The sequence below is a fragment of the Lissotriton helveticus genome, chromosome 5_1, assembly GCF_964261635.1.
Source record: "Lissotriton helveticus chromosome 5_1, aLisHel1.1, whole genome shotgun sequence".
In the NCBI taxonomy this organism is placed as follows: Eukaryota; Metazoa; Chordata; class Amphibia; order Caudata; family Salamandridae; genus Lissotriton; species Lissotriton helveticus.
In genome coordinates, this window is record NC_136065.1 from 869,943,271 (window position 1) to 870,015,359 (window position 72,089).

The following is a 72,089-nucleotide window of genomic DNA, read 5'->3' on the forward strand; positions in this document are numbered from 1 at the left end:
TACCCCTTTACCCCAAAAACTGAAAACTGACCCTGAACCCTAAAAATACCCCTTTACCCAAAAACTGAAAACTGACCCTGAACCCTTAAAAATACCCCTTTACCTACAAACTGAAAACTGACCCTGAACCCTAAAAATACCCCTTTACCCCAAAAACTGAAAACTGACCCTGAACCCTAAAAATACCCCTTTACCCAAAAACTGAAAACTGACCCTGAACCCTAAAAATACCCCTTTACCTACAAACTGAAAACTGACCCTGAACCCTAAAAATACCCCTTTACCCCAAAAACTGAAAACTGACCCTGAACCCTAAAAATACCCCTTTACCCAAAAACTGAAAACTGACCCTGAACCCTAAAAATACCCCTTTACCCAAAAACTGAAAACTGACCCTGAACCCTAAAAATACCCCTTTACCCCAAAAACTGAAAACTGACCCTGAACCCTAAAAATACCCCTTTACCCAAAAACTGAAAACTGACCCTGAACCCTAAAAATACCCCTTTACCTACAAACTGAAAACTGACCCTGAACCCTAAAAATACCCCTTTACCTACAAACTGAAAACTGACCCTGAACCCTAAAAATACCCCTTTACCTACAAACTGAAAACTGACCCTGAACCCTAAAAATACCCCTTTACCCCAAAAACTGAAAACTGACCCTGAACCCTAAAAATACCCCTTTACCCAAAAACTGAAAACTGACCCTGAACCCTAAAAATACCCCTTTACCCAAAAACTGACAACTGACCCTGAACACTAAAATTAAAATATTTATCAATTAATCAATTATAATTAATTACCAATAATATTTTAATTAATTACCAATTAATAATTAATTAACAATTAATTTTTAAAAAATATCAATAAATAAATTAACATATTTAATTAATTATAATTAAATTACTTCCCACCCTATTCCCCTATAAACCCACAACCCGCTACAGAAAATAAATTACTAAAATTAAAATATTTATCAATTAATCAATTATAATTAATTACCAATTATATTTTAATTAATTACCAATTAATAAATAATTAACAATTAATTCTAAATTATTATCAATAAATAAATTAACATATTTAATTAATTATAATTAAATTACTTCCCACCCTATTCCCCTATAAACCCACAACCCGCTACAGAAAATAAATTACTAAAATTAAAATATTTATCAATTAATCAATTATAATTAATTACCAATTATATTTTAATTAATTACCAATTAATAATTAATTAACAATTAATTCTAAATATATATCAATAAATAAATTAACATATTTAATTAATTAGAATTAAATTACTTCCCACCCTATTCCCCTATAAACCCACAACCCGCTACAGACTTATATTACACAAAAAATAAAAATTATTATTAACTTACCTTAAATTCGATATTTTTGTTGTCTATATTATGTCTAGTCGATATTATGTCCATTCTATATTTTTGATTCGATATTATGTCCATTCTATTCGATATTAATTTTCTCTAGTCGATATTTTTGTTGTCTATATTATGTCTAGTCGATATTATGTCCATTCTATATTTTTTACTCGATATTCTGTCCAGTCGAAATAATTGACTCGATATTATGACTGTACACCCTTTTGAGAAATAAATCTATATATATTTTCAATATATATCTGTGTGGTGTCCTTTCATTTGGTATTCAAGGGATTGTGTATGGTAAAACAGCTTGCTTCACATGCCTTTACAGAGTTTAGCCTAAGACTGCTTAGTCCATGCTACCCCTAGGATAGCTTGTCTATAAGGTTGACTTTACAACCTGCACCATAAGGGTTGCTTGGCATGGTACAAGGTGATCACTAGAACTAGTGAGCATCATATACCAGGCCAACTTCTCACATAGGTGAGCAGCGGATTGGGATTTGAGCTTGCTGTTGTTTTACCATTACAATCTTTGAAAATATCATTTGAAAGATCATACAGGTACCTGATAGGTACACTAAAACAAGACTAGATATACTTAAGTTCTACTGAACTTAGTTGTTGTAGAGGATAGGGAGTAGCACACCCTGACTACAACTACTAGATAGGTTTTGTAGGAAAACACAAGTGTAGGTAGATTGCAACACATCCACCACACTAGAGCAATGTCTGGAGCAGAGGGATCCACTGGACCCATCTCTGTTGAGAGTGACCCTCCAAGGGCACCATCCAAATTTGCTATCTTTCCATTTAAGGAACTGAGGCAACTGTGTTCCATGAGAGGAATCAAAACAGGTCCTACTCCTACAGCAGGACACATCAGAGAGCTATTAGACCAGTCTGAAGCTCTAAAGAACCCCAAACCAGGCCCCTCAGGGACTGGTGAGGAGGTTTCTCCTTCTGAAGATGATAACCCTGATGCCCCTGCCCCTGTCATCCAGATAGATGAGGAAGACCAGACCCCTGGGAATACTCAGCCTGAGGAAGAGGAAGAGGAGGAGGAGGAAGAAAGTGATTCTGATGATGGTAGAAATAGCCAGGTGTTAGTCAGCAGGCTTAACCAGGCTAACTTAAGCTTATTTGGGACTGAAGGTGGGTCCAACCCATTCAGACCCCCAAATGGACTTAACCAGGAGCATAGGAGGAGGAGGAATCACTCAGGTGACTCCAATACTTCCCATGTTTCTAGAGGTTCTCATGGCAACTCCAGAAGGAGTTGACTAGCCCTCAGAGAAGGGAACATGAGGCCAAAATGAGAGAGGCTGAACTTAGGATCCAGAGACAAAAAATTTGAAGTTGCCCTGGCCAAAGAGAAACTTGCTAGAGCAAGGCAGCCTAGAGAGAGTGGGTTAGAACCCACTGGTGGCAGCAATATCCCTAAGGATAAAGACAGGTCCTATGATATTAGAAACCTGAGTAAGATTGTGCCCCCCTACACAGTTGGGGATGATATCCACAAGTGGATGACTGCACTTGAGAGAGCTTGCAAAGTACAGCAGGTCCCTCAGGAGCAGTGGGCAGCAATCTTGTGGCTCTCCTTTGAAGGTAGAGGCCGAGACAGACTCCTCACAGTTAGTGATGAGGATTCTAGAAACTACCTGGTCCTGAAGAGTGCTCTGATTGATGGGTTAGGCTTAACCACTGAACAGTACAGGTTAATGTTCAGAGATACCCAGAAGACACAGACTCAGGACTGGTCTGAATTTGTTGAATGTGCCACTAAGGCTCTGGAGGGCTGGTTGCTGGGAAGTAAGGTTACAGACTATACAGGATTGTATAATTTAATTATGAGAGAGCAAATCTTAAGTAATTGTCAAAATCAGCTTCTACATCAGCACCTGGTTGACTCTGATCTGACCTCCCCACAAGAATTGGGTAGGAGGGCAGACAAATGGGTCAGAACCAGGATCAGGCCTAAGAACCAGGGTGGTGACCAAAAGAAAGATACTTCCAAGGCTCAAGAGAAGGGTGGGGATAAATCTAAAGACAAGTTTCCCACAGGGCCCCAAAACTCCAAGGATGGGGGTGGGTCCCAAAACACTTCCTCTGACCAGAAGAAACCTTATTGCCATGTCTGTAAACAGCCTGGCCACTGGAAAACTGATAGCAGTTGTCCCAGGAATAACAATAAGGAAAATATACCTCCAAAGCCAGCTCCAACACCTCCAGTTACCGTCAGCAGTAATCCCCCAGGAAGTGGGAGCACACCCAGGAATCTGGGTGGGTTTACTTTTGGAGGACAGGTGGATTCTGGCCTAACCAGGTCCCCTACCTCAGATACTCTTGTCTATGAGACTGGCATGGGGTTTGCCAATTTCACTGCTTGCCCAAACACTTTGAGCAAGTATAGACAGGAGCCCCTCATCAATGGCTTGAAAGTTGAGGCCTTTAGAGACACAGGGGCTAGCATCACCATGTTGGCTGAATGTCTAGTCCCCTCAAGGCAACTTTTACCTGATGCCACATATCAGGTGACAAACATTGATGGAATAGAAACCAATCACCCCATGGCAGTAGTAAATCTTAGCTGGGGAGGTGTCACTGGCCCAAAGAGAGTGGCAGTGTCATCAAACTTGCCTGTAGATTGTCTACTGGGGAATGATTTGGAAATCTCAGCCTGGGCTGAGGTTGAACAACAAACCCATTCTAAAATGGTAAATCTCCATGGAAATGTTAGTGGGGCTGTGATGGTTACAGCCCCAATCCAAGATGTCCTTCCTGAAAAGGTTGGTAGGGCTGAGCAAATCTCAGCCCCATCTTTAGCTAACTTACCTCCTGAAAAGATTAGCAGAGCAGTTATGACAACAGCTCATACCCAAACGGAGTCTCCTCCTGAAAAGGTTGGTGGGGCTGTGATGGCCACAGCCCCAACTCAAACTGACACCTGGGTAGTGAAGCCTGAAATGATGGATCACTCCACCCAAACTGAGCGCATTGAGGAGGAAGAGAAATCTCCCTCCCACCAGACTTTAGGAAAGGATCAGCCTCCTCAGGGAACTGATCTTACCCCTGATGAAGGAACTGTCCCAGAGGTTGTTAGGCCTGGCCTGACAGAGCCTCTGATGGCAGTGGACCCTTCTCAGGTGGGACCCAGTCTGGAGCAGGTAACCTGCCCCTCTCTACCTTGCCTTAGTCAGCCCAGGGCTGCAGAGGACAAGAAGGACAGTGAGCCCCAAAGGGCCCCCTGTCAAATAAAGCACCCCCTCAACAGATTAGGGGCACCACAACTAGTAGCCCTAGTGAGGTGAAAACTTTAAAAACTCCTGAGGGAGCCCCCTTAAAAGTAGGTAGGGACCTCCCACAGATGGATTCTGTTGGGCACAGCCAAACCTGGGACCCCAGGGGCCCAAACCTGAACTGTCCCTTCAGTAAGCCAACAAGAGGGACCCAGCCTCCAGCTTTAGGTAGCCAGAGGTTGACCCTGAGAGCACAGTGCAACTCAGTCAAAGAAAGAAAGGCACACATGGTGGAGAGTGATTGGAGGAAGCTGAGTCCTACAGAGGAATCTCACTTCAGTACTCCATCCCAAAACCAGCCTTTAACTTTGCAAAGACACACCACAGGTAGAGATTCCCTATGGTGGAGACCCTCAGATACCCTTAGGGTGAGGGATTGCTTAGTGGACCATGAGACAGGGGGTAACCAAGCCAGAGCTGGTACTTCCTTATATGGCCACTTAGGCAATATAGGCTTACCTGGTCAAGGATAGCCTTATCTCCTTTCGTTTGGGGGGGGGTTCTGTAGGAAGGTGGATATCTGACTATGGTTACCCCCAAACTTTTTGCCTGGTGTTTAGCTGGTTTTTGACATAGTTGGCCTGGGATCCTGCTATTCAGGGCCCCAGGCTAATTGCTTTCTCCTTAAAATGGACTCCATGTACCTTAGGTACATACACAATTGGAATTGGCTCACCTTATTGGCCCCTGTAACAGTGTACCCAGGTACCCAGGGCATAGGTGCTTCCAAGGCCTACCAGGGGCTGCAGCATGTATTATGCCACCCCTGGCCTGGCCTCCATATTTGACACAACTGGCTGATCACTCAGCTGGGGTAAGTCGGTGAAACCACCCCTTACTTAGGTGTAGTATGCCTATGCCTAACCTAAACTGGACACATATGTTCCTATCAGCCACTCCTATGGAAGGCCTCATCAATCCTGGAGGCAGAGTGCTTGGAAATATGTGAGATGGTGCTCTGGCATGAGCTGAGCCCGTCTGCAGCTTTCGGAACCATGTCCTTTAGCTGTTTCATGATACTGCCATACCATATACTCTTAAGTGCATTATAATCCTCGCGGTTAAATGCTATCTTAGGTTTGGCTTTATCAAAACATGTCGAGTAAGGTGTCATACTAATTGGAATACTACCCCCTCGCCAGTTCTGGCGACGGGGGTAGCATTCCACCCTTCTAGAGGGACACGACATGTACCTAGCCTGAACCCCGGTTAAAGTTAAACAGAGCCTTAGCATCTCAAAATGGATGCTGCCACCACAGACACAAGTCTGACCTCCTGCTGCTGGGAGTCCTTCCAGCGAGGGCAGCTTGGACAAAGGGTTTCCTGCCTTGGGAGGTGCTAGCACCACCCCAGACAGGATTTTGTGTATTGGGTAGGACAGGGCTGAATAGAATCCGACATGCCTGGGGCACACAAGGTGTCCCCGTGCATAGGCCAGTTCAAACCGGTGCTGGGGCTTTCCTGCCCCAGTCCTGGCGCGAAACTGGACAAAGGAAACGGGGTGTAACCACTCCCCTTCCTGGTTCCACCCAGAGGAGGGACCTAGTAGGTGATCCGGCCCCCCAGATTCGAATAAGAGTGGGAGCTGTGTCCTGAGACTTCAGATCATCCTGAATCAACTTGAAATACAGAAGAAGACTGGACTTCGACATTCTGCTGCTCAGAAGACGGAAGAGAATCTCCCTTGTGGCCAAGGAGTGACCACCCTGTGAACACAGGCACCAACCAGCAACTCGATGTCTGCTTTGCCGCCGCCTCCCGCCGGAGCCCGAGCCCAGAGCCTGACAAGACCCAGACTCCCAGACTTCTCACCGCCCGATCCACAGCCCCTGCGAAGAAGGGACCCGTGGAGGCACCGAGAGACGTGGGACCGGACCTCTTGGAAGACCCCCGAAACGCTGACTGCGCAGCATCAGAGGCACCCTCGATGCTGTGCTTTGGAGTTTGAGAAGCCCTAACCTCGAGCAGCCCTTGCACTAAAGAACAGCCCCCCAGCATCTCCACGATCTGCGTGGGGCCCTTTTGCACCGTGCCACTCGATGCGCCATCCCAGCCACTTGCCACGTGGCTAGCGGCCATCTTGGTGACGAAAACTTCAACTGTCACTGCAGGTCTGGTTGCTCCAGACTTGCTCTTGCTCCTGTAAAAGGGAGCACTCGCTCTGACCTTGCTGGTCCGAGTGACAAGCCTTTTTTGATTCCTGCATGGCTTGCATTAGCCAAGGCCTGTTTGCTTCCATCCGGTTGCCGATACCGCCAACAGCGAGAAGCCTGCGTGGGACAGCTCGTGACCGACTCCTGAACGTCTTTGACCCCTCGTGTCCACGTGGCTGCAGAGAGAAGCTACACCTCGACGCCTGTTTGCACCCGACATCGCCTGGTTCCACTCTGGTTCCACGGTAGTCACTGGCTAGTGACTTTGAACATTGTCCCCTCTGCTTTCAGGTCTTCACGACTTCAGATCCACCCTTGGATCCACCGGAACTCTTCACCTCGAGTCGCCTGCAGCATCTTCAGCTCCAAGCACCATCGACCTGCGTGACGAAACCCGACACTACTTCGACCCTGTGCACCCGCTTCCTGTGGGTGAGGTAACTCAGCTCCGCCGGTGTTCCCACACTGGTACACACCTCTAGGGCCTGTGTCTAAAGTTTCAGCTTTCTAGGTCACTCGGAAGGTTCCTTTTTAACTAACTTTGTACTTTTTACGCACCATTGACATTGCATTGGTACTGCGTGCACTTTCCGCACTGCACCCGAGTCCTGCGGGCCTTTCCCGACTTCATCACTGCTAGTCTCGATCAGCTCCAGCGATTCCCCAAGCCCTAGGCCTCTTCACTTTCCCCATAGTGGTCCTTATACCACTATTTTTGTATATGGTTTAGGTGGCCCCTAGGGCTCATCCATATTCGTGCAACTTTTGTGTATTTAAACTGTGTTTTGTTTTAACGCTTGTGCGTCTGTGCTCATAAAGAGTATAGGGTATCTTTTGAGAAATAAATCTATATATATTTTCAATATATATCTGTGTGGTGTCCTTTCATTTGGTATTCAAGGGATTGTGTATGGTAAAACAGCTTGCTTCACATGCCTTTACAGAGTTTAGCCTAAGACTGCTTAGTCCATGCTACCCCTAGGATAGCTTGTCTATAAGGTTGACTTTACAACATGCACCATAAGGGTTGCTTGGCATGGTACAAGGTGATCACTAGAACTAGTGAGCATCATATACCAGGCCAACTTCTCACATCCACATTCACTTAGGACTGGTAGATGGACGAGGATGTCATTATTTTTTATATATTGTGCACTATGTCACTCACCTCTGTTTTTTTAAACACATTTTTGTCTAATAAACTCGGTTCTGCTGAACCGCAGTAGTTAATACATTTCTAAATTTCTTATTCAAGATTACTATTGATTAAATCACTCATGTTGTTTGAAAGATTTATTCTACAGAGAGATATCTGTGATCAAAAACTTTCCTAAGAATTCGTTCCATGTGAACGCTTGCAGAGGATAATGGATAATCGCAGCCTGAGCTTATTTTATAGACATGCGCTGGTTTTGGGGCAGAGACACAGGGCATGGGCTGTGTGGTTAAGAGAAATTTGATGAAACCTAAAATAATTAATTCCTTCAGGTTGCCTGTCTTTGAGATTGATTATAGTGCCAGTAAGCGACTGGACTCAAGACACATCAGACTGTTGAGATTGCTGTTAATTTTCTTTAGTCAGTTGTTGCAAGGTCCAGAAACTTCAGAAATGTAGCCAAAAGCTGTACATCTTTTCTGTGCAGGCAGTTGTCCAGAGCTCATTTGGAGAATCTGATTCTTAGGTGAATAAAACAGAGGCACAAGAATTTTCTTTTGATGTCTAAGAGAAGGTGGCATAGACAAATGACGTGCTTTTATGGTTTTAATCTACTGACACACCCCTACAGCATGCACAGGCTTCTTTAAATTTCCAAGGTTGGGTGGTCTTAAGTGGTAAAAGAAAAAAATCTACATCTGATGAATTTCAGGTGTGTAAAATGTTTCAGACTGATAGAAAGGTATAGGTGTTCGGGAAAGTGATGTGAAAAAGGTAATAGTAACTGTGTTCTTGCTAGGTTTGTAAGGGCCTCAAAGTTGGTTCTCAAACAAATATTCTTGGCAGCTACTTTGGACGGTGTTTATAAGAGGGTATAATCTGGTCTGGAATCCCTCAGGCACTTTGGTAGATTTTTCAAGAGCTTCTTGAGGTGGCACGTCCCGCTTGGTTGATGGATTTTAGGAAAGGTTACTAGTTCTTTACAAATCAGGCTTTTTAGGGGCAAGTTGATTGCCCTTTACAGCCTCTGGTAGTAGTTCATGAAGCTGAGATCAGCTAGTGAGGTTATATTCAATAGGCCAAACTGAAGTCTCAGCTGGGTAATGGGCGTGGTGTTTTTGGCATAGCTAATAGAGCCATAATTGCTCTTGAATAAAGCCTCTGAAGGCTCTTGTGAAGTTGAAGAGGCCAGATGGGAGAGCATTATAAAAGTGCTGGGACCACTTTAGTTTTAAGAATGTCCAAAATATAATAGCGTTTTGAGCATTTCAGTATTTCAGAGATGCGCCGCAATTGGTTTTGCAGGAAGGTTCGACTGAAAGACAAGGTTTTGTTTTGGTGGCCAAATTTGTATTTATCATCTATCCAAACCCCTAAATTATGGTATGCCCCTGTTGATATGGACTGATTGTTGATACTCCATGAGTAAGTAAGGTCTTTCGAGCCCAATTAGGGGCCTTTGGAGACATATGTTTTGTTAGGTCAAGCAATAAGGTTTCATTGGAATATTGTAATAGGGCCAAACGCTGACCAATTAGTCTTGGTAGATAAGTACTCAGGTTGGTAAGAGATGGAAATAGGTCAGTAGTGTAGCGGTTGAGAAGAGTTGGAGACAATAAACAACCTTTGTGGTTGGTTGTAATCTTCTTTGAATTTGTGGACCCAGTGCCCAGTGTCCAGGTATAGCAAATTATTTGCCCTTAATAGCTGATCTGGAATACTCCATGCTTGCAATTTTGCCCATAGGGTGCCACGGTTCACATGCCACTCTGTAATCCAGGAAGCAGGCATAGAGAGACACATTTTGTTGTATGGCCTTATTTTCAAGCGGGCTGATTCCAAAAATGTTGTTGAGGGGTTCACAGCCTTTCCTAACCCTCATCTTGAATTTTGGGACAATGTTCAGATTAAAGACCCAGTCTTGAAATTCTTTTAAAAGTATGCCTGCAAAGGTGTTTACCTCGACATCCATAGGGCCCTTCTTCTGAATGGATTGAAGAACTGAGCCTCCCTTACCAGTTGGCAGCGGTTATGTGATTGGATAATGCCTGAGTACAGAGTTAAGAGGGGAGTGAGCCTGAAAGCTAAATCTTGCTTTAACACTGCCATGGGGACTACATTTGAGCAAGGAGTGCTGTTTTTGTGTGACCATAGTGTGTGTTATCACTGGTGGAGCAAAATGCAGCATTTTGAATGTGTACCTGCTTGATTTATGTCCGGGTGCTGCCAGATAAGCTCAGATGTATATTTGGAATGTCGGTGGAAGGAAAGCATTTGCAGTTATTTGTTGAGGATTAGGCATAGTAGTGGTTTGACACATAAACATCTCAGGTTTATCAATTGAGTCAACTGTCTGCTCGGATAAGATTGAGGTATGGGAATTATGCTCCACAATGCCTAGCAATCTTCACTATGACTCCATTTATTGATGTCAAACTTCGATCTGCTTCTCTCTTACTGCCCAGCAGATCTCCCAGACTCTGACTGCCAGGTAATTGCACTTGCTCAGTGGGGCTGACTCCTCCGTTGTGCATGCCGCCTGTATTTAGCTCACTGTGTTGTCTACTTCATTGCAATATGTCACCTGTAAGTGTATACCATAGCCCTATTAAATATTTAGCCGCTCTGCTCAGCTAGTCTTATTTGTTACTATTGCATTTTTGCTCGCTGTTTTTGTCGCCTCATTGTCTATGTAACCTTGCTTTTACTACTTTCTCTGTGCTTCACTGGTATTTCCTTTGTTGTCAACATGCTATTTTTTGTAAATTTTTTCCCCAAGAGCTGGCTGGCTTACCTTGCCGCACGCTCCTTTACAACTGCTCCTACTTCTCGTCAATCGGCGCCCCACCAAGGACCTACTTAATAGAGGCCACAGCACCATAGGCAATCCCTTCTACACCCGTCCGCACCTGGAAAGTGCCCTGTGCCCAGCGCCAGTAACCCTGGCCTGCCTACCACACACAGGTACTCTGCCACCAATGTTGTAATTATACCTGCTGTCTTGCATCTCCTTGATCCACAGCAATACTTTTTACTTGCCACCTTTGCTGCTTTGCCTGCAACTCAGGAACTCTTGCCATCTAGAAAAACCCTCAACACACCCACCTCACTGAACACGACCACCCAGGAACTACTCCACTGCCTCCTGCTCAATGCTCAATGCCCAATCACTCCAAAAACACACCACCAAAATCTGTGACACCATCCTGACCCCTGACTTTATCTTCATCACAGAAACCTGGCTCAACCCCCTCATCCAACCCCAACATCGACTCGTCACCGGGATCCCCAACGGCTACAAGATTACACACCATGACTGCACCAACAAAGAATGGAGGCGGTATCACCATCATCCACAAAGAGGCCATCTACTGCACCCCCACTGAATACAGAACTGCAACGATCATGCAACACCTCAACTTCAAGCTCCACACCGATGGCAGAATCAACATCAGAGGTGTCATTGCCTACAGACCCCAAGGTACACGGGTTCTGCAACACCTAATTTCATCATCTCGCTCGCCATTTACTCCAAGCACTACATCTTTCTAGGGGACCTCAACTTCTACCCTGATTACCACAAAGACACAAATACTGCCAACCCAATCTCCGCTACATTTAGGTTTATCAGGCCCTCATCAAATAATAGCGTCCAAGATAGAAAAGTCAGATGTATGTTCTGATGATTTGGGGATATTGTGAAGAAAAGTGTTTAATTCATCAGCTGTACGAGAGAATTCTGAAGAACATAGTTTAGTATATTATTGTAAAAAGCAATCTAATATTTTAGTGTTGCTAGTATGACTAACTCCATAAGTATCAGTAATTACTTGTATTTTAGATTTCTGCTTCTTTTTTTCAAATAATTAGCTAATGTTTTACCAGCTTTATTGTGACGCCATAAATGTTTGCGTTACTTTTAAGTAGAGCACCACAGGCATCATTACAAAATTGTTTGTTATACTGTAATTTGGTTTGAATCAATTTAGACAGGGTTTCAGAATTATTAGAGGAAAAAACTTATGTTCTAGCTCTATAATTTGCTTAAACAAATAGGTGGAATCCTTCAAGTAGTGATTTCTTTATTATTAGCAACAAAATCTATGAAAAAACCTCTGGCAGTTGGTTTGAAGGCATCCCATATATATAAACTGTGAGTCAACTGTAAGGTTAATGGCAAAAAAACATTGGTAAAGTGTGTAAAAGCATCAATGAAATGTTTATCTAGCAGCAGTGCGTTGTTTAATCTCCACCTATTAGAGCGGAAAATGTCATTAGGGGTGTCTAAGTCTAAAATACCAGGAGCATGGTCGGAAATTAAAATGGAACCTATCTCAACATTATATACTGACTGGAGAATATTTTGAGTGACAAATAAATAATCTATTCTGGATTGGGAGGCATATACAGGGGATGAATATGTGAATACTAACAAGTCAGGATGAGCTATTCTCCAAGCATTAACTAGACCTCTGGAAGAGATATCCCTTTGAAAGGATTGTTGCATTTTATTGGAGATATATGTGACCTGGGAACGATGATCTAAAAAAGGGGTCTATTAGTTGATTACAATCACATCCTAAGCAGTGATGTAGTTAGTAATGTATGTATTGTAACACTTAGAATTATGTTTTTAAGTTAAAATGCTTGAATGTGGTGGTGGCCGTTGAATGTCTGCTTTTGATTTGTCATTCCGCAATTTTATCGTGATGATCACAAAATTGTTGCGAATTTTTAAAATTATTTTAAAAAAAATCTTTAACAATATAATGAACAACATTTTGGGGACTTGGGTGGCTCCGACAAGAGCCTTTGTGTTTTGAGTGTGTATACGACAGTTACAGATAAGACTGTATGCAGAGTTTCAGGTTGCTAAGAAATACTCTCTTCCCTTCGTCTGTAAATTGAACTCCATCAGTTCTATAGATAAAACAGCTAGACTCAAACTTTATGTAAAATATGTCTATATATGTGTTTGACACTTTGTCAAAAACACTTGGTATTCTATGTGTGCCTTCAGCGTTCGTGAAGTCATCACAAAAACAAAAAATATCTTGAAATGAGATGATTAATATACTTTTTAAATAAATAGATGACAAATACAACAATAAGTGGTGCACCATGCCTATGAAATGTTCAATATCTAATTATAGAAATAAAATACAAGGATGTTATAGTTATGAAAAAGGATTAAAGAAACTCACAGAAAAAGGTTACAGGGATGTTATAGTTAGGAAATAGACATAGAAAACCATAGAAATTCACTGAAAAAAACCAAAGGTTACAGAGGCGTTATAGTTAAGCTGACATTTCACTCATACAAAATCAGAGAAAATCAGCAGTTATAGTTTGCTGAGCTAACTGTAACTTGCTGCCCGCAATGCACTGCTTATGACCTCACATATTAAATTACTCAATACATGGTCACTGACATCACTGATGATATCTCAAACGACATGCCCATATAACCTTTCATAACCCACTCCATCGCCCACGCTACCATTTTAAAAACCTATTCACACACCCATTCCAGTACTTATACAGCTACTCACTGATTCATAGGGCAACACACTCCACTCACTCACCCATACAGCCATTTATAGATTAACAAACTCCACTCACTCACCCATACAGCCACTCACACACCTACTCACTCACTATTACAGCCACTGAAATGTCCACTCACACACTGAATCAGTCACCCATAGAGTTATTCAAACAACTGCTCACTCACCTATATAGTCGATCGCACAGTCAATTACTCACCCATACACTTATACACAGCCGGGGCTGCTGCAGGTAAGAGGGGTGGGATGGTGGGGCCAGGTGAGGGGGGGTTTCAAAAGATGATGACGAGGGAACATTAAATAAATAGGAAAGCTTACCAAACAAAGTGACAAAATTAATTTGCATACCTTCGCAAATTCACATTGAAAGTGGACGATCACCCAATAACTTTCATCATAGACAGTGGTGCGTTGATTAATCTCATTGCAGTGCAAAAGTGTAACAGCGTATCCCCTGTACCTTGCCTCACTCTGTCAGGCATGAAGGTATATACCTGGGCCGCTTCTAAGCCATTACAAAGCAAAGGGTCATTCACAGCAATAATGCGATCCAAAAAGACATTGGTGCAAGCCACAATTCATTTTCTACAAAGGAGTTAGTGTAGTGCCTGTATGCTCACTTTTGCCACCGTGGCTGACATGTGGTTGATATCTCTGAACTACAACCTCTGTGCTCAATCTGAGATCATATGTCGATTTCTGTCTTTGTTCTATGGCCTGGGAAAACTCAAAAACATGAAAGTACAGCTTCATATCAAGGAAGACATTTGTCCTGTTAATCAATACACAGTGGTAGGCAACACATTTCATCCTCTCTGACTTCTTCCGTGCTTTCAATTAAATTCTTCTCAATTTGACTAGATGGTATAGTTCTGTTGAATCCTCTATCTAGGGTCATATATATCACCATTTTTAAAATATATTCCCAAATTAAGGTGCGTCCGCCTAGTCGTTTGTCATAAAACCGTAATTTAAAAGGAGCTGACAAATGTCATCATCTACAATGTTCAGAGTAAAAGTTCCACTCCAGTTGGTGGCGTCCTAGGGTTCCAGGACAGATTTTCTAGTTTCTTCAGACACAATGTGATAAGTGGCCTTATATCACATCGTAAACCCTGTGCTTTTGCTGAACTCCTAATTGATAGAAAATGATTTGATCCGTACAATATTGGGTGCTGAACCACTGTATATTGATTCATGAGTTACAGGTTTCTCAACCGTTGGATGTTTTAGTAGAGTTGAACTTCTGGTTCTATGCACCAGAATTCGTTTTTGACTATCCTCACAGTTGGATAAGTGTTGCCTTGTTGCCTCAATCCATGTGGAGTCAAAATACTTTCTTTACATTTGCCTTGTTAACTAGCGGCACACTAGAGTTGCTTTCAATCTCCAAGAAGCTGTTGAGAAAGAGTTAGAAGCACTCTTGAAACAGGAATGCTCCACAGGCCCACGCCATAGGTTTTTCCCATAATAGTAGTACCAAAAAACACAGTCGCGGAGCTGTGCATATTTGTGTTGATATGCACCAGGCAAACATAGCCATTGAGAGGGAGAGAGACCCTGGTCCACACATAGTGGACATGATCATGCAATTGAGGGTTCTCCAGTCTTGGCCTAATAAAAGGATCCTATCAACTAACTGGAGGAGAAATGCAGGTACATTACTAGCTTTTTGATTCATGTTGGTTTGTTCAAATATAAGAGACTGAGGTTTGAAGTATCCTCGGCAGCTGAGATAATTTCCGATATTATTTGCAGAGCAATCCAACCTGCTACACATGCTTTCCATTATAGTGATGGCATACTGGTTTTTGGAAGAACACAGAAAGAACACAACAAAGGTCTCACCCAAGTGTGCCAGTTACTTCTTGATGCAGGTCTCTCTCTGAATGCCACAAATCAGGTTTTCACAAAACCAAGCTCATGTTTGTTTGGGCACATATTCTGATGGGGAATGACTCCAGACCCAGACAAGGTGCAAGCACTCTCATCCACTTGTCCCCCCCCAGGATGTTACCATGCTATGATCCTTTTTAGGCGTGGCCAATTATTGTTCAAGATACATTCGCAAATTTGCTACAATGAGTGCCCAACTGAGAGACTTGACAAAGCAAAATGTATCATTTCAGTGGTCTCCGGAATGCGACCAGAGTTTCAAAGACAATAAACTTGTGACTGAGAATGCAACTGAAATGGCCTATTTTGACGCCAAGTTACATACCAAAATAATGGTTGATGTGAGCCCGGTAGAGATTGGGGAACTTCTTGCTCAACACAATGGCAATCTGAATGGGCAGGGTGAGTGAGCAGTCACCCATTCATCCAGAAGGATCTCACAGTGCTGTCCTACGACTCCTGGTGTATGGCTGGGTAAATAATGAGTTTGGTCAGTATTATTTTCTAGAGAACAGGTGGGTCTTAAGTTTTTTCCTGAAGACAACATAGTCCTCCGTAAGGCGGAGTTCTTGTGGTAGATCATTCCAATGTTTTGCTGCCAAGTATGTAAAGCTATGACCCCCCTGCCCTTTCTTTCCTAATGTGTTTTGTTCTGGCTTGAGCTAGAGACCGTGATCTTAGGCACCCAGTAGGTACATACAATTCAACTTTACTCTGTAGGATAAGAGGCCCTCGTTGGTGCAGAGCCTTGTGTGTGTAGCTGAGCAGCTTGAATTTTGCTCTTTGGCGCATAGGCAGCCAAAGAAGAGGTTTCGGGCACTCACATGCTGAGCTGAGTCTGTCTTCATAACAATTCAATAGAATAAGTTACATCACATATAAATACACACAAAAATTATCCTCACCAAGGCCCAAATATCATACCACACTCTCAAATGTTCCTCTCTGACCGTTTATCTAAAACAACTTTGCGAAGTGAAGCTTGAATGTATCTGGTATATGTGTTTTCTATGTGATAACTATGCATGTGTAAGCTTGTGTGATTTGAGAGTGTGATATGATGTGTGGGCCTTGGTGAGGATAATGTTTGTGTGTATTTATATGTGATGTAACTTATTCTATTGAATTTTTATCAATCAGGTGTAATCAAATATATTAATGATCTAAAAATGCATTGCTCTATAAAACAATAAAAAGAGATATATTTAAGTATCTTTGTACCCTTATCCTATGGTTTGAGAATGTATTTCGTTGTGGTTTAAGGCTAACCCAAATATTATTGGACCTTATGTAAGGCCTTTCTTTGAATCTTGCGGGCAGGTTATTTCCCTTGCTCTGATTTGTTCTTTCCCGTCTACCTGCCCTGTATTGATGTGGGGTCCCCCTTCTGTATAGTGGCACCCAGTGACAATGTCTGACTCTCCTGAGCATGCATGGGAGAGGGTTGATGTTTACTTTTTTGACCCTATAGGAAATTGTCACCATCTCATGGCAGTCATAGACAAATATTCATTGTTTTCTTTTGTTGAAGATCTATCTTCGATAACTCATGACAAATTCATAGAGCGGCTTTGTGACATCTTTGAATATTGGGGTATTTCCAACCACCTCCAATCTGATAACGGCCCACCCATTAACAGCAAAGAGTTCAAAATATTTCTTGTCCGACTCAATGTCAAACACTAAAAGTGTAAACCCCACTGGCCCCAAGTCAATGGTGTAGATTAACAATTAATGGGGACCCTCTAGAGGGTTATTCAATGAGCATTCATGGAGGTAATTGATCTGAGCCAAGCTTTGCACAAGGCACTCTGGGCCTATCGATCAACTCCTCACCCAACAACTGGTGAGAGTCCAGCCACCTTGCTATTTGGGAGAGACATTAGAACAAAACTACCTCTAAGGACCCTGGATTGATTAGTAAAGTCCGAAACACCGATGCAACTCGGAAAAGGAAAATGAAAATGTATGTAGATCAGCATCACCATGCCCAGGAAACTATCTTTGACAAAGGAGACTGGGCACTGGTTAAGCAGAGACGAAGAAGAAAAACAGTAAGTATGGGCGAATTTTGCAGATTTCTGGTCCGCAAATTCACGCGAAATCGCGAAATAGACCGTGCTACCTCATTGGGTAAATGAATAGTGCTTTTCCTACTCTTCAGCTGTGTAAAGTGTCAGAAGATTTGTCTCCAGTGACAATGTGTGTGTAACTTTGCAATCGCGCCGAAGGGCACCCGGGTCCCTTGAGTGAGCTGTCCATCATAGAGGGTAAAGGGCGGAAAGACAGTGCACACCGCTAGTGTGTGCAACGGGGCCAAACGGGCGGGGCTTCTAGGCGAGTTCATATGCCTCTTCTTCTTATAAAAGGTCAGAGAGCAGCAGAGCAGCAGATGAGGAGAAAGAAACTGCAGGGGGATTGCGCGCGTGAAAGTCAAGGATGCAAAGGCCTCCATCAAGCATCACAGCTAATGTTCGACGGTAGATATGGGGAGAAAGCACACCTGCCCAGCCTCGACGAAGCTCACGATTTTTTTGGCTGATAAATGTGTTACTGAATTTGAGCTACAACTCGGGCACCTGCTTTATTTATATCTGTAAGTGCTTCCTGTTGAGGTTTAATTTTGTGACAGGAGCATCGTGCCAGAATGAATCCTGCCCTGCATATTTCCCCAAAAAGAGGCCACCGATTTGAGCGATACCTTTACTCAACTGGAGTACTTTTTTACTGGGTAATCAGTAAGTGCTATCTCATTGGGTAAATGTATAGTGGTTTTCCTACATTGCAGCTGCCAGAAGATTTCACTCCAGTGACCGTGTGACATCAAAAAAAATAATCGGCCCGCGAGCGGATTTGCGAATTTTTCTGCAATTTTGCGAAATTGCCGAAAATCTGCAAATTTCGTGAGCAGAACGGATCTATGGCCCATGCTTAAAAAACAAAAAAACAGGCATTCCTTTTGCCGCTGATCTTTTACAGGTCATGGTGCGAAAGGGACATATGGTGACAGCACATTGTCCTGGGCAATCCATCACTGGGGACACATAACATTTTAAACACCTAGGGGGTATATTACAATGTTGGGCTGATCGCCACCGCCATGAGGGCGGTGGCGGTCCACCTGACATTATCACCCACCCGCCTCCCATTTACCCCAGCCACCTTAAGAAAGGGTAGAATATGGTGGCGGTGTCTGCTAGACACCACCATCCATATTACAATGCGTGCCACGGAAAGGCATGCGGTCTTCGCAGATGGGGGCCTGCTGGGGGCCCCCAGGATGTTGTGGGTGTGGGGGGGCACATGGGGGATACCTATGATACCCCCTGTATTTGCATGCACAACATGGCATGCACCGCGCGGTGCCTGCCACGTTGTGCATGCAAATGTGGAAGGTGATCCACAGCATTGTGGCAGGAGGTGCTGTGTGCACCGCTCGCCACAATGTTGTGCATGGGTGATGCCACCGTGGCGGTGGCATCCTAATTTCCAGTCTGGGACTGCTGCACTACTGGCGGCCGGTCCCAGCACCGCTAGGGTGGTGGGCGGACGAAAGTCCGCCCGGCATCCCAATAGACCCCCTAGTGTGCACTTGTTGCGGTCTAGCTCTAGCGCCTGAGCCATTGTCCAATCTCAGTTGTCCTGGATCACCTCGAATAACCCATAATAGCCAATGTGGAAGGAAATTTGTGGTGGAGATGGTGACACTCAGATGGACTTTCATCCATAGACACGCCAACATCTAAACAAAGCAAGCACACCGCCAAGTAGGCCGGCAGTAAAACCATCAGAAAAGTGACAGCAGGAACAGAACCATCTAGATCTAAATCAGCCCCTAAGACTTGATGAGTGGAAACTGCGTTTTGTTAGGATTAAATATGAGATGATATGCAGGTATTGAGGATTGCAAGTTATCAAGAGTTGAAACTACTATAGTAATGACAGCAGGAGACTGGATCTTCAGGCAAAGCTGGTTATCATAGCATATTGGAGACATCAAATGAAGTACTCTCTGATAATGCAATCAATGGTTCATGATAAAGAGTGCAGGGGGTAAAACAGAACTTCCAGTGGTACAGGAGTAGGAATGGAAAAACAGCAGTTGATTTAGATAATTTGTGAACTATTAGCTGGATAATTTTTATGTCATTACAGAGCCTTGCATTCAAAACCTACATGTTCATTCAATGTGACAGTGTCACAATCTGCCAATAGATCTAGTATTTTCAAAATCTGCTTATAAAACTAACAATATCAACAGGAAGGAGTCAGCATTGTCCCGGAGGTGCTGCTTGCAGGGGGACATCATTATTAACTGCATCTCTGGTGGAACTCGTGGAACCTGTTCACAGATCTTCTCGTCATTTGCCCGCATCTCCCCGCAGTTTCCCAGAGCCTTGGTCACTCGCGCTCTCCCTGGTGGGACTTCATGTCCCAGCGAGCTCCACGCTGAGTGCAATTGTCCACAGCTGCAGGGGGAGGAATTTCTTGCGTCACAATAGCGGTGCTGCCTTCACGCGACGCAGGACGAGCGTGGGTAGCGCCCGAGGCAAGGGCGGGCCCGTCTGCGCCCGTCTGAGCCAGAACTTGGCAGGGCTGGGCCACCCTATTGATCCCTCGTTATACAGAACTATTCGTTATACAGAACTCCCAGGTGACATTGTATACAGGTTCTGGGGCCTAATCGTAATTGTGGATGAGGTCATTGAGTTTTTAAGTCAGAGTATATGCGTGTTTCACCATTTTGTTTGGATTATTTTTTTTAGGGGATTACACCTGGTACTAGTACTGTATCCCCATGTAACTAACTCTAAATATATATACACCTCTTTAAGTACTATCGTGGCCCTAGCAGAGGCCCCTACTAGAGCTGGGGAATTTTAATTAGGCTTCACTGTGGAAACAAAATGTCTAAACGCAAGCTACAGAAAAAACCCAATGGCAATGCTAGCAAGGGCTCTACCATGGACGACTTTCTGGTTAAGGCAGTCAGTGCAATTAATGTTGAAATTACGAGGGCAGAACGCCGCCTCTCCCTTGGGGCAGTACAAAAGGGGGTGGTGATGGACGGAGCATCTGAATCAATCAAACACTCACACCCAGTCAAAAGATCTGGGTTTAATCCATCACCGTTCTTTAGCCCACTCTGCCACCCCAGTTCAGACATGGCTATATGCAAATCAGTCTGACCCTGTGCCTCATGGGAACAGTACAGCCCGAACTGCCAAGCCATGTCTTCCCTGGACCGGAAACAAGCTTCCGAGGACCGGTTTCTGGCATTCCAGCCTTCTTCAGCCCGGCTTGCTTGAATCCAGTGGCAAAGTGAGCAAGGGACTCACGTCTGAGCATACCCTGCCACACTTATGGTGGCCAAAAGCGGTACAAAAGGGGGTGGTGATGGACGGAGCATCTGAATCAATCAAACACTCACACCCAGTCAAAAGATCTGGGTTTAATCCATCACCGTTCTTTAGCCCACTCTGCCACCCCAGTTCAGACATGGCTATATGCAAATCAGTCTGACCCTGTGCCTCATGGGAACAGTACAGCCCGAACTGCCAAGCCATGTCTTCCCTGGACCGGAAACAAGCTTCCGAGGACCGGTTTCTGGCATTCCAGCCTTCTTCAGCCCGGCTTGCTTGAATCCAGTGGCAAAGTGAGCAAGGGACTCACGTCTGAGCATACCCTGCCACACTTATGGTGGCCAAAAGCGGTACAAAAGGGGGTGGTGATGAACGGAGCATCTGAATCAATCAAACACTCACACCCAGTCAAAAGATCTGGGTTTAATCCATCACCATTCTTTAGCCCACTCTGCCACCCCAGTTCAGACATGGCTATATGCAAATCAGTCTGACCCTGTGCCTCATGGGAACAGTACAGCCCGAACTGCCAAGCCATGTCTTCCCTGGACCAGAAACAAGCTTCCGAGGACCGGTTTCTGGCATTCCAGCCTTCTTCAGCCCGGCTTGCTTGAATCCAGTGGCAAAGTGAGCAAGGGACTCACGTCTGAGCATACCCTGCCACACTTATGGTGGCCAAAAGCGGTACAAAAGGGGGTGGTGATGGACGGAGCATCTGAATCAATCAAACACTCACACCCAGTCAAAAGATCTGGGTTTAATCCATCACCGATCTTTAGCCCTCTCTGCCACCCCAGTTCAGACATGGCTATATGCAAATCAGTCTGACCCTGTGCCTCATGGGAACAGTACAGCCCGAACTGCCAAGCCATGTCTTCCCTGGACCGGAAACAAGCTTCCGAGGACCGGTTTCTGGCATTCCAGCCTTCTTCAGCCCGGCTTGCTTGAATCCAGTGGCAAAGTGAGCAAGGGACTCACGTCTGAGCATACCCTGCCACACTTATGGTGGCCAAAAGCGGTACAAAAGGGGGTGGTGATGGATGGAGCATCTGAATCAATCAAACACTCACACCCAGTCAAAAGATCTGGGTTTAATCCATCACCGTTCTTTAGCCCACTCTGCCACCCCAGTTCAGACATGGCTATATGCAAATCAGTCTGACCCTGTGCCTCATGGGAACAGTACAGCCCGAACTGCCAAGCCATGTCTTCCCTGGACCGGAAACAAGCTTCCGAGGACCGGTTTCTGGCATTCCAGCCTTCTTCAGCCCGGCTTGCTTGAATCCAGTGGCAAAGTGAGCAAGGGACTCACGTCTGAGAATACCCTGCCACACTTATGGTGGCCAAAAGCGGTACAAAAGGGGGTGGTGATGGACGGAGCATCTGAATCAGTTAAACACTCACACCCAGTCAAAAGATCTGGGTTTAATCCATCACCGTTCTTTAGCCCACTCTGCCACCCCAGTTCAGACATGGCTATATGCAAATCAGTCTGACCCTGTGCCTCATGGGAACAGTACAGCCCGAACTGCCAAGCCATGTCTTCCCTGGACCGGAAACAAGCTTCCGAGGACCGGTTTCTGGCATTCCAGCCTTCTTCAGCCCGGCTTGCTTGAATCCAGTGGCAAAGTGAGCAAGGGACTCACGTCTGAGCATACCCTGCCACACTTATGGTGGCCAAAAGCGGTACAAAAGGGGGTGGTGATGAACGGAGCATCTGAATCAATCAAACACTCACACCCAGTCAAAAGATCTGGGTTTAATCCATCACCATTCTTTAGCCCACTCTGCCACCCCAGTTCAGACATGGCTATATGCAAATCAGTCTGACCCTGTGCCTCATGGGAACAGTACAGCCCGAACTGCCAAGCCATGTCTTCCCTGGACCAGAAACAAGCTTCCGAGGACCGGTTTCTGGCATTCCAGCCTTCTTCAGCCCGGCTTGCTTGAATCCAGTGGCAAAGTGAGCAAGGGACTCACGTCTGAGCATACCCTGCCACACTTATGGTGGCCAAAAGCGGTACAAAAGGGGGTGGTGATGGACGGAGCATCTGAATCAATCAAACACTCACACCCAGTCAAAAGATCTGGGTTTAATCCATCACCGATCTTTAGCCCTCTCTGCCACCCCAGTTCAGACATGGCTATATGCAAATCAGTCTGACCCTGTGCCTCATGGGAACAGTACAGCCCGAACTGCCAAGCCATGTCTTCCCTGGACCGGAAACAAGCTTCCGAGGACCGGTTTCTGGCATTCCAGCCTTCTTCAGCCCGGCTTGCTTGAATCCAGTGGCAAAGTGAGCAAGGGACTCACGTCTGAGCATACCCTGCCACACTTATGGTGGCCAAAAGCGGTACAAAAGGGGGTGGTGATGGATGGAGCATCTGAATCAATCAAACACTCACACCCAGTCAAAAGATCTGGGTTTAATCCATCACCGTTCTTTAGCCCACTCTGCCACCCCAGTTCAGACATGGCTATATGCAAATCAGTCTGACCCTGTGCCTCATGGGAACAGTACAGCCCGAACTGCCAAGCCATGTCTTCCCTGGACCGGAAACAAGCTTCCGAGGACCGGTTTCTGGCATTCCAGCCTTCTTCAGCCCGGCTTGCTTGAATCCAGTGGCAAAGTGAGCAAGGGACTCACGTCTGAGAATACCCTGCCACACTTATGGTGGCCAAAAGCGGTACAAAAGGGGGTGGTGATGGACGGAGCATCTGAATCAGTTAAACACTCACACCCAGTCAAAAGATCTGGGTTTAATCCATCACCGTTCTTTAGCCCACTCTGCCACCCCAGTTCAGACATGGCTATATGCAAATCCGTCTGACCCTGTGCCTCATGGGAACAGTACAGCCCGAACTGCCAAGCCATGTCTTCCCTGGACCGGAAACAAGCTTCCGAGGACCGGTTTCTGGCATTCCAGCCTTCTTCAGCCGAAACAGAAAATATCCCGACCCTAGAGCCAGATATTATTTTGGTAACTCCACAACAATCTATCTCTATTTCCAATCAGGAGCAATTGGCAAACAAATTACTACAATCACCAAACCCTAGCGGACCACCAACCCCGAAGCGTAGAAGAAATTGCAGGAAAGACCTGCCTAAATTAGGAAATCCATATAAACAAAAAGAAGGGCCCCCGACAAAGAACCAAAGTAAGGCCCCCGAGAAAACCTATTATCCAAACATGATACCTGAAGAATTAGTTAATTCCATTATTTCAATAATGACACAAAAAATGTAATCTATACTTAAGCCCTTGGTCAATAAGATAGACACTTTAAGTGCAGAGGTCCAGAAGTTGGGTATTATCATAAAGGATACTAGAGGTCCAACCAGGAACAATGGAATCGACCCTCAAGGGACGGGCAATATAATCAATTTACAAAGGACAGAGCCAGCTTATGATCGCCCCAGTGTTGTGGCCAAACCGAATCTCTTGTGTAGGGATGTTGGGGAAGTTAGGCATAGCAATCATTCATCCTCTGCCACTAGGGCTAGTGCCACTACCATCATTAGTGGGGTCCCACAGATAGGCCCACAGAGCAGCACCCTACAATCGGTGAGAGGGGACTTGGGTACATATAAGAATCCACCCCAAGACCCGTACATATCTAAGGGCCCGAGAGAGCAGGCAGAGATCAATTTACCGCCTGACTGCAGCCCATACGTGGCAGTCATGGTCAATGTACCTTTACTCAGAGAGGAGCATCCAAAAAGCTATAGTGCCCTGAAGAATAAGGTGATACATTGGTTACATCAACACTGTGATTTTATGGCACGACGCGGAGGCCATATTATGCAAATCTCCTTTATTACTACAGCTCAGCAGCAACCATTGAAGAACATGGAACTTCAATGAACATTCTAAAGTAGTATAAAGTCCCATGTAGACTATCTCTCATCCTTCTTTGTTGCTGCTGCTCAGAAAGATAAGTATCTCTCTCTCATATTCATTATCTGATCTTACATATCTTGTTCTATTAAGATCTGTGTATGATTTTTATATTATACCTTATGTTAATAATACCATATCCCTGGTTAGAACTGTTTATTATGATGTTTTATATACTTTATATGCCTTTTTCTTATAACGCTTTAGAGTGATGTACTTTTTCACCCCATTAGGCTGATTAATCAAAACGCCCTCCTTATCGCAATTGTCTCTACCTCCGGTCCGATTTCGGACCGGATTAGGCTTGAACTAGGTACCCCCCCCCAATCTAAACGCGGACAATATCGCTTTCTTTTGAAATACGCGACTCGCGAGGAGCGAGACCAGTCTACTGTCTCGTCCTCGCATCCTCGCACACCACCAACTCCTACCTTGGAGCGTTCCCCGCATTCAAGCCGCAAGCCTCGTAGCTACCGCTCGCTCCATACTCGTGCTCATCTGCCCCCTCCGATAACAACAACAGAGGGGGACGGATTAAAGGAATGGTCGTTGGCAACGGCCTACGCACGTTTTAACGTGCGTATCGGCCATTTTGAACGATTGGGAATGCCTTAGGCATAAACATTAAAGCGGACATTTTATTAAAACGGGAATCTACATGTACCTAACAAAAACGACGGTTATAACATTTAGTATGGACGTTTTACCGACGAAAATACAGCGTTTCAACCGGGCTCTCAACGGTACCTCTAAATTTAATTCCAAATTGATATCTGAGATAATTAATTAATTATTTGAAATTAATTCACCCCTCGTTAAATACAAAATGTCGGAACCCTTACCTAATATCGAGGGACATCTAGAAAGACTCATTACTAAAGCCTTTGACAAGGTAATTGGATCAATTGACGAGACCATCAATAAAAAATTAGAGTCTTTAACTTCCCCACGCCCTTTCACTAGTAACCAATATGAGGGAGCATCAAAGGCTCCACAGAAACGGAAATATGGAGGAGATAAGGGTAAAGGCCCTAAAAAACTGAAAACTTCCTCCCTCCCTTCACACCTTCGGGGTGGTGACACTAATGGTGCCTTGGGCACCCCATTTGGGCAAAAAGAAGGCCCAGAGCCCCCTATTGACATTGACAATAGTGACAACTCAGAACCCGAGATTGATCTCTCCTGTTCTTCTGAGTTCAATACAGATGAGGAAGAGGCGCATGAAAGGGAAACAGGGAGCTCACAATCGGCACTTAAGGCCCAAGATATTAGCATGGGTCTCTTGGACCCTCTGGGTAATCCCATGTTTGACCCCCTCCTGATCAAACACCCTTTATCACCAGATTGGACCCCCTCCCAACATGTGGGAGATTATCTTACCTTTTGGCTTAAAAAAGAGATTCCACAAGATGAAAGAGCTAGATTGCGCTCCGAATGCCCTAGACCCTCATTGCCAAACAAAATTATGACCCTAAGGTTGTTGCCTTTGTTTCTAAGACCTCTAGAGATCCAAGAAAAGGCATTGACAAGGGCTTGAGATCCTGCCAAGACCGCCTCCTTGATTCGGTGGGCCCTATTACCAAAATGTTCGAAATGGCGGAGTCTGCCTACCTAGAAGATCGCCAAGTAGACCCCAAGGAACTCAGAGAATGGGTTCAGAGGGCCATTTGTTTAATTGGTAATGCCAATACTGCATTGTCTATTGAAAGGAAAAAAGGGATCCTCTTTAAAATAGATCCCAAATTAATTGAATTGGCAAAAGGCAATGGAGGGGTAAATACACAAGGTTTCCTTTTTGGAGACAAATTCATTAAAGACATGGCCAGATATGTTGGAGCCTTCAGCTCTATTAAAAAATCACAAAAAGACATCAAGAAGGTCTTTCAAGAACGTGTTTTTACACGGGCCGGGAGGATGCGGGGTCGTTTCCCCGGCCGTGGAAATTCAAACACAAGACCCTTCATTTCCCGCGGAGGAGGAAGATTCAATAGTAACTCAAACTTCACTCAATTCTACCCGCAAAGACAAAGAGGCCGCGGACGCAACTTTAGGGGAGAACGGAGACAACGTTCATTTTCTTCAGGTAAGGACTTTACCAGACCCTTTAGATACCCCTCCAAAAGTAGGGGGGAGACTACGCCAATTTGCTGGGAATTGGAATTTAATAACAAAAGACCCTTGGATTCTCAATACTGTCAGAGGTTACAAAATAGATTTTATAACTACCCCTTACCAACCCAAACCTCCACAGGAAATAGTTTTCTCAGGAAAGGACAAGGCTTTGGTGTCTCAAGAAGTTCAAGAACTTTTAAAAAAAGGTGCAATTATAGAGGCTACTCAAACCGGCTTCTTGAGCAATATATTTCTTGTAGAAAAGAAAAACAAGGAACAAAGACCTGTCATAAATCTGAAAGAATTAAACCAATGGGTAGTTTATCAACATTTCAAAATGGAGGGAATTCACCTCCTACAAACCATCCTAAGAAAAGGGGACTGGCTGACAAGACTAGACCTGAAAGACGCCTATTTAACAATACCAATTTGGATACACCGCCAAAAGTTTCTCCAATTGACATGGCAAGGCCATCTATATCAATTTTCAAGCCTTCCCTTCGGTCTGTCTTCCTCCCCATGGTGCTTCACCAAGGTCCTCCGCCCCGTCGCCTCGTGGCTGAGACAAAAGGGAGTGAGACTGATAATATATCTGGACGACATACTCATAATGGGCCAGTCGTCAAACACCGTTACCCTTCACACAGACCTTACGATCAACCTATTACAACATCTAGGCTTTGTGATAAACTTAAAAAAGTCATGCACAGTTCCGTCCCAACAAACTCAATTCTTGGGTTTTCTAGTAGACACTATAAAGGCAGAACTTCGCCTACCAAGCGACAAAGTAAGAAAAGTAAGGAAGGAAATCAGAAAAGTCCTGAAACTAAAAGAATTTCCCCTGAGATTTCTAGCCAAATTGTTAGGACTTCTTTCCTCAACAATACAAGCCATATTCCCAGGCCCACTTCATTACCGAGCTCTGCAAAGACTCAAAACACATTACTTGAAATTGAACCAATCCTATTCTCAACTAATCTTTCTAGATCAGGAATCCAAAACAGAACTCATCTGGTGGCTAAAGAATCTGGAGGCATGGAATGGGAAAGCCATTTTTGGGGAAAAACCAGATCTTATAATAGAGTCAGATGCGAGTTTGGAAGGATGGGGTGCCAGATGTGGAAATTTAACTACCGGGGGTCGTTGGACTCCTCAAGAGAAATTGTTACACATCAATTGCTTGGACCTACTAGCAGGTTCCTTTGCAAATCGTTCTTTTACTCAGAACTCAATGAAATGTTGTGTAACCCTCCGCATGGACAATGTCTCAGCGGTTCGATACGTCTCGAAATTGGGGGGCCCTCACTCGAAAGATTTAACAAACCTAGCCAAGAGTCTGTGGGACTTTTGCTTGAACAAAGGTATTTCTGTTGTAACAGAACACATTCCTGGACTGAACAACGAAGTAGCAGACTGGTACTCCAGAAATTTCCGAGACTCCAGCAATTGGAGACTGAACTGACAAATATTCCTGACAATTCAATCCAAGTGGGGTCCCTTCAAAACAGACCTGTTTGCAGACCGTATGAATACCCATCTGAAAAATTTCTTCAGTTGGAGACCAGACCCTCAAGCCCTGCATTCCTGCAAGATTGGAGGGGACAAGCACCTTATGCTTTCCCTCCTTTTGCAATGCTTCCTCGAGTTCTTCTCCATGCTCGACGTTACAAACAGAGTATGGTAATAATAACTCCTCTTTGGAGATCTCAAGCTTGGTTTCCCATTATCCTGGAAATGAGCATAGATTTTCCCATCCTAATTCCCTCTTTCAAAGAAATCCTGCTGGATCCAGAGGGTCATATCCATCCACTAGTAGAACAGGGACTTCTCCCTCTGACGGCATGGAAGATTTCCGGCGACAATGGCGAATCCCTGGCCTTTCGTCTAATGCTTTCAGACTCATTTCTGAATCCTGGGCATCAGGAACAAGGAAAGCATATAGATTGGCATGGAATAAATGGGTACGTTGGTGCGTTCAACGATGTTACGATCCCATTTCAACTGATTTAGTTAATGTTGTTAATTATCTTTCAGACCTTTTTACCTTCGGTCTATCTTATAGAACCGTGAACGTCTACAGATCTGCAATCTCTGCTGGTCATTCCTTAATTAATGGGATTTCTGTAGGACAGAATCTTTTAACTAAGAAAATAATGAGAAGTATGAGGGTTATTAAACCACCTGGTCCAAGGTACTCTACTCTGTGGGACGTTAACCTAGTTCTTCGAACCTTATCTTTATGGGGAGATAATTCTTCTCTTTCCCTTAAACGTATCTCTTTTAAACTTACCGTTCTTCTGTGCTTAGTTTCTTTTAGAAGAACCTCAGATGTTAAGGCCTTAGACATCTCAACCAGAGCCTTTCAACCTGAAGGAGTTTGTTTTTTCTTGAAAAAGAGGACTAAAACACTTTCCTCTTCTATTTTCTACCCCTATTTTCATGGGAATAATAGACTTTGTGTAGTTAAATGTTTAAAAGAATACGAAAAAAGAACCAAAGTTTTAAGATCAAACGAATCTCAATTACTAATCTCTTATAGATCTCCTCATAAGGCAGTTTCTGCTCCAACTTTAGCCAATTGGGTTAAAAATGTTATGTATGAAAGTGGTGTGGATATCTCAATTTTTGGGGCTCATTCTATTAGAGGTGCCTCTGCATCTAAAGGTTTTTGTCTTGGTGGTGGATTACAAGATATCCTTAGAGCTGCAGATTGGTCTAATGATGCTATGTTTAAAGCTTGTTATTTCAGACCAATCAACAATGTGATTGACAATGTTCTTAATGCACTTTAAACTTGCATAATATGGCCTCCGTGTCGTGCCATAAAATTTAGATTTTTCACAGCCTGCTGGGCGGAAAATCTGGATTTTATTAAGGACACGGAGGCTAATATTATCCCTCCTCTTGCTTTGATATCCCACCCTACTCTTTATACAATTGTTATAATATTGTTCTTTTCTTTCAGAGTAAATTGTTTCTTCTCTTCTGGAAGTTGATATTGGAATTCTTGGTTCTCCAGTTATTTTGAATTCTACGCATATGTTCTTCATGATGATCTTTCTTCGCAGTTTTTTGGACAAAGAAGGATGAGAGATAGTCTACATGGGACTTTATACTACTTTAGAATGTTCATTGAAGTTCCATGTTCTTCAATTGTTGCTGCTGAGCTGTAGTAATAAAGGAGATTTGCATAATATTATCCTCCGTGTCCTTAATAAAATCCAGATTTTCTGCCCAGCAGGCTGTGAAAAATCTAAATTTTCCTCTGGGCAGAGCAGATCAAATTATATTAACAAGAAGGGTAAAATGGATAGGTCCTTCTAGGAAAACAGTGCAAGGGGACTGCATTATCATTAACTTTAAGAATCCGTCCTGGGCACAAATGTCCCTGGAGAGAGCCACGTATAGTTCTCATACAGAACGTTCAGTCTCACTCTACCCCCTTAGTTATTTTTATAGACACCTTGGTAACCCTCCAGCATGGTGTAGGAATCCTCAAGTAAATAGATCCAACTTGATATATATCCCAGAAATACATTCTGCTGTCCCGGTAATGAAGAGATTCCATGCCCTTAGCTCCTTAGATTGCAATGACTGACTGGACCCAGTATATCTAGAGGGGAGGGGGGTTGCTGCTAGGCCCCAGTTTATGACTCCAACATCTGGGCCCCGGTATGACAAATTTCTCAAAGTCCCTACATTATTTAATAGGCCTTCGTATACTAATATAACGCCAGGTAATGAAGGAGTGTTAACCCCAGAGGGTATGGGAGCCAAGGAGGTAGAGCGCAACGGGCCAGGAACATCATTAAATCATCCCTCTAGTATACCTTTAGAGGATAGTAGAGGGGGCAGTTAGCAATGGTGTTTCCAGTATACAGCAGGGCCTAGGGGCAAATCTTCCAGTATGCCATCAAGACGGCGGCTACTGTATTGTTACCTGGAATATCGCCGGCCTAGCGAATAAGATAAACCTGCTAGGATGTAAGGAATTTATTGGCCCACATGAAATAGTTTGCCTACAAGAAACATGGAGCACCGTAGATGTCCACTTGGAGGGGTTTACTGCCTATAATCTGCCTGCAATACCGTCGTCTTCAGGCAGAGCCTGTTGATCTTACTGAAAATTAACATCTCAGTGAAAGTTAAGAAAAGTATTAATGTAGGTTATCTCGCACAATTACTCTGGTTGCACAGTAAAGATGGCCGGGACCTTCTTTTGATTAATTTCTATAATAACATATTTAATTCCACGCGCCATAGTATAGTTGCTGAAGTAAGATACGAATTGGAAAGATTGGTAGAATTGGATTTACCTAACATGAATATTGTTTGGCCGGGGGATTTTAATGTGCCTATGTGCACCTTATCACTGACAAAAGTATGTGATCTTCAAACAGACACAGGTAATGATTATTTACATTTCCCTCATACTACTTATGGTAATACCTTAAATACGGTCCTTATGGGGGGCGGAGCTAGCGAGCGACGGAGATGGCTGCCTAGTTGGTGAGCTCCCTTGCTACTCACACTATCCTGATTAATATCCTTTCTCTAAACGGGTCCTACGAGCGAAATGTTCGTGGGCATACACTTTGGAGTGCGAGCAGCGGACTCGGTGACAGTTACGACCTGGAGTGCAGACGGGATCCGCGACTTTTCCAGCTCCGGGCTTGTCGCATGGAGGGACCCTCTGAGGCCTGCCTTCCGACCGAGCAAGAGTGGCTCTCCGTCCCCGTACTGGGCGCGAGTCGGCGGGGAGCGCACCTGTGGCTGGTGGCTGGTGGTGTCTGCGGCGCCGCAGACAGAGTGGCCCGAGTGCCGTGCTGTTCCTGGCGCTGGTGTGGCTCCCGGATGGACTTCAACACCGGAGAGCACGACGCGCATGAATCCTCCCTCCGTCGGAAGCAGGTACTCGAACACAGGGCGCCATCTTTAACGCCGCCGACCTCCCTCTCCGCGGCGGACGCACCGAAGCAACTAGCGGGGAGGGAAAACTTGCATTGAACTGCTAGGGGAAATAAGAGACGATTGATAAAGACCCAGGGGCTACACCCTCTGTATAGGAGGGCTGATCGGTGCGGTACCGCCCGGGCCGGCTGTTGTCCCGGCGTAGGGCGAGAGCCCGGAAAAGATCTTTCTTACCCCCAGTTCGGCTGGTTTGCACCCCTGCGACGCTGCAGCTGGAACGACAGTAGAAAGGACTGGAGACTTTGAGGGAGCGGCTGGGTCGAACTTGACTATTCGCCGGCGGATTTGGGGACTCTGAGGTCTACTCGCAACGTGCGGTGCCCTGCATTGAGCTGGCAGATCGGAGTGGGAAGAAGTCGGCGGTCGGAACCCGACCTAGGACCCCGGCTTCTGGAGAGGTGGAACGCACCCGGGGAAGCCCTCTGGCCACGCGGAACACACTCGCTCCTGCTCGTGTAAAAATGGGGCGGCCTGACAGATCACAGGCAGAAGCTCGAAGCACAATGAAACTACCCCGCTTCAGAGCGACGGCGGGGAAAGCTCTACGAATGGAGAACCTGACATGGAGCCGGATCTCCGCGCCATTGTGTTAACGATGGAAAAGAACCTGTAAGGCAGCATTGCGGCCTTGGGAACCAAAATGGATGTGCTCACGTATCGCATGGATCACATGGCGGAGCGGCTGGACACACACGCAGAGCGCATAGATATGTCAGAACGCCGCATAACAGAAGTTGAGGAGGCACAGACCACGTTAGATGCAGGTCACAAACAACTTGACAAAGTGATGCAAGTCTTGCGAGATAAGACGGAAGATTTGGAGGCAAGGCCTCGGCGCTGTAATATCCGACTCACGGGCCTCACGGAAAGCACTCAAACGGGCAATATGGAGCAATTCATGGAGGCCTTACTAAAGAAGCTGCTAGGGGACAACGCTTTCTCTCCTATGTTTATAGTGGAGCGGGCCCGCTGGGACCTAGACCTAAGCCTGGTGGGCCTCCACGCCCTATTATTGCAAAACTGCTTAACTATAGAGACCGGGACACAGCTTTGAAACTAGCACAAGAAAAACAAACGCTGCAATATGAAGGCTCTGTGTTCTCCCTATTCCCTGACTTCACTGCACGAGTTCACGAGGCGAGATGACAATTTGTACCTATGAAGCTACAGCTCCGAGAACTAGGGGTCGATAATGCGATGCTGTATCCTGCCAAACTCAAGGTTAACAGGCTGGGAAAGTCTCTCATCTTTACAGACCCGAGGGCACTTCAAAAAGCTATGAAGGACTGGAACAAGAACAAGCGGCGCTCACCGACTGAGAAGGGCGCACAGGAGAGAGAGGAGTGCCACTTGGACGATCAGGAATTATTTTCTGCACCACAATGGTGAGGCGACTTCTCATGCTTGCGAGGGACGAGTGCCTTTGGGGGCGTTATCATGGAGCCCCTGGTTCAGCTCTGGCCGTATTGCACTGGGATTCAGTTTGTGGCCGGTATGTTCCGGGAGAAGCATAGGTTGGCACTCCAACTGTAAGTAGGGACGACTATCTGGAGGAAGATGGTGGGGACAGGCGTTGCTTAATTGTTGTATAAATTGTATGCTGCTCTCACGTTCTGTAATGGGACATTCGCTGCGACTGACACTTGCGGAGATGAGAAGCTCACACTTCCCCTGATAGATATTTGCAATTTAATACTGAACGAGATGTTGCTAACTTAGAGTTTGACATTGCATACTCCTGCTTATCAACTGCCTACGCTCACTGGAACTCACAGTTACTGGACTGGGACCTAGAACAGAGACCTAAAACTGTTGTTGGGGGGCGAGGGAGGGAGATGGGATTACAGCACCTTATTTTGCCTGTTGTGGTTCTGATTAGCCAAGTACTCGCTACCTACGCCCTTGTGTGTATACCACTATTGTGTTACCACTAGGGGGTCGGGAGAGTGACTGAAGCGAAGATTTTCTTTTCCTTTCTTATTTTTCTCTTTTGATTGCTTAGAGCTTTGTGGATTGTTACCTATTGTTTGAGCTACCTTGGGACGAGTGAATGGGTGCAGTATGTAAGGGGAGACAGGGAGGTAGTTCATGGGTGGGGTTGGGGCGCGGCCATGTTGGGGTTGGGCTGGCGTGGGAGGGTATGGGTTGAGAACTGGGGGATTGTTTTTCTCACAGTGATGCCACAGTTCATATGAGAATGGTGGGGTTGGGACAGAATTGGATGCCAGTTAAAATGGTTTGTTTGGAGTTTTGCAGTTGTGCATACAGCATATAGGACAACAGCTTTTGCAAGCAGGATGGCACTATTTGATCTCCACGTTCCTGATGCCACTTGATGTACTACATTTAACACAAGAAAGGGACACTGTCACACTACTTACCTGGAATGTTCGAGGTCCTAACGACCCCAGGAAAGTTCGGAAAATTATCCAATACCTAATGAGACACTCGATTGATATCGCGCTTCTTCAAGCGATACACCTACGCCCTGACAGCCCTACGTTATCATATAGGGGATTCCATAGACACATACATGCCGCAGGGTACACTTCACACGCTAGGGGGGGGATCACATGGGTAAATCCGCAGGCTAAAATGACACTAACACCGGTCATCACAGATACGGAGGGGAGGTATGTAATAACGAAATGTGAGGGAAAGGGAATGGCCTTTCACGTAGTCAACTCGTATGGTCCGAATTACGACTGCCCGTCTTTTTACCTGCACTTGGCTTCTACAATTAGAGAGTGATGTGAAGAACTGGTGTTATGGGGGGGAGATTTTAATATGGTGAGACACCCTGAACTGGACAGATCAGATGGCCCGGAGCGACGTCCGACGGGCTCGGCCCGAGCTCTTGAAGCTGAAATGATCAGGCTGGGTTTACAGGATGTGTGGCGCACTAGGTACCCGTCACAGGGAGGGTACACTCATTACTCTGCACAGCATGACATTCACACGAGGATAGATTACTGGCTGTTCCCAACCACCCTAATGTCCTCTGACCTCTCATGTCTAACGCTTCCCCGCACGTATTCTGACCACTCACCAGTCCTAGTCAAGTTTAGAGCGCTGGCGACTCGCCCCCCACCTTTTAGTTGGCGACTGCCTCCGTATGCATTGCTTGATGCTGCTTTCCGGGATGATTTAGCGAAGGCTGCGGAAGAGTTCTTTGAAAAGAACGTAGGCTCAGTTGACTTCTTCCTTACAGTGTGGGAGGCTTTTAAAGCTTATATGCGCGGAATCGCCATAGCCAAACACGCGGGTGCGCTAAAATCAATTAGATCTCACCTTGCCTACTTAGAACCTAAGATTCAAGAGATTGAGTTGCGGAGAGTACATGACCCACGCCCTGCGCTAGTTAGTGAGCTAGCTCAGACGTTACGCGAATACCATGAGGAGGCTGATGCAGAAATAAAACACCTAGGGAAGTATAGTGTGGCCAGAGCATATGGCGAGGGTTAACGACCGGGCGCAGTACTGGCGCATATGGCGAAACAGCGTAGACAGGGCACCATGATACCCTTGATGAAGGATGACGACACTGGCGAGACACTCAATGAAGTACAAGTGGCGACAAGGTTTAGAGGATATTATGAAGCCTTATATGCATCACGTGGATCAGCCTCGGATGAACGTATTCAAGACTACTTGACACACATACAACTGCCCGAATTGACTAACACACATCGAGAGTTTCTAGCGCGACCATTTGAGAGAGAGAAAGTGGTGTGGGCGCTCTCCTCTATGAAAGCAGGGAGTGCTCAATGTGATGGACTGCCTGCCTCCTTCTATAAGGCGTTCTCTGAACTCCTTATACCGAAACTATTGCTGCTAGTTGAAGAGATGGCGGAAGAGGCATCGATGCCACAGTCGATGAGAGAGGCCATCATTGTTGCTATCCTTAAACCTGGTAAACCCCCTGAAGACTGTGCGTCTTATAGACCACTCTCATTACTAAACGTGGACGCAAAGATCTTTGCTAAGATCGTTGCCAATCGACTAGGCCCTATACTCCCAAAACTGGTGGCCCCTGAACAAGCGGGCTTCGTGCCCAATCGTAACCTAATTCACAATATACGAACAGTATTTGCGGCCTTTCAGCACACAAAGCCGGAAGTCCCTGCAGTAGCCGTATTCCTGGGCATGGAAAAAGCTTTTGATTCTGTGGAATGGTCTTTCCTCCGGTTAGTGCTGCGACGCATCTGAGTGGGGGACCTATTCATACAACTTATAGATACCCTATACAACTCGCCAGTGGCACGGGTTCGTATAGGCTCCCTCACTACTGAATCATTTGCAGTGGAGCGCGACACCGGGCAGGGATGTCCGCTGTCTCCTCTTTTATATGCCTTGGTTGCGGAGCCGCTGACCTGTGCGCTGCGGGAATATCATAGCCATCGAGGTATTAGGTTTCCTACTTATAAATTGATAGTGTCCACATATGCAGACAATACTTTGCTGTGTGTGACACCCTGAAGAAAATCTCTCTACGGTATTGAGAGAGGTGGTCATGTTCCGATAATTTTTGGGGATTCAAGTGAATTGGGGAAAGACTGTAATGTTTCCCCTCACCCCTGTGACTTACGGGGTGGACCCAGACTATCCCATATAGTGGATCAATGAACCGGTCCGCTATTTAGGAATCAAGCTACACACTGATTCTGACACGGTCCTTAGAGAAAACTACGGGGTCGCTATCTCCAGATTGGAGGATGATGTGGAAAAATGGATCACGCTGCCTTTGTCACTGATGGGACGCATATCGTTACTTAAAATGATTGTGCTACCCCGTTTCCTCTTTTTGTTTAGTAATATACCTATGGTTCTCTCTGGCACATTTTTTCGCCAGCTCCACGCAATAGTGCTCCGATTGGTATGGGCGGGTAAACAACCTTGGGTGGCCTGGAGTATTCTCATACGGTCGTATGAGGACGGGGGACTCAATCCTCCGGATCTAGAATTATATTACCGTGCTGCACAAGGGGCACATGCCTATGGATGGATACACGGCCGTTCTGATGCGCCACATATAAGAATTGATTCAGAAAAGGGGGTGGTGATGAACAGAGTGTCTGAATTAAGCAGACCACTCTTACCCAGTCCAAAGATCAGGGCTTGATCCATCACCGTTATTTAGCTCACTGCCCAATCCCAGCTCAGAACCTGGCTATATGCAAATTAGTCTGTCCCTGGCCCAGTGCATCATGGGAACAGCGCAGACCAAACTACCAAGCCAATTCTTTACCAGAAAGGAGACAAGCTTCCGGGGACTGGTTTCTGCCATTTCAGGCGTCGTCGGCCCGGCTTGCTTGAACCCTGATGGAGCAGTGAGCAAGGGACTCATGTCTGAGTATACCCTGCCACACCTATAGTGGCCAAAAACGATTCAGAAAAGGGGGTGGTGATGAACAGAGTGTCTGAATTAAGCAGACCACTCTTACCCAGTCCAAAGATCAGGGCTTGATCCATCACCGTTATTTAGCTCACTGCCGCATCCCAGCTCAGAACCTGGCTATATGCAAATTAGTCTGTCCCTGGCCCAGTGCATCATGGGAACAGGGCAGACCAAACTACCAAGCCAATTCTTCACCAGAAAGGAGACAAGCTTCCGGGGACCGGTTTCTGCCATTTCAGGCGTCGTCGGCCCGGCTTGCTTGAATCCTGATGGAGCAGTGAGCAAGGGACTCATGTCTGAGTATACCCTGCCACACCTATAGTGGCCAAAAACGATTCAGAAAAGGGGGTGGTGATGAACAGAGTGTCTGAATTAAGCAGACCACTCTTACCCAGTCCAAAGATCAGGGCTTGATCCATCACCGTTATTTAGCTCACTGCCCCATCCCAGCTCAGAACCTGGCTATATGCAAATTAGTCTGTCCCTGGCCCAGTGCATCATGGGAACAGGGCAGACCAAACTACCAAGCCAATTCTTCACCAGAAAGGAGACAAGCTTCCGGGGACCGGTTTCTGCCATTTCAGGCGTCGTCGGCCCGGCTTGCTTGAATCCTGATGGAGCAGTGAGCAAGGGACTCATGTCTGAGTATACCCTGCCACACCTATAGTGGCCAAAAACGATTCAGAAAAGGGGGTGGTGATGAACAGAGTGTCTGAATTAAGCAGACCACTCTTACCCAGTCCAAAGATCAGGGCTTGATCCATCACCGTTATTTAGCTCACTGCCCCATCCCAGCTCAGAACCTGGCTATATGCAAATTAGTCTGTCCCTGGCCCAGTGCATCATGGGAACAGGGCAGACCAAACTACCAATCCAATTCTTCACCAGAAATTAGACAAGCTTCCGGGGACCGGTTTCTGCCATTTCAGGCGTCATCTGCCCGGCTTGCTTGAATCCTGATGGAGCAGTGAGCAAGGGACTCATGTCTGAGTATACCCTGCCACACCTATAGTGGCCAAAAACGATTCAGAAAAGGGGGTGGTGATGAACAGAGTGTCTGAATTAAGCAGACCACTCTTACCCAGTCCAAAGATCAGGGCTTGATCCATCACCGTTATTTAGCTCACTGCCCCATCCCAGCTCAGAACCTGGCTATATGCAAATTAGTCTGTCCCTGGCCCAGTGCATCATGGGAACGGGGCAGACCAAACTACCAAGCCAATTCTTCACCAGAAAGGAGACATGCTTCCGGGGACCGGTTTCTGCCATTTCAGGCGTCGTCGGCCCGGCTTGCTTGAATCCTGATGGAGCAGTGAGCAAGGGACTCATGTCTGAGTATACCCTGCCACACCTATAGTGGCCAAAAACGATTCAGAAAAGGGGGTGGTGATGAACAGAGTGTCTGAATTAAGCAGACCACTCTTACCCAGTCCAAAATCAGGGCTTGATCCATCACCGTTATTTAGCTCACTGCCCCATCCCAGCTCAGAACCTGGCTATATGCAAATTAGTCTGTCCCTGGCCCAGTGCATCATGGGAACAGGGCAGACCAAACTACCAAGCCAATTCTTCACCAGAAAGGAGACAAGCTTCCAGGGACCGGTTTCTGCCATTTCAGGCGTCGTCGGCCCGGCTTGCTTGAATCCTGATGGAGCAGTGAGCAAGGGACTCATGTCTGAGTATACCCTGCCACACCTATAGTGGCCAAAAACGATTCAGAAAAGGGGGTGGTGATGAACAGAGTGTCTGAATTAAGCAGACCACTCTTACCCAGTCCAAAGATCAGGGCTTGATCCATCACCGTTATTTAGCTCACTGCCCCATCCCAGCTCAGAACCTGGCTATATGCAAATTAGTCTGTCCCTGGCCCAGTGCATCATGGGAACAGAGCAGACCAAACTACCAAGCAAATTCTTCACCAGAAAGGAGACAAGCTTCCGGGGACCGGTTTCTGCCATTTCAGGCGTCGTCGGCCCGGCTTGCTTGAATCCTGATGGAGCAGTGAGCAAGGGACTGATGTCTGAGTATACCCTGCCACACCTATAGTGGCCAAAAACGATTCAGAAAAGGGGGTGGTGATGAACAGAGTGTCTGAATTAAGCAGACCACTCTTACCCAGTCCAAAGATCAGGGCTTGATCCATCACCGCTATTTAGCTCACTGCCCCATCCCAGCTCAGAACCTGGCTATATGCAAATTAGTCTGTCCCTGGCCCAGTGCATCATGGGAACAGGGCAGACCAAACTACCAAGCCAATTCTTCACCAGAAAGGAGACAAGCTTCCGGGGACCGGTTTCTGCCATTTCAGGTGTCGTCGGCCCGGCTGGGATGGTGCAGTGAGCTAAAAAACGGTGATGGATCAAGCCCTGATCTTTGGACTGGGTAAGAGTGGTCTGCTTAATTCAGGCACTCTGTTCATCACCACCCCCTTTTTCTGAATCATTTTGTCCACCATAAGCGTGGAAGGGTATACTCAGATGTGAGTCCCTTGCTCATTGCACCATCAGGATTCACGCAAGCCGGGCCGACGAGGCTGAAATGCCAGAAACCGGTCCCCGGTAGCTTGTTTCCTTCCCAGTATAAGAATTGGCTTGGTAGTTTGGTTTGCCCTGTTCCCATCATGCACTGGGACAGGAACAGACTAATTTGCATATAGCCAGTTCTGAGCTGGGATGGTGCAGTGAGCTAAAAAATGGTGATGGATCAAGCCCTGATCTTTGGACTGGGTAAGAGTGGTCTGCTTAATTCAGGCACTCTGTTCATCACCACCCCCTTTTTCTGAATCATTTTGTCCACCATAAGCGTGGAAGGGTATACTCAGATGTGAGTCCCTTGCTCATTGCACCATCAGGATTCAAGCAAGCCGGGCCGACGAGGCTGAAATGCCAGAATCCGGTCCCCGGTAGCTTGTTTCCTTCCTGTTGGACCTGGGCCTCTTGGCAGGGTCATCCCTAAACTTTTTGCCTTCCTCCAATACTCTCTCTGACCTGTTTTTGTTGGTTTAATGACTCTGGGCACTTTTTACCACTGCTGACCAGTGCTAAAGTGCATATGCTCTCCCTACTGTAAAGTGTACATGTGATTGATATACCTGATTGGTTCATTGGATTTACTGTCAGTCCCCAGTAAAGTGCACCAGGAGTGCCAGGGCTTGTGAATGCCAATACTGCTAGTGGGCCTGCAGCGCTGGTTGCGCCACCCACAGAAGCAGCCTTAAAATGTGTCTAGGGTCTGCCATTGCAGAACCTGCGTACAGTCTGGTACTGTCATGCTGGCTGGGCAAGTGCACACACTTGCCAGCCCCTAAACCTTCCCTTAGCTTCATATTAGTCACCCCTATGGTAGGCCTAAGGGCAGGGTGCATTGTAAGTATAAGGTAGAACATGCCCTGATGTGTGTGGCATGTTCTAATAGTGAATTACTGCCAAATTCGTTTTTCACTATTGTAAGGCTACCAGTTCCCTTCTAGGCCAGATGGGCTGCTGGAATTATTACACTCTATAATCCCAGCAGGCTCAGGGAACATGGTAGAAATTAATGTTTAGTATGCCTGAACTCAGAATAATAAAATACTTCTTTTAGTAAAGTTTATTTTAATATCCTGTGTTTGCAAATGCTACTTTTAGAAAGTTAGCATTTGCTTGCCTAACCATTTCAGCCCGCCTCTGCTTGGATGTGGATCTGACTGTCTGGTGTGTGTGAGTGACAGGGCTGGGAGTTGACAGGTAGTGAATAGCCAGATGACACCTTAGTGGGTGGTGGGAGTTTCCCCTGAATGATGCATCAGGCTGTGCTCTGCCACCACAATGCTGGCTCCGCCCTCCTGGGGAGCGACTGATGACTCAGCCTGCACCTGGCCCAGGAAGGACCGAAGCTTGTCAACAGAGTGCTCAGGCTGCCCCTGTCTTCACAATGCCGGCTCCGCCCCCCTGGGGAGCGGCTGATGTGCCTGCCCTCACACTGAATGCAGAAGCAGAAGTACCCACCACAAGTGCTCAGGAGCTGAGAGCAGTTATGCAGAGGCCCCCCTGGCCAGTGAGAACAAAAGAAACTGTGTATAAAAGTAGGAGCCCTGCTCCTTGTAAAGTAGAATCCTGTTTCACCACGAAGGACCTCTGCCCGACTAGAAGGAGAAGAGACGCTGGGAGAACTGGCCTGCTGCTTGCCTTGCTGAGAAAGGAGAGGAAAAGACTTGATAAGAAAAGACTTTGCTGCTTTGTGCTTAAACATTCTCCAAGGGCTTGACTGAGCTTGCCCCCTGACCTGAGCCACAGGACCATCTGGCTCAACCTGCCTCTGCTCGTCTGCCGGTAATTAACTGGGATATCTACTACTGCCGGAGCTGTGACTTTGGTGCCCCCCAGCCCCTCCCTGAGGCCGTGACCGACTGTGTCTCCTCGTCCCCGCCGAGGAAGAGCTCCGCTCCGTTGAGCCGCTCTTCCCCCGCTGAGGAGATCGCTGAGTTGACCGCCTGGAAGGCTCGCTGCTGTGGTGCCCCCCAGCCCTTTCCTCAGGCCGTGACCGACTGTGTCCTCTCGTCCCCGCCGAGGAAGAGCTCCGCTCCGTTGAGCCGCTCTTCCCCCGCTGAGGGGATCGCTGTGTCGACCGCCTAAGAAGGCCCGCTGCGGTGCCTCACCCTCCCGCCAGAAATCCCCACCGGACGCAAACAGACCCAGGGGACAGACCTCCGCTGGACGGACGCCCCGGGTGCCAGCCTCGCTCTGCTTGAGCCGCTGGGCACCTCGCCTTTGTCCCCGGAGGAAAGCCGCCACCGAGACCGTCAACGGGCTCGGGGCCCGCAACGTTTGTTTCTGCCCTTGGTTTTGGGGTTGCCAGCCTGCCTGCAAGGGCCAAGGTATTGTGAATATCCCCCGCGGTGCGAGCCGCCTCTGTTCCGCTGACTCGCACCGCTCTGTGTGCCTGCCTGCAGCTCCGCGCTGAGAAGAGCGCTCCAGCCCCTCCCGCTGGAATCCTTTAGCTGTCGGGGAGACGAGGCTGCAATCAGAGCCCCTGCCCGAGTGACTGGGGCTGCGCTGGGTCCGTGGGCCTCCCCTCCACCTGGACAGCTCTGAGGTCGGTGTTTCCCCCCCGAGGGGGTTCCGCAGACCAGGGGGGCCATCAGCTGTCAGAGACCCGGCCGGGCCGATCGCGTCTCACGCGGGAAGCGTGAGACTTGGCAGGGCGTCGGGATTTCACCCGTCTAAAGCGCAACCGAGTGCAGAAACGAACAAAGAATCAAGAGAACACTGTGGAATACAACTTGAGATAAGAACAGTGCATTTTTGAACTACAACTAAAAGAGAGCTTGCCTATTTACAACCTGTGGGCATACAGAACCGTTATTTGATCTTGTGATAAGTCTGACCTAAGAGATATATATATTTTACATAAAGAAGCGTATTTTTATATACTCACAGCCTGGTGTCCATTTGTGGGGGGATTGGTATATTTTACTGTGTGTGTGTCTACAAATGCTTAACTGACTAACGCCTGGAGAATCGCCTTGGCTGCTCACGCCACGCACCTAGAGGGTGAGCAAGGGTAATTCTGAAGGGTCATCCTTTGCCCTGACTTAGAGGAGAGGGTCCCTGCTTGTCACAAGTACCTACTTGCGCCAACCAGAGACCCCCAATTCTAACATTGGTCGCAGCGGTGAGGATTTGCGAATTTGCATTTGTAGTTTACATACAGTGAATTACTGATCACCACATAGGGAGAGCAGATCTATAACGCAGCCACAGGTTTCCATTTTTTATTTTTGCTGGGAGATCTCCATGTGCTTGTGAAACGTCATGCCTGGTTCAGTGAGGATGGAAAAGGCAGCAACCAGATGCTTGTCACCAGAGGAGTTGGCAGACAAGGCAGCAACCAGGGCGCATGAAATAGAGATGGCGAAATTAAAAGGACAAATGGAAATGGACAAGCATAAATTGGCAATGGAAAGCCAAAAATTAGCCATGGAGGCGCTAAAACGCCAAAGAGATCACTACTTTAGGATGAAAGAACTTGATTTGGAGCTTGAAGCCAGGAGGGCTTCCGCCCAACATCCAGAGATTTGTGTAGCTCGCAGATTGAGCTTTGCTGAGTTGGAGGTGGAGTCCAGCTCAGATGGTGGCAGCAACATTCAGGTATCTAGTGCTGACAGCATAGCGCGCGCACCTAGAGATATGGCACCTGACTTGGAGGGGGTTAACATACACCAGGAGGTTCAAGGGCATGAGGTAGCTCCAGTAGTGCGCAGCGTCCCTGAAGGGAATAGGGTGGCTGGCGTAGGAGTTCATGGTCCTAGTGGTGGGAGGGATTCCCCCATGGTTGAGGTCCTGGTGGGTGAGTGTAAGGACCGCCCAGAAGAGTGTGGGTTGCGTGACAGAGACAGTCCGCTACTGTCTGGCCAGTCTCAGAAGAATGGTGTGGAGTATGTGTGTGAGGCGCTGGATGGTGAGGTGAAGGATAGTTTGGTTAACCCTGCTAGGGGGCTGTGTAATCCAATTGTGGGAGAGCATACTTTAAGTCCCAGTTTTCCAGAGCTATGCCAACACCTGTTTGAGAGTGAGTTCTCTGACCCCAGGGAGCTCACATTGGAGGCAGACCTTGTGGTGGATTCCAGAGGGTCTGGAGAGGCATTGGGGTGTGATCCTGTGGGGAGTGGCTCAGGTATCTTCCAGCCCAGAGTGGTGGAAGTGGCGCAGAGTAGCCCAGCTAGGTCCTGTAGTAGTGCGAGGGGTGTAGGGCCTCACGTCCTGTCCTTGAGGGGAAGGAGTGAGAATGGGTTGTGTCCCGGTAGTGCCCAACCTCAGTCTCAGAGCCTGGATGGTTCTTTAAGGGAACACCAGGTGGGGAGCCTAGGCTGTCCGGATGAGTCACCCTTTAAGGGGGACCCCCCAATGGCTAGAGAACGTGGAGGCTCTGTAAACAGGGCTCCAGTAGTTCTGGTGTCTGGCAGTACCGCTCCAGTTGGGAGGGTGCAGAAGTCCAGAAAGAGGGGCGAGAGGGGGAAAGAGTCCCCAGTGGAAGAACCAGTGGGTCAGGGGCCAGCCAGCAGGGCTGCGTCCCCAGTGAATGACCAGGGGGACACCACTTCTGTCCTGGGGGATCTTCCCGCACTGTCAGAGGGACAGGGGTTGGGAGATCTGCACCAGGCAGACTGTTGCACGGCACAGGAGCTATGTGCCACCCTCAGGGGGGGCATGTGTGCTCCCCGAGAAGTCCTGGTGCGCCAGGCAATTGTTCAACTGCAGGGTTGGGTCCCTGAGTTGGAGGGCCAGGTTCAGGTGTTGTCTGACCTGGAGGGTGGGACCACTGTAATCAGTGTCCTGGCCCATGTCCCTTCTAGGGGTACCACTCCAGTTGGGAGTGGGCAGTACTCTGGAAGGGGGTGCAGAGGGAGGGAGTCCTCGCCTCTGACCCCGGTGCGACTTGAGGGTTTAGACCCTAGGTTTAAGGGCCAGGTGCAGGGTGTCCCCCCTGACCTGGTGCCCCAGTTGCAGGATAGCACCCCTGAACTGGTGGGGGAATTGTGCAGATCACCTGCCACAGGTGCCCTGACAATTCTGGAAGGGGGTACCACTCCAGGTGGGAGGGTACAGAGCCCCAAGGAGGAGGACCGGTTGTGGGAGAGCCCACCCCAGTCTTTGGTCCAGCAGCCAGGTACAGGCCTGGGGCTGGTGAGTCAGTGCCAGGATGGCATACCTGACCTGACAGGAGGGAGAGTGGACAAAGGGTGCCAGGCACCTGGGGCTACTGCCCCCCGCTCTCTGAGGCCACAGAGGTTTGAGAGCCCTGAGAGGCATGAGGCCTGGGTCTCAGCCCTGACTACCGTCCGTGGCCACTGTGATTTGATGACTGCCTGTTGGGACACACCTGTGAGCCAGTTAAGGTTAGAGGCTGCACAGGTGGTGTCCACAGAGGAAGAAAAGGGTGCCCCAGGGATTGGCTTGGTGGACCCTGAGAGTATGGACAGAGGATTTGAAATAGGTTCAGATTGGCGTAGAACTGGAATGTGCCCCTGCTGTTGCGGGCCAGGTCCAGGTTCTATCGCCCAAAGCAGGGAAGCCCATCACAGAGGTGATTGGTCTACCCTGCGTTTTGGCTGGAAGGGGGTTGTGTTGGACCTGGGCCTCTTGGCAGGGTCATCCCTAAACTTTTTGCCTTCCTCCAATACTCTCTCTGACCTGTTTTTGTTGGTTTAATGACTCTGGGCACTTTTTACCACTGCTGACCAGTGCTAAAGTGCATATGCTCTCCCTACTGTAAAGTGTACATGTGATTGATATACCTGATTGGTTCATTGGATATACTGTCAGTCCCCAGTAAAGTGCACCAGGAGTGCCAGGGCTTGTGAATGCCAATACTGCTAGTGGGCCTGCAGCGCTGGTTGCGCCACCCACAGAAGCAGCCTTAAAATGTGTCTAGGGTCTGCCATTGCAGAACCTGCGTACAGTCTGGTACTGTCATGCTGGCTGGGCAAGTGCACACACTTGCCAGCCCCTAAACCTTCCCTTAGCTTCATATTAGTCACCCCTATGGTAGGCCTAAGGGCAGGGTGCATTGTAAGTATAAGGTAGAACATGCCCTGATGTGTGTGGCATGTTCTAATAGTGAATTACTGCCAAATTCGTTTTTCACTATTGTAAGGCTACCAGTTCCCTTCTAGGCCAGATGGGCTGCTGGAATTATTACACTCTATAATCCCAGCAGGCTCAGGGAACATGGTAGAAATTAATGTTTAGTATGCCTGAACTCAGAATAATAAAATACTTCTTTTAGTAAAGTTTATTTTAATATCCTGTGTTTGCAAATGCTACTTTTAGAAAGTTAGCATTTGCTTGCCTAACCATTTCAGCCCGCCTCTGCTTGGATGTGGATCTGACTGTCTGGTGTGTGTGAGTGACAGGGCTGGGAGTTGACAGGTAGTGAATAGCCAGATGACACCTTAGTGGGTGGTGGGAGTTTCCCCTGAATGATGCATCAGGCTGTGCTCTGCCACCACAATGCTGGCTCCGCCCTCCTGGGGAGCGACTGATGACTCAGCCTGCACCTGGCCCAGGAAGGACCGAAGCTTGTCAACAGAGTGCTCAGGCTGCCCCTGTCTTCACAATGCCGGCTCCGCCCCCCTGGGGAGCGGCTGATGTGCCTGCCCTCACACTGAATGCAGAAGCAGAAGTACCCACCACAAGTGCTCAGGAGCTGAGAGCAGTTATGCAGAGGCCCCCCTGGCCAGTGAGAACAAAAGAAACTGTGTATAAAAGTAGGAGCCCTGCTCCTTGTAAAGTAGAATCCTGTTTCACCACGAAGGACCTCTGCCCGACTAGAAGGAGAAGAGACGCTGGGAGAACTGGCCTGCTGCTTGCCTTGCTGAGAAAGGAGAGGAAAAGACTTGATAAGAAAAGACTTTGCTGCTTTGTGCTTAAACATTCTCCAAGGGCTTGACTGAGCTTGCCCCCTGACCTGAGCCACAGGACCATCTGGCTCAACCTGCCTCTGCTCGTCTGCCGGTAATTAACTGGGATATCTACTACTGCCGGAGCTGTGACTTTGGTGCCCCCCAGCCCCTCCCTGAGGCCGTGACCGACTGTGTCTCCTCGTCCCCGCCGAGGAAGAGCTCCGCTCCGTTGAGCCGCTCTTCCCCCGCTGAGGAGATCGCTGAGTTGACCGCCTGGAAGGCTCGCTGCTGTGGTGCCCCCCAGCCCTTTCCTCAGGCCGTGACCGACTGTGTCCTCTCGTCCCCGCCGAGGAAGAGCTCCGCTCCGTTGAGCCGCTCTTCCCCCGCTGAGGGGATCGCTGTGTCGACCGCCTAAGAAGGCCCGCTGCGGTGCCTCACCCTCCCGCCAGAAATCCCCACCGGACGCAAACAGACCCAGGGGACAGACCTCCGCTGGACGGACGCCCCGGGTGCCAGCCTCGCTCTGCTTGAGCCGCTGGGCACCTCGCCTTTGTCCCCGGAGGAAAGCCGCCACCGAGACCGTCAACGGGCTCGGGGCCCGCAACGTTTGTTTCTGCCCTTGGTTTTGGGGTTGCCAGCCTGCCTGCAAGGGCCAAGGTATTGTGAATATCCCCCGCGGTGCGAGCCGCCTCTGTTCCGCTGACTCGCACCGCTCTGTGTGCCTGCCTGCAGCTCCGCGCTGAGAAGAGCGCTCCAGCCCCTCCCGCTGGAATCCTTTAGCTGTCGGGGAGACGAGGCTGCAATCAGAGCCCCTGCCCGAGTGACTGGGGCTGCGCTGGGTCCGTGGGCCTCCCCTCCACCTGGACAGCTCTGAGGTCGGTGTTTCCCCCCCGAGGGGGTTCCGCAGACCAGGGGGGCCATCAGCTGTCAGAGACCCGGCCGGGCCGATCGCGTCTCACGCGGGAAGCGTGAGACTTGGCAGGGCGTCGGGATTTCACCCGTCTAAAGCGCAACCGAGTGCAGAAACGAACAAAGAATCAAGAGAACACTGTGGAATACAACTTGAGATAAGAACAGTGCATTTTTGAACTACAACTAAAAGAGAGCTTGCCTATTTACAACCTGTGGGCATACAGAACCGTTATTTGATCTTGTGATAAGTCTGACCTAAGAGATATATATATTTTACATAAAGAAGCGTATTTTTATATACTCACAGCCTGGTGTCCATTTGTGGGGGGATTGGTATATTTTACTGTGTGTGTGTCTACAAATGCTTAACTGACTAACGCCTGGAGAATCGCCTTGGCTGCTCACGCCACGCACCTAGAGGGTGAGCAAGGGTAATTCTGAAGGGTCATCCTTTGCCCTGACTTAGAGGAGAGGGTCCCTGCTTGTCACAAGTACCTACTTGCGCCAACCAGAGACCCCCAATTCTAACACTTCCCAGTATAAGAATTGGCTTGGTAGTTTGGTTTGCCCTGTTCCCATCATGCACTGGGACAGGAACAGACTAATTTGCATATAGCCAAGTTCTGAGCTGGGATGGTGCAGTGAGCTTAAAAACGGTGATGGATCAAGCCCTGATCTTTGGACTGGGTAAGAGTGGTCTGCTTAATTCAGGCACGCTGTTCATCACCACCCCCTTTTTCTGAATCATTTTGTCCACCATAAGCGTGGAAGGGTATACTCAGATGTGAGTCCCTTGCTCATTGCACCATCAGGATTCAAGCAAGCCGGCCGACGAGGCTAAAATGCCAGAAACCGGTCCCCGGTAGCTTGTTTCCTTCCCAGTATAAGAATTGGCTTGGTAGTTTGGTTTGCCCTGTTCCCATCATGCACTGGGACAGGAACAGACTAATTTGCATATAGCCAAGCTCTGAGCTGGGATGGTGCAGTGAGCTAAAAAATGGTGATGGATCAAGCCCTGATCTTTGGACTGGGTAAGAGTGGTCTGCTTAATTCAGGCACTCTGTTCATCACCACCCCCTTTTTCTGAATCATTTTGTCCACCATAAGCGTGGAAGGGTATACTCAGATGTGAGTCCCTTGCTCATTGCACCATCAGGATTCAAGCAAGCCGGGCCGACGAGGCTGAAATGCCAGAAACCGGTCCCCGGTAGCTTGTTTCCTTCCCAGTATAAGAATTGGCTTGGTAGTTTGGTTTGCCCTGTTCCCATCATGCACTGGGACAGGAACAGACTAATTTGCATATAGCCAAGTTCTGAGCTGGGATGGTGCAGTGAGCTTAAAAACGGTGATGGATCAAGCCCTGATCTTTGGACTGGGTAAGAGTGGTCTGCTTAATTCAGGCACGCTGTTCATCACCACCCCCTTTTTCTGAATCATTTTGTCCACCATAAGCGTGGAAGGGTATACTCAGATGTGAGTCCCTTGCTCATTGCACCATCAGGATTCAAGCAAGCCGGCCGACGAGGCTGAAATGCCAGAAACCGGTCCCTGGTAGCTTGTTTCCTTCCCAGTATAAGAATTGGCTTAGTAGTTTGGTTTGCCCTGTTCCCATCATGCACTGGGACAGGAACAGACTAATTTGCATATAGCCAAGTTCTGAGCTGGGATGGTGCAGTGAACTAAAAAACAGTGATGGATCAAGCCCTGATCTTTGGACTGGGTAAGAGTGGTCTGCTTAATTCAGGCACTCTGTTCATCACCACCCCCTTTTTCTGAATCATTTTGTCCACCATAAGCATGGAAGGGTATACTCAGATGTGAGTCCCTTGCTCATTGCACCATCAGGATTCAAGCAAGCCGGGCCGACGAGGCTGAAATGCCAGAAACCGGTCCCCGGTAGCTTGTTTCCTTCCCAGTATAAGAATTGGCTTGGTAGTTTGGTTTGCCCTGTTCCCATCATGCACTGGGACAGGAACAGACTAATTTGCATATAGCCAAGTTCTGAGCTGGGATGGTGCAGTGAGCTAAAAAACGGTGATGGATCAAGCCCTGATCTTTGGACTGGGTAAGAGTGGTCTGCTTAATTCAGGCACTATGTTCATCACCACCCCCTTTTTCTGAATCATTTTGTCCACCATAAGCGATGAAGGGTATACTCAGATGTGAGTCCCTTGCTCATTGCACCATCAGGATTCAAGCAAGCCGGGCCGACGAGGCTGAAATGCCAGAAACCGGTCCCCGGTAGCTTGTTTCCTTCCCAGTATAAGAATTGGCTTGGTAGTTTGGTTTGCCCTGTTCCCATCATGCACTGGGACAGGAACAGACTAATTTGCATATAGCCAAATTCTGAGCTGGGATGGTGCAGTGAGCTAAAAAACGGTGATGGATCAAGCCCTGATCTTTGGACTGGGTAAGAGTGGTCTGCTTAATTCAGGCACTCTGTTCATCACCACCCCCTTTTTCTGAATCATTTTGTCCACCATAAGCGTGGAAGGGTATACTCAGATGTGAGTCCCTTGCTCATTGCACCATCAGGATTCAAGCAAGCCGGGCCGACGAGGCTGAAATGCCAGAAACCGGTCCCCGGTAGCTTGTTTCCTTCCCAGTATAAGAATTGGCTTGGTAGTTTTGTTTGCCCTGTTCCCATCATGCACTGGGACAGGAACAGACTAATTTGCATATAGCCAAGTTCTGAGCTGGGATGGTGCAGTGAGCTAAAAAACGGTGATGGATCAAGCCCTGATCTTTGGACTGGGTAAGAGTGGTCTGCTTAATTCAGGCACTCTGTTCATCACCACCCCCTTTTTCTGAATCATTTTGTCCACCATAAGCGTGGAAGGGTATACTCAGATGTGAGTCCCTTGCTCATTGCACCATCAGGATTCAAGCAAGCCGGGCCGACGAGGCTTAAATGCCAGAAACCGGTCCCCGGTAGCTTGTTTCCTTCCCAGTATAAGAATTGGCTTGGCAGTTTGGTTTGCCCTGTTCCCATCATGCACTGGGACAGGAACAGACTAATTTGCATATAGCCAAGTTCTCAGCTGGGATGGTGCAGTGAGCTTAAAAACGGTGATGGATCAAGCCCTGATCTTTGGACTGGGTAAGAGTGGTCTGCTTAATTCAGGCACGCTGTTCATCACCACCCCCTTTTTCTGAATCATTTTGTCCACCATAAGCGTGGAAGGGTATACTCAGATGTGAGTCCCTTGCTCATTGCACCATCAGGATTCAAGCAAGCCGGCCGACGAGGCTGAAATGCCAGAAACCGGTCCCCGGTAGCTTGTTTCCTTCCCAGTATAAGAATTGGCTTAGTAGTTTGGTTTGCCCTGTTCCCATCATGCACTGGGACAGGAACAGACTAATTTGCATATAGCCAAGTTCTGAGCTGGGATGGTGCAGTGAACTAAAAAACGGTGATGGATCAAGCCCTGATCTTTGGACTGGGTAAGAGTGGTCTGCTTAATTCAGGCACTCTGTTCATCACCACCCCCTTTTTCTGAATCATTTTGTCCACCATAAGCATGGAAGGGTATACTCAGATGTGAGTCCCTTGCTCATTGCACCATCAGGATTCAAGCAAGCCGGGCCGACGAGGCTTAAATGCCAGAAACCGGTCCCCGGTAGCTTGTTTCCTTCCCAGTATAAGAATTGGCTTGGTAGTTTGGTTTGCCCTGTTCCCATCATGCACTGGGACAGGAACAGACTAATTTGCATATAGCCAAGTTCTCAGCTGGGATGGTGCAGTGAGCTTAAAAACGGTGATGGATCAAGCCCTGATCTTTGGACTGGGTAAGAGTGGTCTGCTTAATTCAGGCACGCTGTTCATCACCACCCCCTTTTTCTGAATCATTTTGTCCACCATAAGCGTGGAAGGGTATACTCAGATGTGAGTCCCTTGCTCATTGCACCATCAGGATTCAAGCAAGCCGGCCGACGAGGCTGAAATGCCAGAAACCGGTCCCCGGTAGCTTGTTTCCTTCCCAGTATAAGAATTGGCTTAGTAGTTTGGTTTGCCCTGTTCCCATCATGCACTGGGACAGGAACAGACTAATTTGCATATAGCCAAGTTCTGAGCTGGGATGGTGCAGTGAACTAAAAAACGGTGATGGATCAAGCCCTGATCTTTGGACTGGGTAAGAGTGGTCTGCTTAATTCAGGCACTCTGTTCATCACCACCCCCTTTTTCTGAATCATTTTGTCCACCATAAGCATGGAAGGGTATACTCAGATGTGAGTCCCTTGCTCATTGCACCATCAGGATTCAAGCAAGCCGGGCCGACGAGGCTGAAATGCCAGAAACCGGTCCCCGGTAGCTTGTTTCCTTCCCAGTATAAGAATTGGCTTGGTAGTTTGGTTTGCCCTGTTCCCATCATGCACTGGGACAGGAACAGACTAATTTGCATATAGCCAAGTTCTGAGCTGGGATGGTGCAGTGAGCTAAAAAACGGTGATGGATCAAGCCCTGATCTTTGGACTGGGTAAGAGTGGTCTGCTTAATTCAGGCACTATGTTCATCACCACCCCCTTTTTCTGAATCATTTTGTCCACCATAAGCGATGAAGGGTATACTCAGATGTGAGTCCCTTGCTCATTGCACCATCAGGATTCAAGCAAGCCGGGCCGACGAGGCTGAAATGCCAGAAACCGGTCCCCGGTAGCTTGTTTCCTTCCCAGTATAAGAATTGGCTTGGTAGTTTGGTTTGCCCTGTTCCCATCATGCACTGGGACAGGAACAGACTAATTTGCATATAGCCAAATTCTGAGCTGGGATGGTGCAGTGAGCTAAAAAACGGTGATGGATCAAGCCCTGATCTTTGGACTGGGTAAGAGTGGTCTGCTTAATTCAGGCACTCTGTTCATCACCACCCCCTTTTTCTGAATCATTTTGTCCACCATAAGCGTGGAAGGGTATACTCAGATGTGAGTCCCTTGCTCATTGCACCATCAGGATTCAAGCAAGCCGGGCCGACGAGGCTGAAATGCCAGAAACCGGTCCCCGGTAGCTTGTTTCCTTCCCAGTATAAGAATTGGCTTGGTAGTTTGGTTTGCCCTGTTCCCATCATGCACTGGGACAGGAACAGACTAATTTGCATATAGCCAAGTTCTGAGCTGGGATGGTGCAGTGAGCTAAAAAACGGTGATGGATCAAGCCCTGATCTTTGGACTGGGTAAGAGTGGTCTGCTTAATTCAGGCACTCTGTTCATCACCACCCCCTTTTTCTGAATCATTTTGTCCACCATAAGCGTGGAAGGGTATACTCAGATGTGAGTCCCTTGCTCATTGCACCATCAGGATTCAAGCAAGCCGGGCCGACGAGGCTTAAATGCCAGAAACCGGTCCCCGGTAGCTTGTTTCCTTCCCAGTATTAGAATTGGCTTGGTAGTTTGGTTTGCCCTGTTCCCATCATGCACTGGGACAGGAACAGACTAATTTGCATATAGCCAAGTTCTCAGCTGGGATGGTGCAGTGAGCTAAAAAACGGTGATGGATCAAGCCCTGATCTTTGGACTGGGTAAGAGTGGTCTGCTTAATTCAGGCACTCTGTTCATCACCACCCCCTTTTTCTGAATCATTTTGCCCACCATAAGCGTGGAAGGGTATACTCAGATGTGAGTCCCTTGCTCATTGCACCATCAGGATTCAAGCAAGCCGGGCCGACGGGGCTGAAATGCCAGAAACCGGTCCCCGGTAGCTTGTTTCCTTCCCAGTATAAGAATTGGCTTGGTAGTTTGGTTTGCCCTGTTCCCATCATGCACTGGGACAGGAACAGACTAATTTGCATATAGCCAAGTTCTGAGCTGGGATGGTGCAGTGAGCTAAAAAACGGTGATGGATCAAGCCCTGATCTTTGGACTGGGTAAGAGTGGTCTGCTTAATTCAGGCACTCTGTTCATCACCACCCCCTTTTTCTGAATCATTTTGTCCACCATAAGCGTGGAAGGGTATACTCAGATGTGAGTCCCTTGCTCATTGCACCATCAGGATTCAAGCAAGCCGGGCCGACGAGGCTGAAATGCCAGAAACCGGTCCCCGGTAGCTTGTTTCCTTCCCAGTATAAGAATTGGCTTGGTAGTTTGGTTTGCCCTGTTCCCATCATGCACTGGGACAGGAACAGACTAATTTGCATATAGCCAAGTTCTGAGCTGGGATGGTGCAGTGAGCTAAAAAACGGTGGTGGATCAAGCCCTGATCTTTGGACTGGGTAAGAGTGGTCTGCTTAATTCAGGCATTCTGTTCATCACCACCCCCTTTTTCTGAATCATTTTGTCCACCATAAGCGTGGAAGGGTATACTCAGATGTGAGTCCCTTGCTCATTGCACCATCAGGATTCAAGCAAGCCGGGCCGACGAGGCTGAAATGCCAGAAACCGGTCCCCGGTAGCTTGTTTCCTTCCCAGTATAAGAATTGGCTTGGTAGTTTGGTTTGCCCTGTTCCCATCATGCACTGGGACAGGAACAGACTAATTTGCATATAGCCAAGTCCTGAGCTGGGATGGTGCAGTGAGCTAAAAAACGGTGATGGATCAAGCCCTGATCTTTGGACTGGGTAAGAGTGGTCTGCTTAATTCAGGCACTCTGTTCATCACCACCCCCTTTTTCTGAATCAATTTGTCCACCATAAGCGTGGAAGGGTATACTCAGATGTGAGTCCCTTGCTCATTGCACCATCAGGATTCAAGTAAGCCGGGCCGACGAGGCTGAAATGCCAGAAACCGGTCCCCGGTAGCTTGTTTCCTTCCCAGTATAAGAATTGGCTTGGTAGTTTGGTTTGCCCTGTTCCCATCATGCACTGGGACAGGAACAGACTAATTTGCATATAGCCAAGTTCTCAGCTGGGATGGTGCAGTGAGCTAAAAAACGGTGATGGATCAAGCCCTGATCTTTGGACTGGGTAAGAGTGGTCTGCTTAATTCAGGCACTCTGTTCATCACCACCCCCTTTTTCTGAATCATTTTGTCCACCATAAGCGTGGAAGGGTATACTCAGATGTGAGTCCCTTGCTCATTGCACCATCAGGATTCAAGCAAGCCGGGCCGACGAGGCTGAAATGCCAGAAACCGGTCCCCGGTAGCTTGTTTCCTTCCCAGTATAAGAATTGGCTTGGTAGTTTGGTTTGCCCTGTTCCCATCATGCACTGGGACAGGAACAGACTAATTTGCATATAGCCAAGTTCTGAGCTGGGATGGTGCAGTGAGCTAAAAAACGGTGATGGATCAAGCCCTGATCTTTGGACTGGGTAAGAGTGGTCTGCTTAATTCAGGCACTCTGTTCATCACCACCCCCTTTTTCTGAATCATTTTGTCCACCATAAGCGTGGAAGGGTATACTCAGATGTGAGTCCCTTGCTCATTGCACCATCAGGATTCAAGCAAGCCGGGCCGACGAGGCTGAAATGCCAGAAACCGGTCCCCGGTAGCTTGTTTCCTTTCCAGTATAAGAATTGGCTTGGTAGTTTGGTTTGCCCTGTTCCCATCATGCACTGGGACAGGAACAGACTAATTTGCATATAGCCAAGTCCTGAGCTGGGATGGTGCAGTGAGCTAAAAAACGGTGATGGATCAAGCCCTGATCTTTGGACTGGGTAAGAGTGGTCTGCTTAATTCAGGCACTCTGTTCATCACCACCCCCTTTTTCTGAATCATATAGGAATTGAGGCACTGGTAGCGTCCCCGGCTCCCCTTCCTGCCCTGCTGTCCAAAGCCAGGGATTGACGTACGGGCATACTAGACTTCATGAATTCGATGACACATGCATGGCATCACCTCATGGATGCACAGGCTTGCTCGCTGCTGTACGCTCCATGTGCCCGCCTGGAATGGTGTTCGTGGCTGGCCCCCTGCAGAGAGAAGGCGGTCATAGGGGCTTTTTCGGCACTGAATGTAGTCTCTATGGGGGATTTATTTCTTGATGGAACGGCCTGCACCTGGGAGGACCTTAAACCTGAGGAGGGAGCCTCAGCTCAGCTCCTTCCCCGATTCCAGTTTCATCGGGTATGCCATGCGCTGAGGGATCTGCTTGGAGGCGACATGGAGGAGCCACAAATGGTCTTAGCATATGACTATGTAGACCAAGCCAAAGCCTCAACCAAATTGATTACTAATCTTTATCGTATCACCCTGGCTGAGAGGACGGCGGATTATTCGAAGCCCCGGCTAGCCTGGCAAAAAGATCTGGACATTGAACTTTCGGAGGAAGTGTGGAAGTATTGCTGCACCAATGTACGTAGAGTCTCCCTCAATGGTAAACATAGGCTATTGCACTTCAAATTTCTAAACAGAGTCTATTACACCCCCAAGCGATTATATAGATACGGCTTACGCGACACTCCAGGATGTGAGAGATGACATGCCCCCACGGCGGACTTCCTCCACCTTGCTTGGACGTGTCCGAGAGTGGCGTACTTTTGGCGTATGGTCTATACTGAGGTGAACAAAGTCACGGGCCTGACGCTACTGACATCCCCCCAGTTGGCCTTATTGGGGTACTCCAAAGATGTTCCCTCTGCAGCGCGCAGACTAGTAGACATGGCATTTGTGGTTGCTAAAAGATGTGTAGCACTGCACTGGATAAAAGGGCCGACGCCCACACTGTCTCGCTGGTCTGATGATATGCTATACTGTTGTACACAAACAGAGCACTATAGCGACTTACTTCCCCCTAGAAATAGACCAAAAAACTACTGGGCGTTATACATGGAACATAGGCAATGGAGGGAGGAGGGCGAACAGGAAGACGCACAAAACATGTCTTGTACAGGGGAGGTATGACGAGACGTAATACCGCAAGTTGATTAAGAACGGTAAAGTAGATAAAGTTGACGGTGATAAGGAACGGTGAATAAATTGTACAAAATGTTTGGCGAGGGTGGAGGGGGAAATGTGATTCTCCTTGAATACATGTGATCAATGCTGCCTGATTGCTGTACTATTGATGTCCGAAATGTGATTGCACAACTTCTTTGATTGTATGTTTAAGAAATGCCAATAAACACATTTAAAAAAATAAAAAATAAGGTCCTTATTGAATTTGACTTGGAAATTCTGCAATGTGCTAAAGATGTATGTGGGAAGGAGATCCCGACTTTTACAAGAAGGTCAGCAGAGAGTAATATCGATCATGTAATCGTCTCTGCTAACATTGTGAACGTTTGTTGAACCCCACAGATAGCGGAATTGTCTATGAGTGATCATCATCCAATTATAATGGGACTGCACCTCTGGGGGGATAAGAAGGTTGAAGTATGTACTGTTGTAAAGAATATTGTCCCAATTCGCCCAAATGTTTTCAGAATTAAATGGGTGGGAGCCAACTCAGCCGAACTTTCTAAAAAAATTGTACTGGCCTGTAGCAAGGAAATATTGGATAGTCTAATGGTCAGGACTGAATCCACTGTGATCATGGACAATTTTATTAAGATGAATGAATGTATTTCGAATCAATTCATTGAACCTCCTCTAAGAAACTAACACAGCAAAAGGGTTGGTTTGACCATTCCTGCACTGTCTCACTCAATAATCTAAAATTTGCCCTATCGAAGAAACCAATAGACAGTGTAGTAGTTCATGGTCTCAGAGCTGATTATAACTCCAATCTGAAAAGAAAAGAAGAAGGAGCTACAACAGGAAGCATGGGACAACCTTAACCTTGTGGCTGCAACCTCCAATAATAAACTTTTCTGGGACACGGTGAATAGTAAATTCCTTAAAAATGAAACAGTCCCAGAATTTCTGGCGCATGTGAGGAGTGAAGAATGGGTAGACCACTTTTTAAATATTTTTAACCCGAGTGAAATCCCACCGATAGAACCATTGGCTCTAAGTAAGTGGCCCACAATTGAGTTAGATATCATCCTGGATGAAGTAATAACAGGCATAAGTACCAGCAAGGGGGGAAAGCACCAGGAGCAGATGGTGTCCCCATAGATGTATAGAAATCGGTTTCAGAATTATGGGTGCCCATATTGACAAGGGTTTTTAACGTGGCAGTAATGGAGGGATGCCCCCCCTCTTGGGAGGAATCGGTAATTATCCCTATTTATAAAAAGGGAGAGAAATTGGAAGCTAAAAACTACTGACCCATCTCCTTATTAGGCTCCTCGGTTAAAATAATGAGTAGAGTTTTATTGATAAGGCTGGAAGAGTGGGTTTTGGACAACAATATTTTAGCACAATCCCAGTATGGTTTTAGAAAAGACCTAGGTACCCAAGAACAGTGTATCAACTTGGAGCTGTTAATAGGAAAATATACCAAAGCCAAACAGGGCCAGCTGTTTTTATGTTTTGTAGATCTAAGTAGTGTTTTTGATCTAGTGAATCATGGAGTCCTATGGCCTGTTTTAATTAACTTAGGTGCACCCAAACCTATTATGTACTTTTTAGCCAGGGTGTATGAAAATGTATCTACTAAAGTTAGGTATGGCCAACAGGGAGAATGCACCCCTAATTTCACAGTTAGGCGTGGCATTCGCCAAAGTTGTGTGTTGGCACCACAACTTTTTACTTTATTTAATAATGATGTGGATGCGTCCCTTAAAATAATTCAAGCAGATTCCCCATTGGTTGAGGGGGAGGCGGCACCGATTCTGCTTTAGGCGGACGATGCTGTGCTACTATCAAGAACACCGGTGGGCCTCCAGAAGTTAATTCTTGGGTTCGCCGCTTTTATCAGCAAGTGGTTGCTGTTGATAAACAAGACCAAAACTTTCACCATGATGTGCGGACCTAAATTTAAAAACCTGAAACCATTCGCCGTCGAGGGTAACAAGATACAGAATGTGGAGACCTTTTGTTACCTATGTATTTGTTTCTCGTCTGATGGGGAATGGAACTATGAGAGGTCAAATGTTAAGGTTAAACTCAGAAAGAGTATAAATGGTATTTTTAAATTTGCTTTTAATTTAGGGGATCGGCGGTTCAAAGATATGATCAACATATACAAAGCTAGATGCACTACGGTCGCACTATATGGGGCGGGTATATGGGGCCACCAACCTTGTGCAACCCTCCAATCTGAAGAGAATACTTTTCTAAAGAAGCTATTATGCCTCCCAGCATCTGCATCCACGGAACTTATACATAGCGAAGTTGGCCTCAATTATTTGACGGATTTAATAGCAATGAGACCATTTCAGCTATGGAGACTAATATGGTCCAAGGATGAAACCTCTTTTACAAAGGCCATTATCAATGTTTGCTTGAGATTGGACAATGGCACTAAGATACCCGGGCTTACCTATCTAATTAAGTCGTATGGGGCCATATGTAGGTAAATGAAGAATACCGAATCCTTAATACCGAATTTTATCGAATCGGTATTAAGAATTCGGTAAACGCGATGTAGAAAAAGATTCGTTAAAGTTTACCGATTGGTTAAAATTCGGTATTAAATACCGAATGTGAACGAATCGGTAAAAAAAAAATACCTAAACTCAAATACCAATTCGGTGTTATAGAATCCATTACCGAATCGGTAAATACCGAATCGGTAATTCAAAAAATCGTAATTTGTTGAATCAGCCAATCCTGTATCACCCAATTACCTCCCAAACAGGAAGTGGCCACACCCAGCCAGGTGCACAGGACCTGGAGCTCACTGTGAGGCAGGCAGGCAGGCAGGTGAGCTGAGGAGCCAGCAGCAACAGAGCCTCACAGCTACAAGCAAGACTGAAAAACAACATAACAAGCATTGAAATGGCAAGCCAGGACAGGGAGAAGGAGGGAGGTGACAGGAAAATTAAACTGAAGTTCAGTGACAAGGAGCTGGAGGTACTGATCCAGGATGTCAGCCAAGAGCAGCACAAGCGTTTTGGAGCCCAGTCCCACCAAGTGCCCGAGTCACAGAAGAGGCAAATCTGGAGTGGAATTCGGGACAAAATCAATGCCATAGGTGTGACCCAGCGCACCATAGAGGACATCAGGAAGAGGTGGTACGACCTCAGGAAGACTGCAAAACTGAGGATTGCAGAGAGACAGAGGCAGGCTGGCAAAACAGGTGGAGGTAAAAACCGAGCCCCAGCACCAACACCACTGGAACTGATGGTGGAGTCCACCATCCAGCCGGAGAGTGTGAGTGGCGTGGGAGACGCAGACAGCTCCGCCAGAGCAGCAAGAAAACAAGGTAGGAAGCATGCCCAGCATGCTGTGCTACCCCCTCCCCAACCCAAATCCCCATAGTGGCAAAGGGGCTCCCACTCCACCCCATGTCTTACTGGTTACCTGCAATGCATTATGGGTGATGTAGTCAGAGGGAACTCATGTATAGGACAGTCAGGCTAGCAAACACAATAGCATGGTAAAGTAATTGGCTACGTCAGGACAACCACTGTGCTCTGTAGGCATGTTCTTTAATGTAATTCCATTGCAGACAGAGTAGTGAGTATATCTACATTTGTGTCATTACAGGCGAGTCATCTTGCAGTGCAGCAGAGTGCAGCAGAGCTAAGTCAGCCAGGCCAGAGGGGAGGCAAAATGAAGAAGTCAGCATGCCTGCAGGGACCACAAGCTCTGCGCCATCACAGCCATCTATTCCACCACCACAGCCATCACCACAGCGCCAGGGAAGGCCGCAATCCCCTCTCACACAGTCCCCACTGTGACGATCACCAACACCCCCACCACCACAGTCAGGCAGGAGGCTTGCCGTCGCCACCCTCCAGCAGATGGAGGAGTCGGAGGAGGAGGGCACAGTGGGCGAACAAAGTCCAATAGAAGATAGATACAACAGGGAGAGGGCTGGTTCTCCATCCGAGGGCACCCACATCTCATCCAGACGCCGCAGGGCAAGGCCAGACAGTCCAGAAGCATTCGAGCAGGATGACAGTGTGTTTGCTGGACTGGAAGGCAACATGCTGAAGGTCCAGCACCTGCAATGGAGGGAGATGAAGTCAATGCACAGGGAGGTGGCACACATCAACAAGCATATGCACAGGATGGAGAAGGGCATCAGTGCTATGGGGGAGAACTTGTGTGCGGGAATGGAGAGAGTAGCTACCTCAGTGGACAACCTCTGCAGCCAGCTTGAGCAGGACCGTCTTGGCAAGCGCAGGGAGAGACAGAGGCTCCAGGCCTATACCAAGTCGGTGAACCGGCTGGCCACTGCAACATCACTGATGTGTCGCAGGTCCATCGCCATGCAGGAGGAGATGGCGCATTGCAGCAGGGACGTGGCCAGGGGGATGGTGTCTATGACCTCAGTTTTGGAGCTCATGCAGAATGCTAAAGCGGCCACAATGGAAGGGGGCGTGACAGTGAGGAGGCTACCAGCCGTGGTAGCATTACCCCCTCACCCACAGAGTGCAGGAGGCGTAGTGAACGCAACGTGGCTGCACAGGAACAGTCCAACACACTAGACAGTGTCGATAGGGAACGTGCACGTACAGCGCGTGGACGCAGGAAGTAAAGACCTATGGCTGTTACCATGCATGAGATGGGTGATGTAACCCATGTCCATTTGGACATTCATCACAATACTGGAGGTGTGCCTAATAAACACCTTAACATGTAACTGTTACTGGCTCTGTGTCGTTACTCACTCAGAAATAGTTTGACGTAATCTCTGCCCGTCTCTGTCTCCCATCATGTTCAATTGCAACACCAGCTGCGCTGGGCTCTGGCTGAGGGTTGTCCTCGTCCTTGTCCTCTGAGTCAATTAGTTCAACTGCTGTTCCTTTTTCCGTGGCCAGATTGTGTAGCATTGCACATGTAGCAATTATCTTGCAACATTTGATGGGGCTGTACAGACGTGCACCTCCTGTTTTGTGGAGGCAACGGAATCTGCTTTTGAGCAATCCAAAAGTGCGCTCCACCACGTTGCATGTGCTCCTATGTGCCACATTGTATCTCCTCTCCCTTGGGTTGGTTGGGTTGAGATATGGTGTGAGTAGATAAGGCTGGAGGGCATATGCGCTGTCACCTATGTACAGAAGTAAGTGGCATTAATTTGTGGGACCAACAGCTTGAGCCAGGGTGTACATCAGGGTGTGTCACATTGACTTACTTAGTATGTATCCGTCTCCCAATTCACCAGCAAGCAGACGTGTATGGATGCCACTGTTCCGGAAGATGTACGAGTCGTGGCTACTCCCGGGGAATTTGGCCACAATGTCAGTTATAATGTACTTGGCATTACATATCACCTGCACATTGATGGAGTGGGTGGATTTGCGGTTTCTGTATATGTATTCACTTGCTGCAGGTGGGCAGATGGGTCCCATCGATGCAGCCAATTACGTGTGGGAACTGCGCAAGTTGGTAGAACTCCAGCTTGGTCCTCTGCAGCTCCGCCTATGCACTGGGGAAGGAAATGTAATGTTCCATTCTGTCCATCATGGCATCCAGGAAGGTGTTGAAGAAACGGGATAGACAGCTCTGTGACACTCCACCCACTGCAGCTATCACACCCTGGAAACTTCCTGATGCAAGGAGGTGCAGGCAGCAGAGTCCCTGGACATGGGTGGGGATAGCGTGGGCCCTTGGTGTCTGATGCTCCAGATAGGGTTTTAGGTCCTGTATTAGGTCCAGGATGGTATCTGGGTGCAGTCTGTATCTTTCATGGATTTCAGGTTCTGTCACTTGGAACAATGTGATGCGTAGTCTGTACACCCGCTCTTCACGTCTCCAGATCCTCACTCCTGCTGCTCTCAAGCGTAGCCGCCTTGCAATGAGGTAGAGGCCGGCCATTGTGTTCACACTGTTGCATTTTGGGGCAGTTTTTATGCACTGCACCTGATTACCACCTGCTCTTGAAACGTGGTAAATACCGAATCGTTATTACCGAATCTGGTCATATTTGGTAAGAACGATGTTTGCTACATCGCATTTCTGGGGCTTTTACCGATTCGTTAATTCCGATTCGGTATTCATTGTTTCGGTATTTTCCAATCGGTAAATAAGGAATCGGTAATTTTTTAACGATTTGTTATTATCGATTCAATTCGGTATTACGTACATCTCACATGGCTGAATACCGGTCGGTAACACCGAAAACGAGCCATTTTCGGTTTTACCGAACGGTATTTGGCCACCTACATATGGCCCACGGTGATTTATTTGACAGATCGATTTTGTGAAACCTTAACAATTTACCATCTCTGTCCAAACAGGAATTGAAAAGAACCTATTTATCCCATAGGATTGAAAAGAAGAAGGTCATAGTTAGGAGATTATGTATCAGTTTTACTATATGTACACTGATACATCTGGTTTCCAAGGGTATCTTTCTTTTGTTACTAGACCTTCTCACCTTTTTGTCTTGATCAGAACGAGGCTAGGTTTAGTGCATCATCTGGTTGCGTTCCCAATAATGAAAAAGTATCCGTCCTCCCCATACCCCTGTGATCAATCAATCAATCATGGCATTTATATAGCACGCTACTCACCCGGGAGGGTCTCAAGGCGCTGGGGGAGAGGGGTATGTTACTGCTCGAACAGCCAGGTCTTGAGTTGCTTCCTGAAGGAGAGATGGTCTTGGGTTCGCCGAAGGTGGGTGGGGAGGGAGTTCCAAGTCTTGGCTGCCAGGTAGGAGAAGGATCTTCCTCCGGCGGTGGCTTTGCGGATGCGTGGTACGGTGGCGAGTGCGAGGCTGGTAGATCGTAGCTGGCGGGTGGGCGTGTAGAGGGTCATGCGGTCGTTGAGGTACTTGGGGCCCAGGTCGTGGAGGGCCTTGTGTGCATGGGTGAGGAGTCGGAACGTGATCCTCTTGCTGACGGGGAGCCAGTGCAGGTCTCTCAGGTGTCCGGTGATGTGGCTGTGTCGGGGGATGTCCAGGATGAGTCGTGCGGAGGCGTTCTGGATGCGTTGGAGTCTTCTCTGGAGTTTGGCTGTGGTTCCGGCGTAGAGGGCGTTCCCGTAGTCCAGTCGGCTGGTGACGAGTGCCTGGGTGACGGTCTTCCTGGTTTCAGTGGGGATCCATCTGAAGATCTTGCGAAGCATGCGCAGGGTGTTGAAGCACGAGAAAGAAACGGCGTTGACTTGTCTGGTCATTGACAGGGAGGAGTCCAGGATGAAGCCCAGGTTGCGTGCGTGGTCCGTTGGTTTGGGAGCGGTGCCCAGGGCCGGGGGCCACCAGGAGTCGTCCCAGGCGGAGGGTGATGATCCCAGGATGAGGACTTCTGTCTTGTCTGAGTTCAGTTTAAGGCGGCTGTTCCTCATCCAGTCGGCAACGTCTTTCATCCCTTCGTGTAGGTTGGCTTTGGCGGTGGTGGGGTCGTTGGTGAGGGAGAGGATCAGCTGGGTGTCGTCAGCGTAGGAGATGATGTTGAGGTTGTGTTGGCGTGCGATGGCTGCGAGGGGGCTCATGTAGACGTTGAAGAGGGTCGGGCTGAGAGAAGATCCTTGTGGAAAGCCGCAGATGACTTCGGTGGCCTCGGATCTGAACGGAGGGAGGCGGACTCTCTGGGTTCTTCCGGTGAGGAACGAGATGATCCATTCCAGCGCTTTCTCTCGGATTCCGATGTTGCTGAGGCGCTTCACTAGGGTTCGGTGGCAGACCGTGTCGAACGCTGCGGAGAGGTCCAGGAGGATGAGGGCCGCTGTTTCCCCGTTGTCGATCAGGGTTCTGATGTCGTCGGTGGCTGCGATCAGGGCGGTTTCGGTGCTGTGGTTGGCCCGAAAACCGAACTGCGAGGGGTCGAGGGATCCGTTTGTCTCAAGGAAGGCGGCAAGCTGTTTGTTGACAGTCTTCTCAATGACTTTGGCCGGAAACGGAAGGAGCGAGATGGGACGGTAGTTCTTGAAGTCGGTGGGGTCCGCCGTTGGTTTCTTCAGGAGGGCGGTCAGCTCGGCATGCTTCCAGCTCTCCGGGAAGGTGGCGGTGTGGAAGGAGGAGTTGATGGTGTCTCGGAGATGGGGTGCGATGGTGGCGTCGGCTTTGTTGAAGATGTGGTGTGGGCACGGGTCGGTTGGTGATCCTGAGTGGATGGAGTTCATCGTGCGGGTGGTGTCTTCGGTGGTGATCGGGGTCCAGTTGCAGAGGGTGGTGGTGGCGGGTGTTGGTTCGGTGGTAGGGTGCGTGGTCTGTGCGTCAAAGCTGTTGTGTATATCTGAGATCTTGCGGAGGAAGAACGAGGCGAGTGAGTCGCAGAGGCTTTGCGAGGGGATGATGTCGTTGATTCCGGCACTGGGGTTGGAGAACTCTTTGACGATGCTGAAGAGTTCCTTGCTGTCCTGGGCGTTGTTGTCCAGTCGTTCTTTGAGTGCCGTCTTCTTGGTGGCGCGGATCAGCAGATGGTGTTTGCGGGTGGCGTGTTTGAGGGCGGTCCAGTTGTCTGTGGTGTGGTCGAGCCGCCAGGCTTTCTCGAGGGTGCGGCAGTTCTTCTTGGATTCCTTGAGTTCGTCGGTGAACCAGGGGGTTTTCTTGCTGCTGGGTCTGCTGGGAGGGTTCTTTAGTGGAGTGAGGTCATCGGCGCAGGCGGTCAGCCACTTGGTGAGGTTGCTGGCTGCTTCGTTGGGGTCCGTTGTGCTGGTGGGAGTGTTCTGGCTGAGGGAGGAGGTGAGCTGCTCGGCGGTGATCTTGCTCCAGCTGCGGCGGGGGACCCGTTGCGGTTGGTGGTGAGTCATAGTCCTATTGAAGCTGAAGTGGACGCAGCTGTGATCTGTCCAGTGGAGTCCGGTGGTGTGGCTGAAGGAGACGTGCTTGCTGGAAGAGAAGACGGAGTCAAGCGTGTGTCCGGCGTAGTGGGTGGGGGAGTTCACCAGTTGCTTGAGTCCGAGGTTGGCGAGGTTGTCCAGCAGGGCGGTGGTGTTTCTGTCGTTATTGTTCTCCAGGTGGAAGTTGAGGTCCCCTAGGAGGATGTAGTCGGCGGAGGGGAGGGCGTGCGGGCTGATGAAGTCTGCGATGTCTTCGCTGAACTGTGTGCGTAGTCCCGGTGGTCTGTAGACGAGGGTGCCTCGGAGGGTGGTCTTGGCACCGGTGTGTATCTGGAAGTGCATGTGCTCGGCGGCGGAGAAGGTTTCGTCGGAGTTGGTCGAGATGCGGATGGCGTTCTTGTGTACGATGGCGATGCCTCCTCCCATCTGGTTGATGCGGTCCTTCCGGGTGATCTTGTATCCGTCCGGGATGGCTGTGGCGATGTCGGGCGCTGAGGAGGCGTTCATCCAGGTCTCGGTGAGGAAGGCGACGTCCGGTGCTGTCGCGTTGAGCAGGTCCCAGAGTTCCACGGCGTGCCTGTGGACGGAGCGGGTGTTCAGCAGGATGCACTTCAGGTGGTTGCTGTTTGTGTTGGACTCGGCGGGAGCGGTGCAGGTCCGGTAACAGGTGAAGCGGCAGGCTTTGCAGGCGAAGGGTCCGTGGGTGCGTCTCGGGGTGGCTCGGTAGCAGGCAGGGTTCCGGCCGGCATTGAGTGCGTTGAGAGTGGCGGCGTCGTAGGTCTATCTTGAAGTCTTGCATCGGCGGTGGGGACTAGGGGTCATGGCGCTGGGCGCGGTCCAGGCGCGGACGGGCCCAGACGGGCTTGCCTTTGGCGCGCCTCCGGCGCACAATCGGCGCTCCCGCTGTGCGTGCGTGAGGGCAGCATAAGAAGGGAGCCGGGTGGGCGGAACAGCTGGTTGGCGGGAGTGGGGCGGCGAATGGGCTTGCGGGGGGCGGGGCCACAGGGAGGCAGCGGCCGGAAGAAGCTGGTGCGGGCGGGCGGCTCAGCGGCGGCTGGGTCGCCCGAGCACGAAGAACCAGGAAGCGGCAGCAAGCAGGAAGCGTCAGCAGGTAGGCAGGCAGGAGCAGCAAGGAGCGTAGGGGCAACTGGGCCTGATCACAGGCATTGTAGTCGCTCCTGACCTGGTGGCGTGCTCCCCTTAAGAAGGGAGCCGGGTGGGCGGAACAGCTGGTTGGCGGGAGCGGGCGGCGAATGGGCTTGCGGGGGGCGGGGCCGCAGGGAGGCAGCGGCGGGAAGAAGCTGGTGAGGGCGGGCGGCTCAGCAGCGGCTGGGTCGCCCGAGCACGAAGAACCAGGAAGCGGCAGCAGGCAAGAAGCGTCAGCAGGTAGGCAGGCAGGAGCAGCAAGGAGCGTGGGGGCAACTGGGCCTGATCACAGGCACTGTAGTCGCTGTGGGACCTCAAAGCAGAGCACTATGCACTTTCTACTTTTATGTGATCTGTTTTTGCCTTTTAGAATTACGTTCCTCAAACCACTTTTTAAAAAACATGGGGTCAAAACTACAACAGCTGCTATGACATTATTACTCACCATGGAAGAACCAGGGATTTGCTTTTTTACTGCTACATTTATCCTCAGTTGAATAAAGGCCAGAAAAAGTATGGCGTATTAACGAATTTCTCCTCTTTTCTTTTTAAATTGACAGAAAGTCTGTGGTGGTTGGATCACTAATGCATGTTGCACTTTACTTTGTATATATCACTGAGTTTTAATTATGTATAAATACCACAGCAAAATTAGGGGCCTTTCATACTGGGGTTGTGCTTGTTTTTATTCGCTTTTTATCAGTTTTTATTCGTGTACACTTGTAATGTATGTCTCGATTTAATAATGATAATGTCTACCACCCCTAATAGCTGCTAATGTTTATATGAGGCGATGTATTTGCTACACTTATGCACTTTAACTCAACCGTTCACTAACTAAGTAAGAGTTGTACTATTGTACACACCCTCGTATGAATCTATATGTACTTTTTTCTACTTTTACAAAGAACCGCTTTTTAGACTGTTATGTATAATCTGTGCTTTTATGGTTGATTGTCCCAACCAAATTAAGCTAATTTTGAATTGAATTGAGTCAGCATTGTCCAAAATTGGACCCTATAATTATTAATTTGCGGGATGGCGGCTTTATTACTACAATCAGCTCTAAAACCAGACTGGAAGTTTTTATGGAGATTCTACTTTTTCAATTGAACAAACTATTTCAATTAGTTGTTCAAGTAGCTTTCTAGGTAGTTAGTTAGAATTCTTAAACAATGGACTAGGTGAGACTTATTAAAAACAGCTGAGCCAGCAGAGACTTTAATTGGGGGAGGCTATGCATGACCTACTAGAGATAGTCAGGAAATATTTCTCAAGAGAGATAGAGAAATGAGATCATACCAGGGAAGTGCAAGATTAGTTCACATCTCTTTGGTGAGGTTGGAAAGTAAAGGGTCAGAGACAGGGTTCAAGGCTTTGAGTTTGGATATAAAGCAGAAAAGTTAAATCTAAAAGATCTCCTTGAAAAGAGACCGGTTGAAGGTCTCCAATTATACTGATCATTTGATACAATTACAGGTATACCTGCACAGCAGTCTTTCCTTCCAGCAGTCTTGTCACATGGAGGCGCTTCACTGATGATATTTTCCTGATTTGGAGAGGCGATGAAGATTCCCTAAAAGAATACCTGCTATGGCTCAATGCCAGCGACAGTAATTTAATCTTTACTGCCAATAGTAGCCCACAAAGTGTGGAATTCTTGGATATTTGTATATCTGGGACTAATTCAGTTCTGCAGGTAAGTTTGTTCCGTAAACCTACAGCCAAAAACACTATTCTCCAATATCACAGTTACCATCCTTCTATACAAAAAGATTCAATTCCCTTTGGAGAATTTCTTCGTCTTCGAAGAAACTGTAGTACTATGTCGTAATTTCAGAGACATGGGGATGCCCTTAAATCTAGGCTGCTAATCAGAGGTTACCCTAATCGTCTAGTCCGCCATGCCTACAAGAGGGCTAAATATTATAATAGAGATGCCCTACTAGAAGGTAATCAACATGCTAAGAAAGACCAAGTGGTCTGTGTGGTGAATCATTCTCAGTTCAATTTCAAACTAAAGAATATCATTCAGCGAAATTGGAAGACACTGAATATAGGAGATGAGGAGTCCAACTTAGAACCCCCTCTGGTAGCATTACGCAGGAATCGCAACCTACGTGATATTTTAGTTCATACAAGAGTGGAAGGTGCTAATAAGATGAGGCAAAGTACCATCACAGGATTACCACCTGTTTTGGGAAATCACAGATGTGGCGGCTGCCATGCATGTGATACAGCCCAGGTTACTGATTGTTTTGTACATAAAGATAAACAGATTGTACTCAAGGATTTCACCAATTGTCGGAGCAAAATATAATTTATTGTATTTCTTGCCCCTGCAATATGGTATATATAGGAGAAACAGGACGTGAATTCCGTGTCCGCCTGAGCGAACATAAATCCGCAATCCGAAACAATCGTATGGAAGCACCTCTTGTTAGACACTTCCACGAGAAAGGTCACTTGGAAAACGATGTTCGTCCCATGGACATCTCCCGCAAACGACGTGAGTGTTTCTGGATTTTTTTCCTCGACTCTGTAAAGCAGGGGCTGAATGAGGAAATTCAGTGGATTATTACTAGTCCTTGGTAATTACTAACAACTTTAATTACAAGGGCCATGTAATATTTTTCTGGTAAATGTTTGGCAGAAACTTGGGTACTGTGTAGACAAGCTATAACCATATCTGCGGCGAACTATTACTCTCTTGTGGAATACCTATGGCTTTACTGTCTATCTCTAGGCGCGTTAGCTAAAATTCTTTGAAAAACCAATATATATAAGCTCCATCCCCCTTAGTTTTGAAAGCTATTAGGTAACAACTATATTGCACTATTAGTGTAAATTGCCCAATTGACTGACAAAATAATATTGTATCTAGTTGCACATCGATACTGTAGATACTAACTATATGTCCGTTTCGCCCACTTTTAGTAATCGGTGGGGTCGGGCAAGTGACGCTTACTCATTTGGTAATTGCGTTTGAGTATTGTGCCGGCTCATAGAGACCTAAAGAATAGACTTCAGCAATTTACTATTTTGCCGATACCACCTCAAGATGGCGGCAGCAGGTTGGTCCGTCTTTTACTATTAGTGCTTATTAGGTGTCATCATCGCATTTTATTTAAGTTGATACTGTGAATACTAGCTACTTGCTTATTTCTTGACAATCTATTTACCTAATGGATAGTTGCATTTAAATATTGCTTTAGTAAATGGAGGACTTAATAATAGATTTCTAGCGCCTCATTAGTTCGCGGACTACACTCTAAGATGGCGGCACCGGATGGTCCATTTTCTATTCTTTCAACGTCTTGACTCGGGGTGATGGATCACACTAAGTCTTCGCAGCTGCAGTGGGTTACTGAACTTCCGCGGGATATTTAAGAGGGAGGTCTGATACTGACCCTTGATCACGGAGCGAAATGCGGATGACGGCGGAGGCGGCTTGTGTTGGGGACTAAAACCTTTGTACTATGCAAAACGTAAGTGAATACTGGGATCTAAGTCGAACAATTGTTAGAAAAGATGTCGGATCCGTGTGGGAGGCACTGACCGTTGTATCGTCTTATAAAGGGTAGGAATATTCTAATCTAAACGTGTGTGCATTTAACCTTGGGTTTGGTAAAGCGCACGCGTATAGGATGTAAACCCTGCACTCTCTCACTACGAAAGAGAATTAATATGCTGCTTCTGAATGCTTTACAACATTGGTTAGTGAAAAAATAGTCAAGGAGAGGGAGTATTTAAACACTGAGTGTTATCGTTTTATCCCAGGATTCTTGCAATATGTCTATTCCAACAAATGCAATGTATTTGTATAAATAATTATATTTGATAAGCAGAAAGGCTTTGCATTAGGGATTGAAAGACTCTCCTTAATGTTGATACCGTTATCTCACAAGAGAATGCTCTTGTTGGAGGCATCTACATTACTAAGATACACCGCCCTATGAGGATTAGATGACATCTATACGGCAACGATAAAAAACATTCAAAAGTAAGTAGGCCTGTAGGTATCTTGAGAAATGGCTTTTTCATTTTTTGAAAGGATGTATATGTTATGTATGTTTAATTACTCTATTTTAGATGTGGTGTCCCCTCCACACCTTTAATGAAGAATAAGCCAATCTTAGAGATAATAATAAGTCGTCCTCTGCTGCGTTCATCTCTCGTATATACCTTTCAGGTAAAAGGTTTTTCTTTGGCAGGCTAAAGTAAAGTAAAGTCCACATTTGTAAAGCGCACAATCACCCGTAAGGGTCTCTAGGCGCTGTCGGGAAGATTAAGCGAGCTATTGCCCAGAGTCACATGGTGCTGGGCTAACCTGCAGCCTGAGCCGGGGATCGAACCGTGGTCCCCAGATTCCACACCACGCCACACCTCTCTGGTTTCAAGATGTACTAGAATGTGTTCAGGGCTGAACAGCAACTGTTGTCATTGTTATAAGTTTCAGCATACAGCTACCGTATCCACTAATAAAGAAAGAAATATAAAACTGGCTTTGTGGACCTCTACAAATCTCCAGGTACCCATTAGTGACCATGCTTACCCTATAAACAGCAAAATGTTGAGGTTCTGATTAAATGCAGAAAGGTTAAGGTATTTTTCTATGCTCTCCTTACATTAGATCGGGCTAAAGTGTGCGAAATCCAGTAGGAGTATCTTCATAAGCTTGTACGTGTCTTAGAAAGGTACTTATTGAAGAGGTCCTTGTATTGTGCTATATATGTTAGCACTTTGTGCAATATAGAAATAAAACAATTTTTTCTTTTCTTCCTTACTATTGGGTAACACACTGTGTCTTATGGGATATAAGGTTTCACTTGTTGGTGTCAAGTTGGATGAACTTTGAGTGTGTGTGGTGGTCCATACTGTTGTCTCAAATGTAAATTATAACAGACTATGTATTATAGGGCATATTAGTAAATTATTTCTTTTTTTGCATATTGTTCCAGATCCGCATCCCAGGTTCAGAGATCCTATACCGTATTGTCTCTGTTTTGGTCCTGATGAAGGTGGTCCCTAATGCGGTTTTGCCACCGAAACGCGTCGACCCTTCTTCTTTTGAAATCTAAATGACTCTGGTCATTAATTGGACTACAGTTTCAACGCTGTCGGAAACCCCTTCCTTTTGCCATTTTTGTGATGTGATGGATGTTTAGGAGTATGCATGTGGTGTATGTGTGGCTCTTTACCTGGTTGTGCACATTTAAATGCTTTTATGTTCTACATGAATTTGAAAAATTAAGGATATATATTCACAACTTTATTGTGTTGTAAAATGTTTTCTTTGTAGCCTTTGTCAGAATGTATATATATTTTTATAAATTGATGAATCTGAAAAATATGATATAAAAAAAGGAGAAAAAAAAGACTTTTTTAAACTGTAAAAATGAAATAAAATGAGAAAAAATTTACATTTTGTGTAGATATTGTTGGTGTATGCCCTATGTTTGAGAGGTAACTCCTATGGTATAAGCAATTATAGGTCAAGAGGGAGCTTTCTCTTTGTTGTTTCCGATTTTTTCTCCCCTCTACTCCCTGACCTGAAAGTAATTTCCAGAGGGTGTCCCCCTTCCTTACTATTTCCTTCCATGCACACCTCCGCTCCAGCCTTCTCGCCCTGGCCACCGTCCCACGATTTCAAAAGACCAGAACCGGAGGAAAGTCCTTCTCCTTCTTCACTGCCAAGACCTGGAACACCCCATCCCTCCACCTTAGACTATCCCAGTTCACGGAGGACCTCAAGACCTAGCTCTTCGAATTACCCCAGCACTTAGACAGATACCCCGTGCCTTGAGACCCTCACGAGTGAGTAGTTGTGCTTTACCAACCCTTGATTGATTGAT